Genomic DNA, 72089 nt, shown 5'->3' on the forward strand with positions numbered 1-72089 from the left:
CTGCCAAGGTGGATCATCTGCCGCCCGTCCTGAAGCTTGCTCCTAGTCTCCTACATGATGATGATGGGTGGCTAAATCAACAAATTACAATGGCTTAATTGGCTGGCCTGGCTATTGCTATAACCTATGGGAATGTATGTGGGCACGTGTGACGTGTTGACAGTGGAGGTGGAGCTCACTTGCACAGCTGTGCTGCCTGCCGTTGCCTGGCCTGGATTGAGAGGAAATGCAGTATGCCTGGCTCCACGGTGCCGTGTGATTGAGACTCACACAGTCCACTGCACCAAACCACTGTGAAAATCAGCCACGCCACGTTAGGTGAGAGAGTGATGATGCCCACCCAGCGAGACGGAGACGGCCAGACCGCAGATGAGTACAGAGAGAGTGAGGACTGGTAGGTAAGAACTTAGGAATTGTGGCATGGCGGGAGTCTCTCTGAGGGCAGCCGGGCACAACAGAAAATATGCATGGTCGGTGACTTGGTGCTCATGGGTGGTGACATTGATTGACAACAGTCAGTTTGTGATGTGGAGGTGACAAGCATCAACTGGGAGTCTCTGGACTGTCTGTGACACACTCAGGGCAGGCCGGCCAGGCAAGGCCAACACGGCATTGAGACTGAGTGACTGGTGGCGGGACCGTGGGTCACTCACTGGGTGGTGAGATTAATGATGTGCATTATTTGATGTCAGTGTCACTCACTTTTAACCTCTCTCAGTCTGAACTTAGTTAGATAGACTGCAGACGTTATATGAAAATGTCATAGCTTAACCCTCTACCTTCTATATCCATACAACACAACCACTGTCTGATTTGTTATGCAGCAGCAGCACAACCACTGTCTGATTTGTTATGCAGCACAACCACTGTCTGATTTGCTATGCAGCACAACCACTGGCTGATTTGTTATGCAGCACAACCACTGTCTAATTTGCTATGCAGCACAACCACTGTTTAATTTGCTATGCAGCACAACCACTGTCTGATTTGTTATGCAGCACAACCACTGTCTGATTTGCTATGCAGCACAACCACTATCTGATTTGCTATGCAGCACAATCACTGGCTGATTTGTTATGCAGCACAACCACTGGCTGACTTGCTATGCAGTACAACCACTGGCTGATCTGCTATGCAGCAATAAAAGTCCAAAAAATCCCAGCACTCAGCAGAGAAGCTGCACGTCCCTTCAGGACCACCACCCAGGGCCCTCAGAGAAGTATCAAAGACAGGCAATTGAAGTGACAGCAGATAACTTTTATTAAAAAGTTACAGAGACAAACAAAACGGCAACGTTTCGGGGTGCTATACCTTATTCTTGCCATGCCACACAAACTAACAATGCTGACTTATATACTCAATTACCACTAGGTGGCGCTAGAATTCATTTTATCTATTAACACATTCATTGCCTATATAACAATATAGTATCCAGTGTTCTCATAATTTTACAGCACATTAAATACATAAGTCATTCATAATACAATAATCAGACTACAAATTCTGACCTATAGAAGAATCACCATATATTATCTTATCACATCAAAAGCATAGCTTTAACATAGCTTTATTACCAAGGACTGGGGCTACAAAAATACAGATAAGTCCCAGTCTTTATTTAAACCTTTTGGCTCAAGGGACCCTAATTCATAGATCCAAAAGGATTCTCTCTGTTTCCCCGTTGCCCCCTCTACGTGCCACTTCAATGTGGTCAATAATTTGAAATTTAAGTTGGCTAATTGAATGACCAACTTTCAGAAAATGATTGGCTAGTGGGGCTTTTAAATTACCAGTACGTATATTACTTTTGTGTTCTATAATCCTATCTTTAGCAGATCTGGTGGACTCCCCTATATAAACACCCCCACACGGGCATTTAATCATATAAATTATATATGTTGTTAGACAAGTAAAAAAACCTTTTATAGAATATTTCTTTCCAGTGTGGGGGTGATAAAATATAGGACATTTGGTCATGTTACCAAAACAACATGAGCACCCTAAACATGGGTAACAACCCTGATTTTTTGTAGTGATATATTGGGGACCAGTTTTATTTCTAGGGCCCACATCTGCTCTTACTAATTTCTTTTGAATATTCATGCCTTTTTTATAGGCTGGCATTGGATGTACCTGGAATTCTGCTATATTCGGATTACATCTGGCTAGTACACCCCATGCTTATTTATAATCTTCTGAATTTCAAAACTTTGTGAATTATGTTCAGACACAAAAAGCAGTCTTTGTTTTTTATCATATCCCTTTAACTAGCAGCACAACCACTGTTTAATTTGCTATGCAGCACAACCACTGGCTGATTTGTTATGCAATAGGATGGTATATAATCGGGGGGGGCAGCAAAATGTATCCTCGCCTGTGTGGCCAAAAATCCTAGCACCGGCCCTGCCTTTGGGATGTGGTGGAACGGGAGATTTGCATCATGGATGTGCAGCCGACGAATCTGCAGCAGCTGTGTGATGCTATCGGGGTCAATAAATCAAGCTCCATACAGAGTTTGATGCCCCGTGTTTCCAGCGAGCCTTCAGGCTAGCCGGAAACAGAAGTTATGAAGCAGCAGTCTAAAGACCACTGCTCCATTACCTGTACATCTGCTCTGAGGCGGCAGACAGAAATCAACCCGATCAAATACGATCAGGTTGATTGACACCCCCTGTTAGCGGCCAATCTGCAGGGGGCGACATTGCACCAGCAGTTCACAAATACTGCTGGTGCAATGATAAATGCCGACAGCGTATGCTGTCAGCATTTATCGATGTGCGGCGGACATAAGCTACATCGTATCATGTCCGTCCGCACATTAATAAATTGTCCCCATCATGTCAATATGGACCAAAATCTCTGAGGAATGTTTCCAACACCTTGTTAAATCTATGCCACAAAGAATTAAGGCAGTTCTGAAGGCAAAAGGGGGTCCAACCCGGTACTTGCAAGGTGTACCTATAATAATATATATATTAAAAACAAGATCCCAAGAGGGGGACCAAAGAGGCACGCTAAACAGTGTTTGAATATATGTATGTCTGTTCCAAAGTGTTTTTTGAATGTTCAAAGTTACCAAGTTACTGCTTATGGTAAATATTTTCTGCAAGTCTCCTGTGGAGAATCCTTGTTGAAGTGTAGTAAATTCTATGTAGATATGGTTGTCGTAGATTAGGGCAGCTCCTCTTGACCCGGTGTCTGGGCAAAAACTAGATGGATGACAAGATAGAAAGAGGGCACCTCATAGTGTTGTTTGTCTCATATAGTGAGAGGAAACAATGGTAATCTATATGCGCTTACCAGATGTATATGCACCGTGCAGTGACCGATGCAAAAGAGCAGACTAGCACTCATACAGTGGCTAGTACACTGAAGCCAGTCTCGCCGATACCGTTCTATGCTGCAAACAGGAACTGCACAGCTGTTAATGATGATTGGAATGTTCTGTTTCAAAGCGGTGGAGCAATAAAAAGTGAAGGACAACTTCCAATATTAAAAAATGTAAAACGCTTTATTGTAACAACGCGTTTCTCAACCAATATACTGGTTGTTTCTTCAGGTAATTAAAAGTGAATATATATCTTAAAAATTTAAAAAAATTCTATGTGAAAAACATAGGAATGTAAAATATGTGTAACGCTTCGGGTTTTGGGCTCTAGTTTTTAATGCAGTGTCAATTTAGCACACATAAAGAAGTAGTAATCTTAAGGCATGTTCTAGAAATATTAAATACAAAATATTGAAAACGAATAATTATTATTAATAATAATTATTATAGATGTATTAAAAATTCTATATTTGGGTGGGGGCAGTGTAATATTTTCTAAGATTATATTATTTTGTGCTATCCGAAGCACAAATTAACTGCATAATTTGACATAAATGCATTTAATAATAATTTGAGCAATACAATTTAACATTTTTAATATTAGCTAATTTTAGCTTAATATTGGCAAAAAATTTAGCCCGGTGGTCAGTAAAATCAGCCAGGTGGTGCATCCGCTAAAAATGCAGTGGAGAGAACACTAGAATATATATATATATATAAATAAAAAACTATTATTAATTATTATTAATACTATTTTTAAATATTTAATATTTCCATAACGTGCCTTAAGGTAACTAATTCTTCATGTGCGCTAACCCAACACCACATTACGCAAAACCTGTAGCACATTACACATATTTTACATTCCTATGTTCTTCACATAGAATTTTTTTAAATTTGTATTATTAAATATATATTTCTATATATATTTGATAATGTTAATGTAAAATATGCATCTATACTATCTATAGGAATAGATATATATGTATAAGTATACACATACACACCTATATATATATATATATATATATATATATATATGTGTGAAGAACATTGGAATGTGAAATATGTACAGTAAATATACACTTACACCTAGATTACGAGTTGTGCGTTCGTGTTTTAACGCTGAAAAAAATGTAATTTCAGTGTTAAAACAGCACCGCAGCCATTACAAGTCTTGTCGGTATAGCTGTACCACAAGCCTTTTAGCCTGTAACGCAACGTCAGCCCCGCACTGGTAAAAATTACGTTTTTTCATGAGATTTCCATAGCGCTGCCATTACGAGTTTTGTGGTGAGGCTAAAAAAAACCTGCGTTACAGCCTAAAACAACAAGATCCGTAACCCCATCTAAAGTCAGTAGTTATGATTTTTACGCTACAAAGCCTGTAACATAAAACTCATAACTAAACTGCTACAAAGTACACTAACACCCATAAACTACTTATTAACCCCTAAACCGAGGCCCTCCTGCATCGCAAATACTATATTAAATTTATTAACCCCTAATCTACCGCTCCCGATATCACCACCACTTTAAAAAATATTAACCCTTATTCTGCTGCTCCTTGACATTGTCACCACTATATAATAAAGTTATTAACCCCTAAACCGCCACCCTCCTGTATCACAAACACTATTTAAATATTATTAACCCCTAATCTGCCGTCCGCCCACATCACCCCCACTATACTAAAGTTTTTAAACCCTAATTCCGCCACAACTATAATAAACCTATTAACCCCTAAACCGCAAGCTTCCCACAATGAAATATACTAAACTATTAACTCCTAAACCGAAAGCCCCCCATATCGCAATAAACTAATTTCAACTATTCACCCCTAAACCTAACGCCCCCTAACTTTATATTAAAATTACAATTTCCCTATCTTAAATTAAATTAAAACTTACCTGTCAAATTAAAAAAACTAAGTTTAAATTAACAATTAAACTAATATAACTATTAAACTAAATTTAAACTAACTACCAATTAAATAAAACTAAACTACACATTGAAAAAATCCTAACACTACTCTAAAAATTACAAAGTATATAATTGCAAAAAAAAATACTAATACAAAAAATAACAAACACCAAATTAAGAAAAATAACAAACAAAATTATCAAAAATAAAAAAGAATTACACCTAATCTAATAGCCCTATCAAAATAAAAAGCCCACCCAAAATAAAAAAAACCTAGCCTACAATAAACTACCAATAGCCCTTAAAAGGGCTTTTTGTGGGGCATTGCCCCAAAGATATCAGCTCTTTTACCTGTAAAAAAAAATGCAAAGACCCCCCAACAGTAAAACCCACCACCCAACCAACCCCCCAAAATAAAAAACCTAACTCTAAAAAAAACTAAGCTACCTATTGCCCTGAAAAGGCCATTTGGATCAGCATTTAGCTCTTTTACATGCCCAAACCCTAATCTAAAAAAACAAAACACCCAAAAAAACCTTTAAAAAGTCACTAACCCTCTTCAATCTTCATCCCGGTGGCGAAGTCCTCATCCAAGTGGCGAGAAGTCTTCATCCAGGCGGCCTCTTCAATCTTCATCCAGTTGGCCTCTTCAATCTTCATCCAGGCGGCGCGGAGCGGGTCCATCCTGAAGACACCTGGCGCGGAGAATCCTCTTCATACGGTCGCCGCCATACACTGAATCCTTAATGCAAGGTATGTGATTTAAGATGGCGTCCCTTGCATTCCTATTGGCTGAAATATTTGAATCAGCCATTAGGAATTAGAGCTGCTAAAATCCTATTGGCTGTTCAAATCAGTCAATAGGATTTAAGCAGCTTTTATACTATTGGCTGATTCAAATCAGCCAATAGAATGAGAGCTGCTTAAATCCTATTGGTTGATTAATGTATTTGTGGGTGGCTTTTTATTTTAGATTAGGGTTTGGGCATGTAAAAGTGCTAAATGCCCTTTTAAGGGCAATGCCCATACAAATTCCCTTTTCAGGGCAATGGGTAGCTTAGTTTTTTTAGATAGTTTTTTTTTATTTTGTGGGTTTGGGGGGGTGGGGGTTTGTAATGTTAGTGGGTATTTGTATTTTTTTTTTTTTTTCACAAAAAGAGCTGATATCTTTAGGACAATGCCATACAAAAGGCCCTTTTAAGGGCCATTGGTAGTTTATTCTAGATTAGGTTTTTATTTATTTTGGGGTGTTTTTTTAATGTGTATTAGAATAGGAATCATTTTTATTATTTTTGATAATTTGTTTGTTATTTTGTGTAATGTATTTTTTAGGGGGTGTTTGTATTTTTTTGTAGCAAAAGAGCTGTTTAACTTAGGGCAATGCCCTACAAAAAGCCATTTTAAGGGCCCCCAAAATACCCTTTTAAGGGCCCTTGATAGTTTATTTTAGATTAGGCTTTTTTTTTTTTTTTTCTTAAGGGTATTAGAAAGGGAATAATTTTTATTTTTTTGGATATTTTTTTTTTTGTAATAGGTTTTTTTAATTTTTTTTAATTTTAGGTTTTAGTGTAAGGTAGCTTAGGTTTTATTTTTATTTCGCAGGTAAGTTTGTATTTATTTTAGCTAGGTAGTTAGTAAATTAGTTATATTGTAGCTAGCTTAGGTTTTATTTCACAGATAAGTTACTTTGTATTTAGATGTAAATAGTTATTATTAAGTTAATAATTGTAAATGTAATTTAGCTATATTTTAATTATGTTAAAGTTAGGGGGTGTTAGGGTTATGTTAGGGTTAGGTTTAGGGGTAGGTAACATAGTAACATAGTAACATAGTAACATAGTAGATAAGGTTGAAAAAAGACTGAAGTCCATCGAGTTCAACCTATACAAATCTAAAATACTTACAAAAAGCTCCAGTTAAGCTTAAATAACCCCATTAAAATGTGACCCATTTAATACTAGCAATCATATCCATGAATTTTGTTTATATACAGAAATTTATCCAGACTATTTTTAAATGAATCTATGGTATTGGCATTCACTACCTCCTTTGGTAAGGAGTTCCACAATTTTATTGCTCTTACAGTGAAAAAACGTTTCCGTTGCAGGAGATTAAATCTCCTTTCCTCCAACCTTAAATTATGACCTCTTGTCAGAAACAATTTTCTTGGAATAAAAAGAGCTTCTGCCATCTCTGTATATGGGCCTTGAATATATTTATATAAAGTAATCATGTCACCTCTCAAGCGCCTTTTTTCTAAAGAGAACAGACCCAGTTTGGCTAGCCTCTCCTCATAGGTTAATTTCTCCAATCCCCTTATTAGCTTTGTGGCCCTTCTCTGAACTTTTTCTAGTTCTGCAATATCTTTTTTAGCAATCGGTCCCCAGAACTGCACTCCAAACTCAAGGTGAGGTCTTACCAGGGCTTTATATAATGACAGAATTATGCTTTCCTCCCTTGAATCAATGCCTCTTTTAATACATGCTAGTATCTTATTAGCCTTAGAAGCCGCTGCCCTGCATTGTGCACTCATCTTTAGCTTGTTATCTATTACTACTCCCAAATCCCTTTCCTCCTGTGTTTGGCTAAGTCTTGTCCCATTTAAAAAATACGTAGCCTGTTTATTTTTACTTCCAAAATGTAGAACCTTACATTTTTCCGTATTAAATCTCATTTTCCATTCACTTGCCCATAGGTCTAATTTTAGCAAATCCCTTTGTAAAGAGAGTTCGTCCTGCTCTGACCTAATGACCTTACTTAACTTAGTATCATCTGCAAAAATAGAGATGTCGCTATTTAATCCTTGCTCCAAGTAATTTATAAAAATATTAAAAAGAACAGGGCCTAGTACTGATCCCTGGGGGACGCCACTGATTACCTTTGTCCAATCTGAGTATGATCCATTTACTACTACTCGTTGCTCCCTATCTTTTATCCAGTTATTTATCCATGAGCTAACATTTTCAGCTATTCCCAGTCCCTTAATTTTGTGCATTAATCTCTCATGTGGCACTGTATCAAATGCCTTTGCAAAATCTAAGTATATCACATCAACTGATTCCCCTTTATCTATATTTTTACTTACTTCCTCGTAGAATCTAATTAGATTAGTTTGACATGATCTACTTCTCCTAAAGCCATGCTGATTAGAACTCATAATCTTGTTTACACAAATATGCTCATCAATATAATCCCTTATAATCCCTTCAAATATCTTCCCCACTATTGATGTCAGACTAACTGGTCTATAGCTTCCTGGATCATCCCTGCTTCCCTTTTTGAAGAGTGGCACCACATCAGCTTTACGCCAATCCTGGGGTACCATGCCTGAGGATAATGAGTCTTGAAAAATTAAGAGTAAAGGTTTGTCTATAACAGTGCTAAGTTCACTTAACACCCTTGGGTGTATTCCATCTGGGCCTGGAGTTTTATTTACCTTAATATTTTTTAGTTTTTTCCTGATATTCTCTAAACAAAACCCAGTTAGTGGTATGGACTGGCATGTTCTATTCTGTTCCAAAGTATCATTCAATGGTTCCTCTCTTGTGTATACTGAAGAAAAAAACTGGTTTAGTACCTCAGCCTTCTCCCTGTCATTATTTATCATGCTACCCTCCACACATTTTAATGTACCTATATTATCCTTCTTAGATTTTTTGCTATTTATGTACTTAAAGAACCTTTTAGGGTTAGACTTAGAATCCTTGGCAATTAATTTTTCATTTTCAATTTTGGCTAATTTGATTGCTTTTTTGCATGCTTTGTTACATTCCTTATAAATATTGTATGCTGAGTCTGTACTATTTTCTTTTAATAATTTAAATGCCCTACGTTTTTTCCTAATTTCTCTTAACACATTTTTATTTAGCCATAACGGCTTAGTTTTTTTATTTTTATTTTTATAACCATATGGTATATATTGATATGTATATTTATTTAACAAATTTTTAAATATTATCCATTTATCCTCTGTATTTTTATTAGAAAATACATTGTCCCAATTTATATTATTTAATGATTTCCTTAAATCGTTGAATTTTGCTTTCTTGAAATTAAAAGTCTTAGTTAAGCCTTTAAAACACTGCATATGAAAAGAGATTTCAAATGTGACCATGTTATGATCACTGTTACCCAAATGTTCTTTAACTTCTATGTTTGATATTATATCTGTATTGTTTGATAGCACTAAATCCAATATAGCTTTACTCCTAGTTGGCTCCTCTATTAATTGTGACAAGAAGTTATCCCTGAGAACATTTAAAAATCTATCCCCCTTAGCTGAATTACTAGTTTCATTGGCCCAGTTTATATCAGGGTAGTTAAAATCTCCCATAATTACAGCACTGTTATTAGCAGCCTTACCTATTTGGATAAGTAGTTGAGTTTCCTCCGGGTCACTAATGTTGGGAGGCTTGTAGCATGTTCCTAGTAATATTTTTTTAGGATTTTTCCCCCCACTCTTTATTTCAACCCACAGGGTCTCTACATTGTCACTTGCATCATAAATATCTTCCCTTATTGTAGGTTTAAGGTCAGGTTTAATATACATGCAAATTCCTCCACCCCTTTTATTGTTCCTGTCCCTCCTAAATAATGTATACCCCTCTAAGTTAACTGCCCAGTCATGTGAATCATCCCACCAAGTTTCAGTTATACTGATAACATCATAGTCCTCTTCTGCAACTAAGAGCGTCAGCTCCCCCATTTTACCTGTCATGCTTCTTGCATTTGTTGTCATACATTTAATTTTCATGTGCTTTCTGCTGCTACTTGGTGTACTTTCCTCTATACTTTCTAATGTGACATTTCTTAAGTCATCCCTTCCTTGAGATATTAAGGGAGTGACATATTCAGAGACTGATCTCTCTGTTCTATTTTGTTCTAATTGACCCTCCCCCCCTTTACCTAGTTTAAAAGGTTCTCTAAACGTGCTACCATCCTTTCCCCCAACACACCTGCACCCATGTCATTCAGGTGCAATCCATCCTTACTGTACAAATTGTACCCTAGTGAAAAATCAGCCCAGTGTTCTAAAAAGTCAAACCCCTCATTTTTACACCATGTTTTTAGCCATGAATTAACAGACCTTAGCTCCTTCTGCCTTACTGAGTTAACACACGGCACTGGTAATATCTCAGAAAATATTACTTTGGAGGTCCTTGCTTTAAGCTTGCTACCTAACTCCCTGAAGTCATTTTTTAGGACTCTCCATCTCCCACTGATTCCTTCATTAGTACCAATATGCACCATGACTGCAGGATCAGACCCACATCCCTCTAACAATCTATCAATACGCTCCACAATATGCCTAACACGAGCCCCTGGAAGACAGCAAACTGTTCTATGTAAAGGGTCTGGATGACAAATTACCCTATCAACCTTCCTTATAATAGAGTCTCCTACCACCAACATCTGCCTCTGGCCCTGACTTGTATGCCCCTCTTCCATGACTGAAGGACTGCCCACCATAGTATGCTCCTCTTCCACAGCTAAAGGACTGTTCACTATACTAGGCAACACGGCCCTCTCTGACACTGCCACCCCTGAACTGATATCCCCAACATCTTCACTTAATCTTGCAAATCTATTGGGGTGTACCAGCTCAGAACTGGCCTGTCTCTTCCGCTTACTTCGCCCTCTTACTGTGACCCAGCTACATCCTGGAGTCTCCTCATCTGAATCCTCCCCATTCCCACTGCTGGAACCATTAACAACCAGCTCAGTCCTATCCATTTCCCTTTCAAGTGTCTGAATTTCATGTAGTGTTGCAATTCGTTCCTCCAGATCCCCAATACGAGTGTAGGGGTTAATAGTATAATTTAGGTTGTTGTGATGTGGGCGGATGGTGGTTTAGGGGTAATAGGTTTATTTAGTGGTAGTGATGTGGGAGGCCAGAGGTTTAGGGGTTAAAGGGACAGTATACTGTAAAATAGTTTTTCCCTTAATGTGTTTACAATTGCTTTTTAAGGTTTATTTCTGTATATTAAAGCTCTGATTTTGTGTTTTGAAGCCACAGCCTAATAAAATAGGTTGAGCTTGTAGGTATAATCAGATCTCATTACTGCATCACATTGTGCACATATACCTGCTTCTTTATCTTATATCTGTCCTTAAAACAATCACCAATACTTTGAGAGAACAATGGAAAATCAACATTTTATTACCTTATCTCTGCTTTATCACACTGGGAGTGTAATTTCTTCTGCTGGCTGTGTTTACAAAGCTTATCTATAGCTGGTACGCGCGGCCACAAACTTTCAGAATAGGTGGGGATACCACATGCTAAATTAACAATTTCAAATGCCAATATAAGGGTAAAGGAGCTACTTGTAAACAATTAAATACACTCCAGCAGGTAAAGTGGATCACTGGGAACAAATTAAAGGGGAGAAAATTTTTGAGTAAACTGTCCCTTTAATAACCTTATTTAGTTGCGGCAATGTCGGGGAGAGGCGGAATAGGGGTTAATAACTTTAATATAGTGGTGGCGATGTTGGTGTGTGGCAGAATAGGGGTTAATAACTTTAGTATAGTGGCGGCGATATCGGGAGGGGCAGATTAGGGGTTAATAACATTATGTAGGTGTCAGTGAAGTCGGTGGGGGGCAGATTAGGGGTGTTTAGACGTGGGGTTTATGTTAGGGTGTTAGGTTTAAACCAAGTTTTCTTTCCCCATAGACTTCAATGGGGCTGCATTACAGAGCTTTTCTTTCCACGATCGCAGGTGTTAGGTTTTTTTCTGACACCTTCTCCCCATTGATGTCTATGGGGAAGCCTGTACAAGCACGTCAAAACAGTGCTTGTTTTTGGTGCGGTATGGAGCTTAAAAACCCCATATCACACGCACAAGCCGGGTTTTGAAAAACTTGTAATGGCTGCGCTGTAGGGGGTTCGTTAATTTCCCTACAGCGCTCAAAACTCGTAATCTAGTTTATTATTAAATATTGATATTGAATAAATATACATATACAATATAGCCCTTTGCAGTCAAACACCTTGTCATCTGCCATATACATTTGAGCCTTTATAACATTTTTTATTAATATTTATATGAATATTTTTTATTAGATAGTGTTGATATGAATGTAACTGCAATTTTAAATGTTTTTATACTGTGTTTGGTGCAACTTTTTTTTAACTCACTACTCTTGATGTGAGCTTCTCAGTGGCACTAACCTGCAGAGTGTAAAATGCAATTGCACTTTCGCAATCGCGTTTACTTTCAGCTTGTATTATAAACGTTTTTTACCACAATCGTGACTTGTGCGCAAGCACTTATAATCTAGCCCAATATGTACATATCCTGGCACATTAATGGATTTATATCCCATTTGAGATTTGCTAATCAGTACTTGCAAGGTTTTTATTGTATATTGATTTTTATGATATGCAAATACTCCCTGTATTATTTCTGCCACTATAGCGCCCCCTGGTAGTTGTTTGCTAGAATCTAGATATCCTACACAACTGAGGGTTGGGTGGTGATTGGTGGATAAACACATTTGTCTCTTTATCATTAGTTCACCAAATCTTTTCAGCTACCTTCATGTAGTGCATTGCTGCTCTGAAGCTGACTTTAACTATGTGTTTAATTATTTTGAAGAGGTTCAACACATATTTATATACAAGCAATGGTGCAAAAATAAAATGCTCTAACATATAACCTGTTAGCACATGAGCAACAGGTTTTATGTTTGCTATGTTGCCAAAAGGCTGGAATGTGGAATCTAAGTTGTGGAAATGCAGTAATCATGTAGGAATTTACAGCATGTTGTGGGAAAACAAATCTATATATTCACTAATTGTACTAGTCTAGGGATATTATATATTGTATTTTTATTATTCATTTTCAACTAAAAGGATATAGATATCAATAGTATATTCCATTGGATCTTATTCTTTTATTTTATTTTTATTTATTTTTCCTGATGTAACACTCAGTAGATTAACCAGACCAAATAAAAAAATAAAATAAAAAACATAGATTACCAATTAACATAACACTTTGGAATTTGAAAGGCTGTGTGCCTCACCTATAAAACTATTAAGTTAGTCTACTAAAAGTTATTGTTTACCACAATCAAATCAGTTTATTCAGTACTACAAAACATTTTAATTAAAAAAAAAAAAGTTTGCAAAAAAAAAGATGGGGGAGGAAAAAGGAAATGAGGTAAAAAAAGGATTAAGTAAATAGCACTAACAACAAAGCAATGTAAACAAGGTCTTTTAGATTAGAATAGGCTCCATGAGTCTGAGATTCACACGTCTCCTGTGTAGTCTATTTGTATGTAAAGAGTTACAGTGAGACCAGTTGGCTCCTTACACTATAGTGTGACATAAAACACTTTAGCCCTATTCAGTATACAGTCATAGTTTTACACCCTATATCTCACTCCCCAGTTATTTATTATCAGGATTTGTGTTAACTGTTGTTTTTCTTTTTTGTTACAACCATTTACAGTGCACATTAATTAACCTCTACAGTGCCAGAGGCTTTAATGTTTTCTTCATCAAGGGTTAGACATATTTGGACAATCTTGCTATGATTTCGTGTGGACTTTGGAGGTAAGTTTAACAATGGAATTATTGGCTAATGTCAAAGCTTCTCTCACAAACTATCTACTTTACATAAAAACTATTCTTTAATTGTGCATGTGGAGGAGGCATAGGTCTCCTTATCTCTATCTCTTTCAGTATATATTGCCACAATCCCCCAAACTGGGTGGTTGATTTGTGCTCTTCTCTATTGAATACTGCAGTATTTATATTTTCAGTATAGGTGGTGGTTTCAACAGGAAAAAAAAGCTATCTCAAATGACAAAATGAAGGTAAATTAGCTATTAGTCTACAATTTAATACACTACAGCTTGATGTCCCTTTAAAAAGACACCACAGTAATTTAACCCCTTTGTTTCATTTAAAAGAATGCACTTTTAAAAAAGGTTTTTTATGCATGTTCCCTTCCTGAATAAACTGTTTTGCTGTCTCCTACCAGTTGTCATTGTCACTCAGTGAAGATTAACAGGACATACACACCTGATATTGTAGTATTACTTTCAATTTAAATTTAAACAGTGTTATTGTTCCAGGCAAAGTGTTTAAATATTCTATGCATGACATTATTCTCTCACCTTTTTGCATTGCCTATCTGCTAGAAAAAGATACAGGCCAAAGAAGATAACATAATTCATTAAAAGGACACAATGAAATATTCATGATTCAGATAGAGTATGCAATTTTAAACAACTTCTCAATTTACTTCTATTATCAAATTTGCATTGTTCTTTTTGTATCATTTGTTGAATTATAAAGATAGTTACGATAATAGGAGCTTATGAACGTGCACGTTTTTAGCAGTGTTCGCAAATATGCATAACATTGTATAAACATGGTTGCAAACACTGCTGCTCCCGAGCTCACATAGAATGACTCTTTAACAAAGGATACCAAGAGAACTAAGCAAAATTGATAATAGAAGTACATTGGAAGAAATAAATATTTATATATATATATATATATATATATATATATATATATATATATATATATATATATATAAAGGTTGCATTCCCAATATATGAGATATATATATGTGTATGGGTATTTTTAGAGTCTATGGGGGAAACCCAGGAGTTGTTGCTTCCACAAATACTATGGAAATCTAAAAGTGGTTTTGAATGCTGGTCTGTACTATTTTATTTAGAAGAAACTTGGAAAATTGTTTAAAATGTCACACTGTATCAATGTAATTTTGACTTTACAGATATCACTTAGAAATTAGAGCTATTAAAATGAATTTGACTTTCAATCTGCATTCCCTCAAACTTAGTAGAAATACCAGTTATACCAGTGGCACAATTACTCTATACTATAAGGAACAATAAAGATAAGGAACTAGGCATGCACTGTTCAGTTGCTAGTAATAGAAACTATGTTTATTGCAAGGGGCTATTTTAGCTAAGGTAAAAGATGAACTAAAAAAATGAGATGTGCCAAAGCAAATCATGAATAAAGGTGAAAAGCAATAGTACTGATGAAACAATGACTTTGTAACTACATATGCTATTATGCTATTGATAAGGAAAGGGGTGTGAGAACAATATGCAATAATTGAGATATTGTGGCAACAAACAAAAAATTACAATGCTATTGGGGACATAAAATATCTTCAGGTTCCAGGTTAAGTTGCTACTGAAGCTCAGAACGTTCAGTATGTAAAGCAGTGTTGCAGGGGAAGTATTTACAAATCCTCGTATTATCTGGAAATGTAGGACTAAATATGAAATTGCACTGCTAAATTTATAATGTATCTAATGAATTAGGTATACTGTGCAGTGTGTTTTATGTGGGTAAGACCTCAGAAGATCTGTGCATAAGCATGGCTAACCATAGACTGGCAAGCCAAGTTGTATGTCAATTACTAATGGCAACTGACAAGACGTTTTTATAAGTGGGCACCCTTTGTACTGTATGAAAGTTATTAGTAGTGGACCTACTCAACAGAGGGCCCTGGTGCGAGCTTGTTTTTGGGTCCTCCCGAGTAATAATCAATAGTAATAACAGGTATAAAAATTTCAAGCCCTAAGCTTCTAGCCAGCCCAAAATATTACTTTATATACAGGCATACCTTATTTTATTGCGCTTTGCTTTATTGCGATTAGCAGATATTGTGTGGAATGTGTCAGATTTAGCTTTTTTGTCTCCATTTTTTTGTGTCGTACCAATGCAAACAGAAGAAATAAACATGAGAATGCCTAAACATTTGTAATTGCAACGATTTTCTAGGGGAAGTGTTGCATTATCTAATAGAAATGCAGGGGTACCAATACTTTTGACCATGACTGTATATATATATATATATATATACACATATCTATCTATCTACACATAAAGACCCACAAACACTGATAATGAGCATGTTACCCTTTATAATGATCATTATATAGCACAATGTGCTCATTGCCAGTTTATAACATAATATAACAAGTTCTGCAAACCCAATCACATGTTCTCAAGTGTGCTAACCCGACATAAAATAGTAATATTTTACATTCCATTGTTCTTCACATAGAAGAATTTGTTCTTTTTATTTATAAATACATATTTCTATATATATCTGATGGTATTTGGTACACACACACACACACACACATATATATATATATATATATATATATATATATATATATATATATATGTATATATATATATATATATATATATATATATATATATATATATATATATATATATACACTATATAGGTATTGATATATAAAGATACACTGTATATTTAGGAATATCTATTTAAAAATGCTTAGAACATATTCCCCTATGTGAAGAACATTGGAATTTGAAATATTTACAGTACAAACATAGTTAAAAACTTTATTAAACATGAAAATTACATAAATATGATTTTAAGTTTTCAGCCACTTAACTGCAAAAAGTTCCAATGCATATATATATATATATATATATATATATATACTGTATATATATATATATATATATATATATATACATATGTATTTATGTATATGAATGTCTGTAAATAAACATCTAAACATCTATCTATTTAGACATGTATATGTATGTACAGAAATCTCTATGTTAGTCTTTTGCAGCCTTTTTTTCTTAACACCTGAGACCTCATATCTTTGAGCCATTATAGCTTTTTATTGCCATTTTTTTCCAATAATATTTTATTAGACAGTGTTATTATGAGTGTATCTGTACTTTTAATTGTATTTTTTTTAAGTATTTTGTGCAACCTTTTATTTGAGCGTAAGAGTTAACAAGAACTGTGAGCTCGAGCAAACGCGTTTACTTTCAACTTGTAATATGCATGCTACTTCCGACCCACAGAAACAGCCACGATAAACCCGATATCTCTAGTGTGCAACTGTTAGTGCGCCACTCATAATTTGACCCTAATAGTGAACACAATGCACTGAGTAATGATGTGAGTATCTGTACACTGATGAGTATACTGTGCAGTATGATGATGATGAGCATCTCTACAGATAATGACCACAAAGGCACTAGCCAATGTATAGACTGTATAGACTGGCTTCTATGGGCCCCTCTAGCATTTGTACCACTGCACCTGCTGCACCAATGTTAGAGCCGCCCCTGAGAGTTATATAATGAGTCATATTCATAGTTGAGTCGCAATGCTTTTAGTGTGGATGACGACCATGTGTTGTCGTTACAGACGGGAAAGCTTTCAGAGCTGATCATAGCCCCCTGTTCTTAAAGGGACATTAAACACTTTGAGATGGTAATATAAAATGATAAATTGTATATATAAAACAGCTCTGCAATATACTTTCATTATTTATTTTGTCCTCTTTGCCTGTAATTCCATTCTGAAATTGTGAGCTTTTCAGTTCCTGTTAGAAATTGAAGTGTAGAACACTGTTAAATCCAGCACAACCATTGGCTGCACACTCTAGTGACCTATTTATAACTGTCTCTAATTGGCCACAGCAGAGAAGGTAACACAAGTTACAACATGGCAGCTCCCAGTGTTTTATAGACACTAAAACTTTACACTTATTTTGTCACTTTTTAAACAACTAATGAAACTTTAAAAAATACATCTACATGTTACTCATGGACTAATCTTTTCTTTGAATGTATCATTCTATCTAGCATGTATTTACTGTTTAATGTCCCTTTTAGGCTAGTTATGAGTTGGCCAAGATGGTTGGCACCACTAGCCCCAGAGATTCGGAATTACTGGCCTGTAACAAAGAAGCTGGATTAGGGCAAAAGTATGAAGAAACCTATATCTAAGCTCTGTTAAGGCCCAAGACATCACCAAGATCCACCATTATTATTATTATTGTTGTTTATTTATAAAGCACCAACATATTGCGCAGTAACATTAAAGGGACAGTATACACCAATTTCCATATAACTGCATGTAATAGACACTACTATAAAGAAGAATATGCACAGATACTGATCTAAAAATCAGCTAAAAAACATTTTTAATACCTACTTTGAAGCTCCCAGTTTAGCACTTTTAATAAGTTTATGCTGGGACACCCACTGAAAGGGGCGGATAAAGTTGGAAGAGCTCTCTCCGAGTGTTTAATGTCCCTTTAAGGTACACTCTTTGAAGGGGCATCCATGACCATATGGTGGATGTGGATTCACTTGAATCCCTGGAGAGAAGTGGTGGTGATAATAAGTTTAATTATTAAGGAAAAATATCCCGGTGAGTTTGTGTAAGGAACATAGTGAATTGGTAATTAAAATCTGAAAAAGTGTACCTCCATTTTTATGTGATGAACAGACCAATAGAAGGCTAATAAATATTTTCAGTTATCTATATGCTGTTTTATATGAAGGCAAATTAAATAACAAATACAATACTATTTATTATCATTAGTATTATTATTATTAATTCTGCATTAACTTAGTTAAGCCACATGCATTTATTCAGGGTAGAAATACATGCAAATCACTTGTTTTGGTTGTGACCCCTTGAATTTTTATAATTGTGTAAAAAATGCTTTAATGTGTACTTATTATAATAAACACTTGTGAACACTCACATCAGTTAAATAGTGCAAAAATATCAGCAGGAATGCTGATGTTTAATGTTAAAATGAATTAAAATGTTGTATAATGGTATTATCTTTGCAGATGTGCATTCATTATGTTTTCATGTGTATGTGTGTGTGTATATGTGTGTATATGTATGTGTGTGTATGTGTCTGTCTTTATGTGTGTGTGTGTGTATTTATGTGAGTTTGTGACACACTTGTGTCTGTGTGTCTGTGTACGTGTGTATTTGTGTGAGTGTATGTCTGTGTGTGTCTGTGTGCATGTCTGTATGTGTGTGTGTATGTGTGTCTGTGTATGTGAGTGTATTTGTGTGAGTGTGTGTATGTGTGTGTACTGCTAGAGGGTAACTGATCCCAATTTTGAATTTAACCTTTTTACTTTTATGATAATAGTTGTCAATTTAAAGGGACACTGAATCCAATTTTTTTCTTTCATGATTCAGATAGAGCATGCAATTTTAAGCAACTTTCTAATTTACTCCTATTATCAATTTTTCTTCGTTCTCTTGCTATCATTATTTGAAAAAGAAGGCATCTAAGCTTTTTTTTTTGGGTCAGTACTCTAGAAAGCACTTTTTTATTGGTGGATTAATTTATCCACCAATTAGCAAGAACAACCCAGGTTGCTCACCAAAAATGGGACGGCATCTAAACTTACATTCTTGTATTTTTAAATAAAGATACCAAGAGAATGAAGAACATTTGATAATAGGAGTCAATTAGAAAGTTGCTTAAAATGTCATGCTCTATCTGAATCACAAAAGAAAAAATTTGTGTTCCGTGTCCCTTTATTATATTACTAGTACTAAAGCCCGTGTACACAGGCCATTTTTTGCAGTACAGCGGTTCCACCCTTTGCACTCTCCCCCCTCTCTTTTGCTCTCTCTTCCCCCCTCTCTTTTGCTTTCTCTCCCCCCTCTCCTTTGCTTTCTCTCTCCCCTCTTTTGCTCTCTCTCTCCCCTCTTTTGCTCTCTCTCTCCCCTCTTTGGCTCTCTCCCTCCTTTCTTTTGCTCTCTCTCCCCCCTCTTTTGTTCTCTCCCCCCTCTTTTGTTCTCTCCCCCCTCTTTTGTTCTCTCCCGCCTCTTTGGCTCTCTCCTCCCCCCTCTTTGGCTCTCCCCCCCCCTCTTTGGCTCTCTCCCCTCTTTTGCTCTTTCTCCTCTTTGGCTCTCTCTCTCCCCTTTGGCTCTCTCCCCCCCCCCCTTTGGCTCTCCCCCCCTTTGGCTCTCTCCCCCCCCTTTGGCTCCCCCCCCTTTGGCTCTCTCCCTCGCCTTTGGCTCTCCCCCCCTTTGGCTCTCTCCCCCCCTCTTTGGCTCTCCCCCCCCCCTCTTTGGCTCTCTCCCCCCCTCTTTGGCTCCCCCCCCTCTTTGGCTCTGCCCCCCCCTCTTTGGCTCTGCCCCCCCTTGGCTCTGCCCCCCCTCTTTGGCTCTCTCTCCCCCCTCTTTGTCTCTCCTCTTTGGCTCTCTTTCCTCTTTGGTTCTCTCTCTCCCCCCTCTTTGGCTCTCCCCCCCCTTTATCTCTCTCCCCCCCTCTTTGGCTCTCTCCCCCCCTCTTTGGCTCTCTCCCCCCCCCCCCGCTCTTTGGCTCTCTCCCCCCCGCTCTTTGGCTCTCCCCCCCCCCTCTTTGGCTCTCTCCCCCCCCCCCTCTTTGGCTCTCTCTCCCCCCTCTTTGGCTCTCTCTCCCCCCTCTTTGGCTCTCTCTCCTTTTTGGCTCTTTTTCCTCTTTGGCTCTCTCTCCTTTTTGGCTCTTTTTCCTCTTTGGCTCTCTCTCTCTCCCCTCTTTGGCTCCCCCCCCTTCTCTTTGGCTCCCCCCCCTCCCCCCCTTCTCTTTGGCTCTCCCCCCCTTCTCTTTGGCTTTCCCCCCCCTTCTCTTTGGCTCTCCCCCCCCCCTTCTCTTTGGCTCTCCCCCCTTCTCTTTGGCTCTCCCCCCCCTTCTCTTTGGCTCTCCCCCCCCTTCTCTTTGGCTCTCCTCCCCCCTTCTCTTTGGCTCTCCTCCCCCCTTCTCTTTGGCTCCCCCCCCTTCTCTTTGGCTCGCCTCCCCCCTTCTCTTTGGCTCTTCCCTCCCTTCTCTTTGGCTCTCTCTCCCCCCTCTTTGGCTCTCTCTCCCCCCTCTTTGGCTCTCTCTCCTTTTTGGCTCTTTTTCCTCTTTGGCTCTCTCTCCTTTTTGGCTCTTTTTCCTCTTTGGCTCTCTCTCTCCCCCCTCTTTGGCTCTCCCCCCCCTCCCCCCTTCTCTTTGGCTCTCCCCCCCTCCCCCCCCCTTCTCTTTGGCTCTCCCCCCCCTTCTCTTTGGCACCCCCCCCCTTCTCTTTGGCTCTGCCCCCTTCTCTTTGACTCTCCCCCCCTTCTCTTTGGCTCTCCTCCCCCCTTCTCTTTGGCTCTCCTCCCCCCTTCTCTTTGGCTCCCCCCCCTTCTCTTTGGCTCTCCCCCCCCTTCTCTTTGGCTCTCCCCCCCCCCTTCTCTTTGGCTCTCCCCCCCTTCTCTTTGGCTCTCCCCCCCTTCTCTTTGGCTCTCCCCCCCTTCTCTTTGGCTCTCCCCCCCCTTCTCTTTGACTCTCCCCCCTTCTCTTTGGCTCTCCCCCCCTTCTCTTTGGCTCTCCCCCCCCCTTCTCTTTGGCTCTCCCCCCCCTTCTCTTTGGCTCTCCCCCCCTTCTCTTTGGCTCTCCCCCCCTTCTCTTTGGCTCTCCCCCCCTTCTCTTTGGCTCTCCCCCCCCTTCTCTTTGGCTCTCCCCCCCCTTCTCTTTGGCTCTCCCCCCCCTTCTCTTGTGCTCCCCCCCTTCTCTTGTGCTCTCCCCCCCCTTCTCTTGTGCTCCCCCCCTTCTCTTGTGCTCTCTCCCCCCCTTCTCTTGTGCTCTCTCCCCCCCCTTCTCTTGTGCTCTCTCCCCCCCCTTCTCTTGTGCTCTCTCCCCCCACCCTTTGGCTCTCTCCCCCCCCTCCTTTGGCTCTCTCCCCCCCTCTTTGGCCCTTCTCCCCCCCTCTCCTGCTCCCTCTCTGGCTCTGTCTTCACATCGCGGGACCCCGCCCGGCCACTCCCCATCGCGGCGACACCCGCCCGGCCACGCCCCATCGCGGCGACACCCGCCCGGCCACGCCCCTCGCGACGCCCGGTCATGCCCCTCGCGACGCCCGGCCACTCCCCCCTTCGCAACGCTCCCGTCGGCCACAAACAGCTGTGAGGTCTGGGGAGCGCGTGGCCGCTTCTCACGCAGCAGACCTCACAGCTGTTGAGTAGCTTACCTCGCGCTCCCCAGACCTCACAGCTGTTTGTGTACCTCGCGCTCCCTATCTCAAGGCCAAGTGTGTTTGTCTCTACTGCGCATGACAGCTTCGGACAAACACACTTGGCCTTTTATAATATAGGATGTTCTGTGTTTGATTTTAAAAGACATAAGTAAGACCTTGTGTTTAGGTGGATATGGCAACAGCAAGAACATTTTGATGATGTCACCTGCTGCCTGGACTTGCTGATTCAAACTCAAATTATCTGGTATTATGGAGTTTTTTTTTGTTTTTTTTTAACAGCAATATGAATAGTTTCATTTAAAAAGGACCCAATATAGGTATATGGAACAAGAGAGAACAGGAATGAGCCCACTACAGAGAAGCAGAGCAAATGTTCCCCTACATAGATGATTCATGCAGGTGGTTTGTCGATTTGACAGAAACAGAGACATTATGGGATCAAAGCAATTGCTTTACTGTAACATGTGTTGCACATCATATGTTATGCACATACTTTAATCTTAGAAGGTGAGTGCTAAATGAAAAACTCTAGAGAGCCATACGAGCATATGAGAATGTAGACTTTTTATTTAAAAGACCACTAAACATAGTAGAATAGCAGATTCAATAAATGTATAATTAAAAGACAACACAAAAGCACTTAGTTTGAATTTCAAGTGAGTAGTAGATTTTTTTTCCCCTAATGCATCATGTGACAGCCACCAGCCAATCACAAAATGCATATATGCCAGTTTCATGTATTATCACACAGGGGCAAATGATTGTAAACACTTCTCTGGGATCCCCTTTGTTCAGAAATAGCAGACATATAGGCTTTGCCATTGCTTTTTAGTAATTAGATGGCTTCTAATGGCAGCAGCGCACCGCACTTCTATTATTCCTAACAGTGAATGGGGTTAATCAGGTAGCTAGTAAGGTTCATTTTAGCTTTAGTGCAGAGATTACCTTCCCACCTGACACCTCCCACCCCCTGATCCCTCCCAAACAGCTCTCTTCCCTCCCCCACTGTTCAAAACCATTTTAGGTACTGGCAGACAGTCTGCCAGTATGTAGTTTAGTTAAAGGCAGCAAAGGTTAAATAAATATGTATATAAAGATTCTACTTTTTTTTTTATTTTAAAAAGCAACACTACACTTTATTTTGGGGGCAATTGTTGGATATTTTTTTAAATTAACTAGAGATCTGACCTGTGGTTAATTTACGGAGACCTAATTGCTACCGCAAACTTGTGGTAGCATTAACCAACCACTTGTAATGGCTGATGGCCTGGTATAGTACGTTTCTGATATCCTTGATGCTCTGTTTCAGAGCAGAACTTTTATTTTCTCCCCCATTAAAAAGATACCTGTCCTGTGCAGTCACCGATTTAAGAAACATGAAAATAACGAAATGCCATTTAGAAGATTTTGCTAAACTTGCTGCTGATCATTATGATTGCTTCATAGGTTTAACCCCTTAAGGACCACAGCACTTTTCCATTTTCTGTCCGTTTGGGACCAAGGCTATTTTTACATTTCTGCAGTGTTTGTGTTTAGCTGTAATTTTCCTCTTACTCATTTACTGTACCCACACATATTATATACCGTTTTTCTCGTCATTAAATGGACTTTCTAAAGATACCATTATTTTCATCATATCTTATAATTTACTATAAAAAAATTATAAAATATTAGGAAAAAATGGAAAAAAACACACTTTTTCTAACTTTGAACCCCAAAATCTGTTACACATCTATAACTACCAAAAAACACCCATGCTAAATAGTTTCTAAATTTTGTCCTGAGTTTAGAAATACCCAATGTTAACATGTTCTTTGTTTTTTTTTGCAAGTTATAGGGAAATAAATACAAGTAGCACTTTGCTATTTCCAAACCACTTTTTTTCAAAATTAGCGCTAGTTACATTGGGACACTGATATCTTTCAGGAATACCTGAATATCCCTTGACATGTATATATTTTTTTTTAGAAGACATCCCAAAGTATTGATCTAGGCCCATTTTAGTATATTTCATGCAACCATCTCACTACCAAATGCGATCAAATAAAAAAAATTGTTCACTTTTTCACAAATTGTTTCACAAACTTTAGGTTTCTCACTGAAATTATTTACAAACAACTTGTGCAATTATGGCATAAATGGTTGTAAATGCTTCTCTGGGATCCCCTTTGTCAGAAATAGCAGACATATATGGCTTTGGCATTGCTTTTTGGTATTTAGAAGGCCGCTAAATGCCACTGCGCACCACACGTGTATTATGCCCAGCATTGAAGGGGTTAATTAGGGAGCTTGTAGGGTTAATTTTAGCTTTAGTATAATGTAGTAGACAACCCAAAGTATTGATCAAGGTCCATTTTGGTATATTTCATGCCACCATTTCACCGCCAAATGCGAACAAATAAAAAAAAGCGTTACATTTTTCACAATTTTAGGTTTCTCACTGAAATTATTTACAAACAGCTTGTGCAATTATGGCATAAATTGTTGTAAAAGCTTCTCTGGGATCCCCTTTGTTCAGAAATAGCAGACTTATATGGCTTTGGCTTTGCTTTTTGGTAATTAGAAGGCTGCTAAATGCCACTGCGCACCACACGTGTATAATGCCCAGCATTGAAGGGGTTAATTAGGGAGCTTGTAGGGAGCTTGTAGTAATTGTAATTTTAGCTTTAGTGTAGGTATCAACCTCCCACATGACACATCACACCCCCTGATCCCTCCCAAACAGCTCTCTTCCCTCCCCCACCCCACAATTGTCCCCGCCATCTTAAGTACTGGCAGTAAGTCTGCCAGTACTAAAATAAGAGTTTTTTGGGGATTTAAAAAAAATAAATAATAATAATTCTGCTCTGTAGGATCCCCCCTTAGCCCCCAACCTCCCTGATCCCCCACAAACAGCTCTCTAACCCCCCTCTCTGCCTTATTATGCGCCATATTGGGTACTGGCAGCTGTCTGCCAGTACCCAGTTTGAAATCAAATGTTTTTTTATCAAATGTTTTATTTTATTATTTTAAAACTACTATTTTCTGTAGTGTAGCTGCCCCCCCTCAACCCCCAACCTCCCACCCTCCCAGATCCTTAAAATGTATAATGTTCCCACCCTCTCTCCCACCAAGTACCACCTTACTTGTTCCATAGTGTAGGGTTCCCACTCCCGCACCCGCGCGCGCGCACACGGCTAAAAAATGTTATAGCAGGATGCCTCAATATCGAGGCATCACTGCTATAACATGAAAGCAGTTGGAAGTGATCAGGATCGCTTCCACTGCTTTCAAAGACCAACGACGTACGGGGTACGTCCTTGGTCATTAACTGCATTTTTTTGCAGGACGTACCCCATACGTCGTTGGTCGTTAAGGGGTTAAAGTCCATAAATAATTTTTTTTTAAAATCCTTAAAGTGATATAAAACCTAAAATCTTACTTTCATGATTCCAAACGAGCGTGCAATTTTAAACAACTTTCTAATTTACTTTTATTGTCAAATTTTCTTTGTTCTCTTAGTATCATTTATTGAAAAACAGGGACGTAGGCTCAGGAGCGTGCATGAGTCTGGAGCGCTATATGGCAGCTGTTTTGCAAATTGTTATCAATTTGCAAGATCACTAGATGGGAGCCACATAATGCTCAGACACCTACCTAGGTATCTCTTCAACAAAGAATACAATGGGAACAAAGCAAATTTGATAATAGAAGTAATTGGAAACTTTTAAAAAATTGTATACTCTCTCTGAATCACAAAATATTTTTTTTTGCAAGGGGTTCATATCCCTTTAAAGTGACAGTGTACTCAATTATATCATGCATATGAAAGAGCAGTATTCATTCAATTCTACAGAAAGTACTTTTTTTCCTAAAAAAAAAATGAACTAAAATCTGTGTTTGTTTCGCTTGATATCCTTTGTTGAAAAGCATATCTAAATAGGCTCAGTAGCTGCTTATTGGTGGCTGCACATAGATGCCTCGTGTGATTGGCTCACCAATGTGCATTGCAAGTTTTCAACAAATGATATCTGAAAAATTAAGCAAATTAAATAATAGAAGTAAATGGGAATGTTGTTTAAAATTGTATTCTCTACCTGAATCATGAAAGAAACAATTTGGGTTTAGTGTCCCTTTAAACTAATACTGCAATATTGTTTTTGTGCTCCCTACTAATCCTCACTGGCTCTTAAAGACAACTGCCTCTACTTTAATGTGAAGAGGGACACACCTCTACATGTATGACAAGGAAAATGCTTTATCTAGGACAGGAACATGAGTATTTTTTTTAAAAAAAAAGGAAAAAATGCATTTTAAAATGTCCTCTTTTAAATGAAGCAATGAAAAAAAAGTTGAGTACAATGTCCCTTTAAGCCTGTATCAATGCCGTGAGAGGACAGGTCCCTTTAAATATGTCACAGTGATTAGTTCACGTTGGTACAGAATTAGAAATAATTATTTTCTGTTCCTAGAGAGCATCTTTTTCTGTTAAATAAATGAATAACTACAAAAACTCAAATTAAAAAGTTTAAACATACAGGTTTATTATAAATATATTAATATAAAAACAATTATTAATAAGGAAAACACATATGTTAGTTGATATTTAACTAGCAGCGTTTTTTGGGTACATTGTTCTTAGTTATATCCAAGTATGGGATACCAATACGAAGAGACTTCAAAGGCCAGTATCGAACTTGCGGATGACACTCTGGAATCTCATACTGCGCATCGAAATAGGAGAAGAGCGTGTTACTGTATACTACGGTGACACAAATCATGATGTGCCTGAAAAAAATAATGAACATTGCAAAATAAGAAGTAGGTCAGGCTCAATTTTCCATAACTCTTCTTTTTGTGTATCAATACATTCTATAAAACAAGTTTGTGATATGAAATGGATATAATACTGCAAAAAGAAAATGCTCTAATATGTTAAACATGTTTTTATCGCACTGTTGCTTGTATATAAATAGGTTTAACTCCTGAAAATGGATTAAACACATAGTTACAGTCAGCTCGAAATCAGCAATGCACTACTGGTAGCTAGCTGAACACACATGGCAAGCCAATGATAAGAGGCACATGTGTGTAGCCACCAATCAACAGATAGGCCCCAGTAGTGCATTGTAACTGCTGCTGATGATATGGACATATACTTTCAACAAAGGATACCAAGAGAACAAAATAAATTTGCTAACAAAAATGAATTTAAAAAGTGTATGTTCTTTGTGAACAACAACATTCCAATTAAGAAATTGTGCAATTAAAATAGATTTGTACCCAACCCAGTCATGAGTTAGTAGTTAAGCTCCATTATAATCAATGGAACCATATCTGTCTTGTAACCATTCACTTCTCAGTGTATATAACAAGTCTTACTGTGCATCACAAAATTACATCAAAACGTTACAGGACAAACATATTAAAAGGAAAAATCCCACAAACCAAAAACAAATCCCTCTACAAAAAAAATAATGTGACAACCTACTTTAGCATAATGAAAAAAGCATACAAATATTTAATATAATTTGATGTATAAAATATAAAGTATTGGGCACCTCAAGCAACCATAGAACACACAAAAATGATACCTTTGGAAAGATAGGCAAAGTGATACTCAATACATTTATAACAAGATTTTACCTTTATAAAGAGGGCCATCTTGGCAACCTCACAAGCGTCTATGAATCTAGGCTTTTAGTTTCTTTCTATTTCTGTCATATATCAGGATGCCATGTTTTTTTTGTGATCTCACCAGATGCTGTGCAGATAACAGAAGTTAATTCTTTTCCAGAAGCCACAGAATAAGCGATCACTGAGCCAGCAGGTAATGGCCACAAACCACAAGGAGAATGACAAGAGGGCCAAATGATGTATGTCCTTATTCTCACACCTAAACAAGGACAGAGATACACATTGCATCTTTGGCATCAGATACTGAACTCTTGGAAGTAGTAAGATATGTGTCCTTGGGCCAGATGATCTAAAGCTCTCCACACCGGTGACAACTACATTAACCAGACAACTACATTAACATTGAATGGTTATAAATACCCCCCAAAGATTTTACTTGACTTCTCTCCATGTTGGCGAGTTTTTGATCATCAGGCCTCTTAAGTCAGTATAAACGGAAGGGATGAGAGGCATATGTAATGACATGTTTGTATTAGGAGATAATGAGATGCACATATTCTATTGTACATGTATTAGGTGTAGGGGAGAGATAAGCGTCCTAATCGGAATGTTAGGAGGATATATGCACACAAACACACACACATATATACACAAACACACACACATATATACACAAACACACACATACAAACATATAAACACACATATATATGCACGTACACATCTATAAACACACACATATATACACAAGCACACACATATGATTATGTACACACATATACTGTATATATATATATATATATATATATATACAGTATATATACACACACAAAAACACAGAAACACACACACATATTTGCACATACATACACATATACACAAACATACACAGACACACACACATATATACAGAAACACACACACATATACACAAACATGCACACACACACACACACATATATATATATATATACAGTATATATATACACAAACACACACATACAAACATATAAACACACATTTATACGCACACACACATCTATAAACACACACATATATACACAAGCACACACATATGTACACACATATACTGTGTATATATATATATATATATATATATATATATACACAAAAACACAGAAACACACACACATATATGCACATACACACAAACACACACAGACACACACACACACATATATATATACACAAACACACACACAAATAAACACACATATTTAGATACACACAAATACAAACATACATATATACAGGGAGTGCAGAATTATTAGGCAAGTTGTATTTTTGAGGATTAATTTTATTATTGAACAACAACCATGTTCTCAATGAACCCAAAAAACTCATTAATATCAAAGCTGAATAGTTTTGGAAGTAGTTTTTAGTTTGTTTTTAGTTATAGCTATTTTAGGGGGATATCTGTGTGTGCAGGTGACTATTACTGTGCATAATTATTAGGCAACTTAACAAAAAACAAATATATACCCATTTCAATTATTTATTTTTACCAGTGAAACCAATATAACATCTCAACATTCACAAATATACATTTCTGACATTCAAAAACAAAACAAAAACAAATCAGTGACCAATATAGCCACCTTTCTTTGCAAGGACACTCAAAAGCCTGCCATCCATGGATTCTGTCAGTGTTTTGATTTGTTCACCATCAATATTGCGTGCAGCAGCAACCACAGCCTCCCAGACACTGTTCAGAGAGGTGTACTGTTTTCCCTCCTTGTAAATCTCACATTTGATGATGGACCACAGGCTCTCAATGGGGTTCAGATCAGGTGAATAAGGAGGCCATGTCATTAGATTTTCTTCTTTTATACCCCTTCTTGCCAGCCACGCTGTGGAGTACTTGGACGCGTGTGATGGAGCATTGTCCTGCATGAAAATCATGTTTTTCTTGAAGGATGCAGACTTCTTCCTGTACCACTGCTTGAAGAAGGTGTCTTCCAGAAACTGGCAGTAGGACTGGGAGTTGAGCTTGACTCCATCCTCAACCCGAAAAGGCCCCACAAGCTCATCTTTGATGATACCAGCCCAAACCAGTACTCCACCTCCACCTTGTTGGCGTCTGAGTCGGACTGGAGCTCTCTGCCCTTTACCAATCCAGCCACGGGCCCATCCATCTGGCCCATCAAGACTCACTCTCATTTCATCAGTCCATAAAACCTTAGAAATATCAGTCTTGAGATATTTCTTGGCCCAGTCTTGATGTTTCAGCTTGTGTGTCTTGTTCAGTGGTGGTCGTCTTTCAGCCTTTCTTACCTTGGCCATGTCTCTGAGTATTGCACACCTTGTGCTTTTGGGCACTACAATGATGTTGCAGCTCTGAAATATGGCCAAACTGGTGGCAAGTGGCATCTTGGCAGCTGCACGCTTGACTTTTCTCAGTTCATGGGCAGTTATTTTGCGCCTTGGTTTTTCCACACGCTTCTTGCGACCCTGTTGACTATTTTGAATGAAACGCTTGATTGTTCGATGATCACGCTTCAGAAGCTTTGCAATTTTAAGAGTGCTGCATCCCTCTGCAAGATATCTCACTATTTTTGACTTTTCTGAGCCTGTCAAGTCCTTCTTTTGACCCATTTTGCCAAAGGAAAGGAAGTTGCCTAATAATTATGCACACCTGATATAGGGTGTTGATGTCATTAGACCACACCCCTTCTCATTACAGAGATGCACATCACCTAATATGCTTAATTGGTAGTAGGCTTTCGAGCCTATACAGCTTGGAGTAAGACAACATGCATAAAGAGGATGATGTGGTCAAAATACTCATTTGCCTAATAATTCTGCACTCCCTGTATATACACACACATACACCTAAACACACACATATATACACACACATACACGTACATTTGTAAAGCAAGGGTAAGGAAAACATGTGTGTTATGAATCGAAACATGTGCCTTACTTTCTAATCTCCTTCACCACTATGTACAATATATGGAAGCTGATACAGTTTAGTGCGTAAGCATTGATTGTAGGCATCACAAATGACATCCCCGTGCAGATTGCAGCCACAAAAAAGATGGCTGCTCCAAACTGATTCCTGGAAAGTGGAGGACAGGGAAAATTGATAATATATTTAGAAATCATTGAGTATCGTAATTGCAACCACTTGTGGACAAATCAGAGAATATTTAATAATTGAGCCACTTTCTTAAAATACTACATAATTCAGAATAAGTCTAAATCAGTGGTTTGCAAGCTTTTATAGACTTAGAACACAGGTGACATACTGTTTAAATTCATATGACACCCTTTATTTATAATGTGTTTCACTAAAATTCTTTCAAGATCAAAGGCTTTTGTTTCATGATCTTAGCACTTTTTTCTGTGACATTTTCAGCTAAGGTTTGGCTTATCAAACCTAAAACCCAGCGGTAAACCTTGTCTGCTCCTCGTTTCCTCATCTCACATCTTTCCCTACAATATACCATATGCCTGTGCCTATGTTAAATAATTCAATAACAAAATAAGACTTTTTTTCCCCCACTCTCACGCTCCCGGATACAACTTACAAGTTTTGACTGAATTTTTCCATTTTAGCCCTATACTGTATATATGTTTTATCTTGTTTTTCCATAAAGAGGGTCGTTATATGTAACATACGGCTATTTTTAAAGTAATGCCTATTTAGAGGTGATATTTCTAAGTTCATGTATTACTTTTATCGGCCTATACTCCTAACGTATTACTTTGTAATATTTTGTTTCTATTTGAATTATATAAACCAGTATCATTTGCTATTATGTTGATATGTCTAGGTATTGCATATAAAATCTAATTTGGTCTGTTTTGTGTGACATTTTGATAATCTTGTACTTCTATGTTCTTTGTTTTTTAAATGTAATATCAATTGTTACTATGCTGATATACCTAGATAGTGTATATAGGATCTAACATGGCCTGTACTATGTAGCTTTATGACAAATTCTGTACTTGTATTTTCGCTTTTGCTCATGTTATGAGAAATGTTATGGTAATATTAATACAGATACGATTATGAAAAAAATAAAAAGTATAAATAGCAAACAAAATAAGACTTCATCATTTACAAACTTATGAATAAAAAATAACACTTTAACACTTATAACCACAAAATATTTGACATTTTATAGGATCATACTACTGTGAAGACTATAAAGGGTTTTGTATTTAGCAAAAGTAAATAAATTGATAACCCCCGAAAATGTCTGATTGACGATCCACTCACAAATGGTTAAAAAGGTAGATGAATAAGGAATTACAGATAGACCATTGATAGAGAGAGATAGTTAGCAATTACCGAGTCCCAGACTGACAAGCCTTCATGCAAGAATATGATTAAGAAACGACTGTTTGAAGAGCCTTCCAACTGAATAGATGATTACAGACCCTCTGCTTGCCAACCCTTCAGACAGAAATACAGAATGTCAACAGGTCATTGTTGTCAAGAACCACAAATCACCAGGCTGGCAGTGCATGGAGGTCTTACCTGTCCTTTATGAAGACTGGAAAGTATGGCCGGGGGAACCAAACAGAATAGCCAATAGCAATAACCCACAGGATGGAAAGCTCATCAAGCAGCTGGCCAAAGTAACTGAGGGTCATATGGTAGTATGTAGAGAAGAGACCTACAGGAAACAAAGATGTTATCAACCGCTTTATATTGACACCCACAAACCAATTGGATGTTTTTAGAAGTTTAAATCTATTATGCCATATAAAGTATTTATATCTTCTAAGGGTGGTTGAGTTGAGTATAATATAAGATATCTACTGAAGAACAACTGAAAATTGTTCAAGATGCCAGATTTATTTTGCTCAGTTTGTTATATAATGAAAAAAGATTATGATATATATGGAAACATAGCTACTGTAGAGTTGTGAACATGTAATCATTTTGTTATGAATAGTACTATAGATTGAAGATTGCTATTGTATCATAAACCACAATCTCTTATGTTCATTGTTTTTAGAATTGTTATTTTTTTTCCAATTTCAGAATGGCCACTATATGCTATGGGGACCCTTGTCCCCCCTACATTCCTGAAGTGTTAGTATAATTCGGTTTCAATATCACTGATGAATATATTTGAAAAGGGGCATTTAATAAATTAAAAGATCTTTCTCATCCACTCCTATTCCAATGCTAATTTTTGTGAAAACTATTAATTTGACCACTTTTCTTACCAACAACAATGAACATGAGCCAGACAAGATGTACGACCAATGAGCGACTACGGGCATACGGGTGCAGCAGGTACATCATTAGTGGGCCAACCAAAAAGAAGACTACATTACTGACCTGTTGAATGGGATAGAATGTTAGATATGTACATAAATTATAATACAGAGCTTACAGGTTCATAGTCACAATATACAATGTAGGAACAAATTTCAAAACAACATGTGCAGTATACATTTACTTGTGATTATGATTAGCCTAGTCCAATATCTTTAAGGAAAAGCTATGAGGAGCCTGTATCTCAAGACCAAGTCAAATGGTTTAAATATGCAAGTCCATAACTTCTAAGACGTCATACTTAATCAGAATTCATACTAAATTTAGAAAAAGAAAATGTGTATTCCAAATCCGAACACCCAAAATTCTAGATACCTGCACTCTGTTTAAAAGAATATATCAAAGGACACTGTAGTAGCTCTAACACAAAATATTTTTTATTACTTAAACCATATATAAAAACAGATAAACACTGTCCCCAAAACCCCCCACTAAAGGAAATCTAGCCGGCACAATATTAATGTGCACTAAATAAAATTCTTCATAAAGGTCAAGTACAGTCTGGTAGATCAACAGGCTCCAGTGACCATACAAGCAAGTCACACAGTCCTTGATATACAGTGTTATCCTATAGCCAGCAAAGGCAAAGTGCAGTTTGAGCAAGGGAGCAAAAGAGGAAAACCAAGTGACCACACACTCACTCAGGGAGACTGCTGTCAGGGATTTCCCTAACTCTGCCAACCCCACTTTGCTATATTGTCTCTTCTTTAAATAGATTTTCATAGCTTTTACATAGACAGTGTGGAAAATTTTAGGATAGATGGAGGCTTCAACAGGTTAAACTCATAAGCAATATATTTTAACACATTATAGCATTTTCCTTATTATTATTATTTTTCACTTTTATGTCTCTTCAAATTCTATAAATTGAAGAATGATCAGCTACACACCACAATGAGGTATCTTATTCCACTTCATAGTAATAAAATATTAAAGTCTGAATTAGTAGTCTATGTATATGCTACACAGTTCTAGATACCTGGACATTATTATTTTATGAGCACTATTATGTTGCAGTCATCTCAAAGAAAGAAAATTAGCAACTGATCTTATTTACACATCAATAAACAAAAGCATTTGTGGCAGTAGAAACAGTATAAGCAATATTACAGTGGTTAGCAGTATCTGAGATAACGATTTGCTCACAAGCATTTTTTTATCATTTCTTTCTTATCCTCCACGACTGCAGTAGACTTATAGAAGCCCCTCCCATGTAAACAGAATACCAGATAATCCCAACCCCTATGGCTATAAAGTGGCAAATATAGGTTGTGTACCACTACAATTAGTAAAGGGATATTGTACACTAGATTTTTCTTTGTGTAAGTGTTTTGTAGATGATCCATTTATACAGCCCATCTTGGAGTGTTTTTGTAACAATGTATAGTTTTGCTTATTTTTAAATAACATTGTGCTGATTTTCAGACGCTTAACCAAGCACCAAAGTTTATACATCAGCAATGCTAATCTGGGAGCTTCTAAGTAAGTTATTAAAAGGTTTTATACTGGATTTTTAGATCAGTATCGGTGTATATTCTTCTTTATAGTACTGTCTATTACATGCAGTTAAATTAAAATTGTTGTATACTGTTCCTTTAAACATGTGGGAAGCCTGTAAATGAGAGATAATTACCAAATGCCTCTTTCCTAAGAGGTCACAAACTTTATTAGAGTGGATTACAAAGGAAACAGGTGTGATATGATGTGACTGTAAAAAACACAGATGTTCATGGGTACTATAGCTGTTCTCGTTCTCTCTCGCTCTCTTTCTCTCTCACTCTTTCTCTCACTCTTTCTCTTTCTGTCTCTGTTGATTTATCAATGCATTTATTTGTTTGGAGTTTTAATATTTGTTAAATTAATTTTAAAATTACACAAGATATGAAGTTGTTAATCAAGATATGAATTTTTTTAATTGTACACGTCATCGATTAACATCAATCATTATGTACAAAAATCACATTAAACAATAATAACACTGTAAAAAATTGATTAATATTGATTATATATTACACCTCCTGATACCATAAATACTTTTTCATAATCTAGATACAGGATGAAAATTGCACCTTCTCATAACCTCAACCCTCTAATGAATTTGACTGACTTAGAAAATAAAGCAAACAATACTGTAACCAAAGCTTGCATAAAGTGTATTGCCAGGGAACTTCTGATGAATTGGTAAAAGTAATTAATGTATTTAATTTTTTTAAAGTTTAGCTAAAATTTGCATTTATAATGAGATGCAGTAGATTATTTTATTCATGTTTTACATGTTTTTTTTTTTTTTTAAAAATGAGTAAAAAACTGCTCTAGGGGAAAATGAGTAAAAACATACTTCTCAAAAATGTAAAGTGTGTATTTAGGAAGTCATTAGTTGTTTTCACTTTAGTTATATTTTCTTACAAAGGAAACTGAATGTCAAAATTGAGGAGCAATAATGAATAACCAAAACTATGTACAAAGGCGGAAAATGAGAGGCACCTTGCGTCCTTCTGGTAGCCCAAAGTTAGTATTCACGTTGCCTAAAGCCAAACTGTAAACTAGTTACAGAGACTAAGCTGGCTATAGGTGAGGTTTTCTTCACAATAGGTAAATCATAATTTTACACAAACATTGTGAGCGTCCTCACTGTGACACCATAGCAACACTATAGAAACACTTTTACAAAGACAAAGCTGTATACTAAACAAACATTACAGAAACAGCTGAAATACACACTTCAATAAAACATTTTTGCGTAGAATTTAATTCTGAATTCTCCCTATTATGTTGTCAAGTCTCGGTTCAGTGTGCTGCAAGGGCAGGTTTAGGATTCATCACTGTGAGTGTGGAGAGTCAGAGTGGTCATATGTTAATACATATCAGTATGAATATTTAAACTGTAGTTTAAAAATTCTACTAATAAATGTTTGTCCCTTTGTGGGACCTGAATTTGCATATCTGAATGATAATTAAAGGGACAGTCTACACCAGAATTGTTATTGTTTAAAAAGATAGATAATCCCTTTATTACCCATTCCCTAGTTTTGTATAACCAACACAGTTATATAAATACACCTTTTACCTCTGTGATTAACTTGTATGTAAGCCTCTGCAAACTGCCCCCTTATTTCAGTTCTTTTGACAGACATCCATTTTAACCAATCAGAGCTGGCTCACTGGAACTCCACGTGCGTGAGCACATTGTTATCTATATGACACACATGAACTAACACTCTCTAGTGGTGAAAAACTGTCAAAATGCCCTGAGAGAAGAGGCGTCCTTCAAGGGCTTAGAAATTAGCATATGAACCTCCTAGGTTTAGCTTTCAACTAAGAATACCAAGGGAACAAAGCAAAATTGGTGATAAAAGTAAATTGGAAAATTGTTTAAAATTACATTCTCTATTTGAATCATGAAAGTTTATTTTGGACTAGACTGTCCCTTTAAACTTCCCCATTAATGCTTACCCCTTCAATCAACTGGTAACCTGAAGTACAACAAATACAAAGCCTTACTAGCCAATCCACTGCTGAATAGCAGAGCCCTCCAGAAGTCAGTGATAGACTGTTAAATGGACATAAAAGCCCATTTTTTTTCTTTTAGGATTCAGATAGAGCATGTGATGTTAACTTTCCAATCTACTTCTATTATCTAATTTGTTTTGTTCTCTTGGTATCATTTTTTGATGCACAGTAAGACTTGTTATATGCACAGCGAAGTGAATAGTTACAAGATAGATGTGGTTACATTGTTTATAATGAAGCTTAACCCCTTAACGACCGAGGACGTGCAGGGTACGTCCTCAGAAAAAAGGCAGTTAATGCCTGAGAACGTACCCTGCACGTCCTCGGTGTGGAAAGCAGCTGGAAGCGATCCTGCTCGCTTCCAGCTGCTTTCCGGTTATTGCAGTGATGCCTCGATATGGAGGCATCCTGCAATAACCTTAAATGGCCATCCGGTGCAGAGAGAGCCACTCTGTGGCCCTCTCTGCACCGGACATCGGTGGCCGGTAACGTTGGTGGGTGGGAGCTGACTTGGGAGGCGGGTGGGCGGCCATCGATGGGCCGGGTAATGTAGAGGGGGGCGGGATCGGGGGCGGGGGCGATGGGGGCGCGCACAGGCGCGCGTGCACGTCGGGCGGCGGGCGGGCGCGTGCACGGGGCGGGAGCGGGTGGGAACCGCTACACTACAGAAAAGACTGTTGTAAAAGTTTGTGTAAATCTTTTTATTTTCTAAACAAACCCAGTCAAAGGTATCTAGGAGGGGGTTGGGGTTTGTTCTTTGGTGGGTAGGGGAGCTACGCTACAGAAAATGGGGGATAATAATAATAATAAATAATAAAGCAACTATTTTTTTTTATAAACTGGGTACTGGCAGACAGCTGCCAGTACCCAAGATGGCGGCCATTAAGGCAGAGGGGGAGGGTTAGACAGCTGTTTGGTGGGGGATCAGCCAGGTTGGGGGCTAAGGGGGGCTCCTACACAGCAGCATATGTAAATATGCTTAAAAAAACCCCCAAAAAGCATAAATATATATTTTATTTTAGTACTGGCAGAGTTGCTGCCAGTACTTAAGATGGCGGGGACAATTGTGGGGTGGGGGAGGGAAGGGAGCTGTTTGGGAGGGATCAGGGGGTCTGATGTGTCAGGTGGGAGGCTGATCTCTACACTAAAGCTAAAATTAACCCTGCAAGCTCCCTACAAACTTCCTAATTAACCCCTTCACTGCTAGCTATAATACACGTGTGATGCGCAGCGGCATTTAGCGGCCTTCTAAGTACCAAAAAGCAACGCCAAAGCCATATATGTCTGCTATTTCTGAACAAAGGGGATCCCAGAGAAGCATTTACAACAATTTGTGCCATAATTGCACAAGCTGTTTGTAAATGATTTCAGTGAGAAACCTAAAATTGTGAAAAATTTAACTTTTTTTTTAATTTGATCGCAATTGGCGGTGAAATGGTGGCATGAAATATACCAAAATGGGCCTAGATCATTACTTGGGGTTGTCTACTACACTACACTAAAGCTAAAATTACCCCAAAAAGCTCCCTACATGCTCCCTAATTAACCCCTTTACTGCTGGGCATAATACCCGTGTGGTGCACAGTGGCATTTAGCATCCTTCTAATTACCAAAAAGCAACACCAAAGCCATATATGTCTGCTATTTCTGAACAAAGGGGATCCTAAAGAAAAATTTACAATCATTTATGCCATAATTGCACAAGCTGATTGTAAATAATTTCAGTGAGAAACCAAAAGTTTGTGAAAAAATTTGTGAAAAAGTGAACGATTTTTTGTATTTGATCGCATTTGGCGGTGAAATGGTGGCATGAAATATACCAAAATTGGCCTAGATCAATACTTTGGGATGTTTACTAAAAAAAAATATATACATGTCAATGGATATTCAGGGATTCCTGAAAGATATTAGTGTTCTAAAGTAACTAGCGCTAATATTGAAAAAAAATGGTTTGGAAATAGCAAAGTGCTACTTGTATTTATGGCCCTATAACTTACAAAAAAAGCAAAGAACATGTAAACATTGGGTATTTCTAAACTCAGGACAAAATTTAGAAACTATTTAGCATGGGTGTTTTTTGGTGATTGTAGATGTATAACAGATTTTGGGGGTCAAAGTTAGAAAAAGTGTGTTTTTTTCCATTTTTTTCTCATATTTTATAATTTTTTTTAAAGTAAATTATAAGATATGATGAAAATAATGGTATCTTTAGAAAGTCCATTTAATGACGAGAAAAACGGTATATAATATATGTGGGTACAGTAAATGAGTAAGAGGAAAATTACAGCTAAACACAAACACCGCAAAAATGTAAAAATAGCCTTGGTCCCAAACGGACAGAAAATGGAAAAGTGCTGTGGTCATTAAGGGGTTAAAGCAACATGAAACCCATATTTTTTTCTTTCATGATCCAGAGGGAGCATGCAATTTTAAACAACTTTCTAATTTACTTCTATAATTTAATTAGTTCCGTTCCCTTGGTAGCCTAGGTAGACTCAGGCGCTGCTGATTGGTGACTGCAAATATATGTCTCAAGCTATTGGCTCAACCAATGAATTCGGCTAGATCCTAGTAGTGCATTGCTGCTCCTTTAACAAAGAATACAAAAAGAATGAAGCAAATTAGATAAAAGAAGTAAATTAGAAAATTATTTAAAATTGTATTCTCTGGGGAGGCGGGCTTAGCCGGTCAGGAAGATGGCTGCGTTAATTGATAGCTCCCATGCCCTAGTACCCCAAACCAAGCCGACTTCATAGGCAAATGCACTTTCAAACACCCATACAAGAGCTACTCAACACCCGGTAAGCACACACCAGCTGAGGGGAGAGAAAAGGTATAATAAGTGGAAGCGGCAGAGAGAAACCCCAGCAAAAGGCGGCAGCAGACGTTGGAGCACCGGACATCAAAGAAAAGTAGCCACATCCACATAAAAACAGACCGGGCACATAATAGAAATAAAAAGCAGACACCTACCACTAAATAAGTGGCGGACCCAGCGAAGATAACGGTTAGATAGCAGAGCCAAGATTGAGGAGCGGTGGCGCAGCACCATGCGGTCACGCGACAGTAGGAGAGACACTAAGCTGCAGAGCGGAGTTAATACATTAATACATTTTTTTATAGTAGCGGTGACGTTGCGGGCGGGAGATTAGGGGTTAATAATTGTAGGTAGGTGGTGGCGATGTTAGGGAGGGCAGATTAGGGGTTAATACAATTTATTATAGTGTTTGCGAGGCGGGAGTGCAGCGGTTTAGGGGTTAATACATTTATTATAGTTGCGCCGAGATCCGGTCGGCAGATTAGGGGGTTAATAATTGTAGTTAGGTAGCGGCGACGTTGGGGGGCAGATTAGGGGTTAATAAATATAATATAGGTGTCGGCGGTGTTAGGGGCAGCAGATTAGGGGTTCATAGCTATAATGTAGGTTGCGGCGGTGTCCGGAGCGGCAGATTAGGGGTTAATAGTATAATGCAGGTGTCAGCGATAGCGGGGGCGGCAGATTAGGGGTTAATAAGTGTAAGGTTAGGGGTGTTTAGACTCGGGGTTCATGTTAGGGTGTTAGGTGCAGACTTAGGAAGTGTTTCCCCATAGGAAACAATGGGGCTGCGTTAGGAGCTGAACGCTGCTTTTTTGCAGGTGTTAGGTTTTTTTTCAGACAGCTCAGCCCCATTGTTTCCTATGGGGATATCGTGCACAAGCACGTTTTTCCAGCTTACCGCTACCGTAGGCAACGGTGGTATTGAGGGTTGAAGTGGAGCTAAATTATGCTCAACGTTCCCTTTTCTGAGCTGAACGCAGCCACTCAGGCAACTCTAAATACCAGCGTTGTCTTAAGGGTGCGCTGGAAAAAAAAGCAGCGTTAGCTACGCGGGTCTTTACCGACAAAACTCTAAATCTAGCCGATAGTTTCTAGCAAATCAACCAAGAGTACTTTTAGGTTGTAAAATTTTACTAGTCAGTACTCCCCCAAATTGAGCTCCCAGCTTTCCCTCCTTCTATGTTTTGTTTTTTCCTTCTTACATAGGTGAAGGAATTTTAGAAATAGAGGCCTAGATTTAGAGTTTTGTCGGTAAGGACCCGCGTAGCTAACGCCGGCTTTTTTCTGGCCGCACCATAAAAATAACTCTGGTATTGAGAGTCCACATAAAGGCTGCGTTAGGCTCCAAAAAAGGAGCGTAGAGCATATTTAACGCAGCTTCAACTCTCGATACCAGAGTTGCTTACGCAAGCGGCCAGCCTCAAAAACGTGCTCGTGCACGATTCCCCCATAGGAAACAATGGGGCTGTTTGAGCTGAAAAAAAACCTAACACCTGCAAAAAAGCCGCGTTCAGCTCCTAACGCAGCCCCATTGTTTGCTATGCGTAAACACTTCCTACGTCTGCACCTAACACTCTAACATGTACCCCGAATCTAAACACCCCTAACCTTACACTTATTAACCCCTATTCTGCCGCCCCCGCTATCGCTGACCCCTGCATATTATTATTAACCCCTAATTTACCGCTCCGGACACCGTCGCTACTTACATTATCCCTATGTACCCCTAATCTGCTGCCCTAACATCGCCGACCCCTATATTATATTTATTAACCCCTAATCTGCCCCCCACAATGTCGCCTCCACCTGCCTACACTTATTAACCCCTAATCTGCCGAGCGGACCTGAGCGCTACTATAATAAAGTTATTAACCCCTAATCCGCCTCACTAACCCTATAATAAATAGTATTAACTCCTAATCTGCCCTCCCTAACATCGCCGACACCTAACTTCAATTATTAACCCCTAATCTGCCGACCGGAGCTCACCGCTATTCTAATAAATGTATTAACCCCTAAAGCTAAGTCTAACCCTAACACTAACACCCCCCTAAGTTAAATATAATTTACATCTAACGAAATTAATTAACTCTTATTAAATAAATTATTCCTATTTAAAGCTAAATACTTACCTGTAAAATAAATCCTAATATAGCTACAATATAAATTATAATTACATTGTAGCTATTTTAGGATTAATATTTATTTTACAGGCAACTTTGTAATTATTTTAACCAGGTACAATAGCTATTAAATAGTTAAGAACTATTTAATAGTTACCTAGTTAAAATAATTACAAAATTACCTGTCAAATAAATCCTAACCTAAGTTACAATTAAACCTAACACTATACTATCATTAAATTAATTAAATAAAATACCTACAATTACCTAAAATTAAACCTAACACTACACTATCAATACATTAATTAAATACAATACCTACAAATAACTACAATGAAATAAACTAACTAAAGTACAAAAAATAAAAAAGAACTAAGTTACAAAAAATAAAAAAATATCTACAAACATAAGAAAAATATTACAACAATTTTAAACTAATTACACCTACTCTAAGCCCCCTAATAAAACAACAAAGCCCCCCAAAATAAAAAATGCCCTACCCTATTCTAAATTACTAAAGTTAAAAGCTCTTTTACCTTACCAGCCCTGAACAGGGCCCTTTGCGGGGCATGCCCCAAGAAGTTCAGCTCTTTTGCCTGTAAAAAAAACATACAATACCCCCCCTCCCAACATTACAACCCACCACCCACATACCCCTAATCTAACCCAAACCCCCCTTAAATAAACCTAACACTAAGCCCCTGAAGATCTTCCTACCTTGTCTTCACCATACCAGGTTCACCGATTGGTCCTGAAGAGCTCCTCCGATGTCCTGATCCAAGCCCAAGCGGGGGGCTGAAGATGTCCATGATCCGGTAGAAGTCTTCATCCAAGCGGGGCAGAAGAGGTCTTCCATCCGATTGAAGTCTTCATCCAAGCGGGGCTGAAGAGGTCTTCCATCCGATTGAAGTCTTCATCCAGGCGGCATCTTCTATCGACATCCATCTGGAACGGAGCGGCAGCATCCTGAAGACCTCCGACGCGGAACATCCATCCTGGCCGACGACTGAACGACGAATGACGGTTCCTTTAAATGACGTCATCCAAGATGGCGTCCCTCGAATTCCGATTGGCTGATAGGATTCTATCAGCCAATCGGAATTAAGGTAGGAATATTCTGATTGGCTGATGGAATCAGCCAATCAGAATCAAGTTCAATCCGATTGGCTGATCCAATCAGCCAATCAGATTGAGCTTGCATTCTATTGGCTGTTCCGATCAGCCAATAGAATGCGAGCTAAATCTGATTGGCTGATTCCATCAGCCAATCAGAATATTCCTACCTTAATTCCGATTGGCTGATAGAATCCTATCAGCCAATCGGAATTCGAGGGACGCCATCTTGGATGACGTCATTTAAAGGAACCATCATTCGTCGTTCAGTCGTCGGCCAGGATGGATGTTCCGCGTCGGAGGTCTTCAGGATGCTGCCGCTCCATTCCAGATGGATGTCGATAGAAGATGCCGCCTGGATGAAGACTTCAATCGGATGGAAGACCTCTTCTGCCCCGCTTGGATGAAAACTTCAATCGGATGGAAGACCTCTTCTGCCCCGCTTGGATGAAGACTTCTACCGGATAATGGACATCTTCAGCCCCCCGCTTGGGCTTGGATCAGGACATCGGAGGAGCTCTTCAGGACCAATCGGTGAACCTGGTATGGTGAAGACAAGGTAGGAAGATCTTCAGGGGCTTAGTGTTAGGTTTATTTAAGGGGGGTTTGGGTTAGATTAGGGGTATGTGGGTGGTGGGTTGTAATGTTGGGAGGGGGGGTATTGTATGTTTTTTTTACAGGCAAAAGAGCTGAACTTCTTGGGGCATGCCCCGCAAAGGGCCCTGTTCAGGGCTGGTAAGGTAAAAGAGCTTTTAACTTTAGTAATTTAGAATAGGGTAGGGCATTTTTTATTTTGGGGGGCTTTGTTGTTTTATTAGGGGGCTTAGAGTAGGTGTAATTAGTTTAAAATTGTTGTAATATTTTTCTTATGTTTGTAGATATTTTTTTATTTTTTGTAACTTAGTTCTTTTTTATTTTTTGTACTTTAGTTAGTTTATTTCATTGTAGTTATTTGTAGGTATTGTATTTAATTAATGTATTGATAGTGTAGTGTTAGGTTTAATTGTAGGTAATTGTAGGTATTTTATTTAATTAATTTAATGATAGTATAGTGTTAGGTTTAATTGTAACTTAGGTTAGGATTTATTTGACAGGTAATTTTGTAATTATTTTAACTAGGTAACTATTAAATAGTACTTAACTATTTAATAGCTATTGTACTTGGTTAAAATAATTACAAAGTTGCCTGTAAAATAAATATTAATCCTAAAATAGCTACAATGTAATTATAATTTATATTGTAGCTATATTAGGATTTATTTTACAGGTAAGTATTTAGCTTTAAATAGGAATAATTTATTTAATAAGAGTTAATTAATTTCGTTAGATGTAAATTATATTTAACTTAGGGGGGTGTTAGTGTTAGGGTTAGACTTAGCTTTAGGGGTTAATACATTTATTAGAATAGCGGTGAGCTCTGGTCGGCAGATTAGGGGTTAATAATTGAAGTTAGGTGTCGGCGATGTTAGGGAGGGCAGATTAGGGGTTAATACTATTTATTATAGGGTTAGTGAGGCGGATTAGGGGTTAATAACTTTATTATAGTAGCGCTCAGGTCCGCTCGGCAGATTAGGGGTTAATAAGTGTAGGCAGGTGGAGGCGACGTTGTGGGGGGCAGATTAGGGGTTAATAAATATAATATAGGGGTCGGCGGTGTTAGGGGCAGCAGATTAGGGGTACATAAGGATAACGTAGGTGGCGGCGCTTTGCGGTCGGCAGATTAGGGGTTAATAAGTGTAGGTAGCTGGCGGCGACGTTGTGGGGGGCAGGTTAGGGGTTACTAAATATAATATAGGGGTTGGCGGTGTTAGGGGCAGCAGATTAGGGGTACATAAGGATAACGTAGTTGGCGGTCGGCAGATTAGGGGTTAAAAAATGTAATCGAGTGGCGGCGATGTGGGGGGACCTCGGTTTAGGGGTACATAGGTAGTTTATGGGTGTTAGTGTACTTTAGAGTACAGTAGTTAAGAGCTTTATGAACCGGCGTTAGCCCAGAAAGCTCTTAACTACTGACTTTTTTCCTGCGGCTGGAGTTTTGTCGTTAGAGTTCTAACGCTCACTTCAGCCACGACTCTAAATACCGGAGTTAGAAAAATCCCATTGAAAAGATAGGATACGCAATTTACATAAGGGGATCTGCGGTATGGAAAAGTCGCGGCTGAAAAGTGAGCGGTAGACCCTTTTTTGAGTGACTCCAAATACCAGAGTTAGCCTAAAACCAGCGTTAGGAGCCTCTAACGCTGGTTTTCACGGCTAACGCCAAACTCCAAATCTAGGCCAGAGTGTTTTAGTGGCTCTAGTAATAACCCATATCTAAAGGGTTAAAGGAGCATTAGATTAGATTTCTAAGAGTGATCAACATTGCCAATTGTTTAGATTACTAATAAATTACTTTTCTCTTTTCCTTCTTTTATTAGGAAAATGTTTTAACCACTTGTCACATGCAGTTCAATTTGTTTATGTATTTAATTTTTATTATCACAGTATTTCAGATTGTTTTATGTTTGACATCACTATTACTTATTCACTCATGTGACCAGCATTGTTTAACTTTCACACTATTGGCTATTACACAGCATTTAACCTGACCACAGGTGAACACCTGTAGATCTCTGATGAAGCGCATGTTAGCATGTGCGAAACGCGTCACATCTAGCACCCCTTGCACACTGTGCTTGTGCTACATACTTTTCGTTTGAATAAATCCACTTTGGCATAGAGTTCTGTGGTTCCTTGTTTCCTTCTTGAATCCTATATATATGGAAATAGATATACAGGTATAGGTATATATGGATATATATATATATATATACAGTATATATATATATATATATATATATATATATATATATATATATATATATATATATTTATAGTACTGTGCAAAATTCTTAGGCCACCACCAGCTTTGTTGTTTTAGCAAAGTTTTAATGACCATGCATATTTATTTTTTGGTCTCTTTATTAGGATACAAACAGAAAACACAGGAAATATGTACCCAAAATATAAAAAAAAAACACATTTTCCAGAAGTAAATGGCTTCTTCAGGCAAAAGTCAGTATTTAGTGTGACCTCTCTTGGCACTAAGCACATCTTGAACTCTTTTAGGGAGACTGTCCTACAGTTTTATGAAGTAATCTTCTGGTATATTATACAAGGCTTCATTCAGCACTCTCCAGAGTTCTTCTTTAGATTTATGTTGTCTTTTATTTATTTCTCTGTGCTCTATAATATTCATGTCTGGACTCTGTGGAGGCCAGTCCATGACATTCAGTGGTTTATCAGCTGTTTTTCTCTCCAAATATGATTTCACTGCATTCAGTGTGCTTGGGATCGTTATCATGCTGAAAAATAAAAACCATTCCCAATCAGGCGCTTTCCAGAAGGAATGTCATGATGAATTAATCAATTCGGAAAATATTGCCAACACGACTGGCAGCAATGCAGCCCCTCCACCATGTTTCACTGAAGGCCGCAAGCACCCATTATTTTATTCCTCTCCAACTCTTCTTCTCACATACATTGTCGACGATTGGAACAAAAAATTTCAAACTGGGATTTATCACTCCATAATACTCTTTTCCACTGATCTTCATTCCAATCTTTATGAGCTTTAGTATATCTTAGCCTTTTCACCCTGTTCCCCTTCCGAAAAAAAGTGGTTTCTTGGCTGCTACCCTTCCACAAAGACCATTCCTGATCAAGCTTCTTCAGACTGTAGAATGGTCAACTTGGCATCTCGATGATGCTGTCAGATGCTGAGCCAGGTCATTGCTGGACTTCTTCTGGTCTCTCAATGAAGAACCTCTTAGATATTTCTCATCAGATTTTGAGAATTTTCTTGGCCTTCCAGTCCTTTTTTGTCCTTGACCTCTTTCGATTCTTCAAATTTCTTTATAGCACATCTTGACTACCCAGTTTATTTGCTGATTTCCCTTTGAGAGTGGCCTTGCTGATGTAAAAGTAAGATTTTTATGTCTGTCAAATTCTGTGATCTTTGGCATTTTGAATGGAATGATGTGATTGAAAGTTAGTCATATTAGCAAGCTTCCAACGAATTAAACTCATACCACATGTGTATGTAATGCTCAAGCATGTCTTGCACAAACCTGGTGTAATAGACCTTTTTCACCGCAGTCATTTTAACATGAAATAGTAGGACAAATACAGGTGTTAGCAATGACATTAATTAAGGCTCCATTTAGGTTCCTGATATTGCTCAAGTATAAGGGGAGGTCATTCTAAGTATTTGCTGCTATAGTCTATAGAAGCTGTTTTTTCTGATTTTGTTTTTTTTAATACTGCATACAAATATCCTGTATTTTTGTTGTTGTATTCTAATAAAGAGACTGAGAAATAACTATATATGGTTAATATACCATTGCTAAAACAACAAATCTAATGGTGGCCTAAGACTTTTGCACAGTACTGTATATATAGAAATATGTATTTACGATAAAAAGTACATTGTTCTGTATGTGAAGAACAGTGAAATGTAAAATATTCATAATTCATTTCGGGTTTAGCACACTTAAATAAATACAATCGGGTTAGCATGCGAGTATTGTTGGGTTTTTTCAGTTTGCACGCTCCATTAAAGTCTATGGGGGAATACATTAACAGGATCATGACTTTGCGAAGTGTATCATTTTGTTTGTGTCGGCTTTTGCTCTGCTTTTTTAAAATTTATATATATATATATATATATATTTTTTTTTTTTTCCAGTTCCCCAAGACTTAAACCGTTCAAAGGTTAGGCGATTACCTTTCCAGCGGTGGGCCTAGGGGGTCTGTAGCTGCTTAGATGCCTGAGATACAGGCTTCTAAGCAGCATGCCCACATTTCCCTATACTATCCATTGTAATTTTTCAATAAAGTTGCGCAGTGACATCATTACGTCATTGCACGTGACGTCACCATGCAAAACATGAAGTCCCGGTGGGATCCCCGATGGGAGCCCCTAGATTGCCCTCAAGGTGGGTGAGTACTAGCGTTGTCAGCACCTGACTGGGAAAATTTGAGACGGCTCAAAGCCGTTGTTAGCACTCAAAGGGTTAAACTGCATTGGTTGAGAGGTATCAAACGTCCCATTCTGTCCATTACAACTATTCCTGGAGGAAACCAGTTTACTAAGGGGTTAATTATTTGCACGGTAGTTAAGGTTACAGCACCAACTCTTATCCTATAGATCCAAGTCAAAGAACACAGGCACAAGAACCTTTGAAACTTTCTAACTGCTGCCACTCCTATAGTTAATCATTATATGGAACCTATGTCCACAACATCTGACTCCATTACTCTGCAGACGCACTGATAATATGTTAAAGGGACATTCTAATGCAAAAACGGCATGCTCTGATTCATTAAGAGTAGGTCATTTTTGCAATACTGACCCTCACTAACTATGGCTGAATTCCTATTGTTGCTGTCACTTATTTTATTCAGCTTTTAGGTGTAAACTCCAGTTGTCATAAAAAAATAACCCGATCTGGCAGCAGAAAAAGTTGTCAGATTTTTTTTTATTATTTTTGCTCTTAACAAAAAAACGTGACTGTAGAAGGATGTTTTTAGAGCTCATTTCAAAATGGGGAAAAAAATAATAATAATTTGCAGACAAGACAGCTTGTTGTATGTGACTGTTAATGGGCTTAACATTTAGGCAGTCTCTCCTAGGCGTAAAGACTCAAAATGCTCTTTACACCTGGTTTTTCAAAATGTGAAATACACACACATGTTCAATAGAATCATATGAATAATTAGGAATTATGTTTACATAACTTACATAGATAATTCATATTTATATAAATGTATTGTTTCATAATTCAGACAAAACATGCAATTTTAAATAATGATCCAATTTACTTCTAGTATCTAATTTGCTTCATTTTCTTGGTATCCTTTGTTGAAAAGCATACCTAGGTAGAACAGCAATGCACTACTAGGGGGTAGATGCTGATTGGTGACTGCAAATATATGCCTCTTGTCATTGACTTACTCAATGGGGCCGATTTATCATGGCTCGAATGGGGCCAAATAGCCCTGTTTCCGTGCAAGCCTTCAGGCTCGCCGGAAACAGGAGTTAAAGGGACATGACACCCACACTTTTTCTTTCATGATTTAGAAAGAGAATGCAATTTTAAACATCTTTCTAATTTACTTATATTATCTAATTTGTTTTATTATCTTGATATTCTTTGCTGAAAAGCATATCTAGATATGCTCAGGAGCTGCTGATTGGTTGCTGCACATAGAAGCCTTGTGTGATTGGCTCACCATGTGCATTGCATTTTCTTCAACTAAGAATATCTAAAAAAAATTAGCAAAATAAACAATAGAAGTAAATTGTAATGTTGTATAAATTTCTATTCTCTATCTGAATCATAAAAGAAAAATTTTGGGTTTAGTGGCCCTTTAAGAAGCAGTGGTCTTAAGACCACTGCTCTGACCTTAACTCGTCCACGGCCTCTGAGGCTGGGGACATCAATTCGCCCGACCACATATGAGGGGGTGTATTGACACCCCCTGCTAGCGGCCGTGAATCTGCAGGGGGCAACATCGCACAAGCTGTTCACCAAAACTGCTTGTGCAATGTTAAATGCCGACAGTGTGTGCTGTCGGCATTCAGTGATGTCTGGCAGATATGATACTCTACAACGTATCATGTCCGCTAGACATTGATAAATTGGCCCCAATGTGTTCAGCTAGCTCCAAGTAGTGCATTGCTGCTCCATCAACAAAGGATAACAAGAGAATGATGTGCATCTAATATCAGAAGTAAATTGCAAAGTTGTATAAAATTGTAGGCTCTAGCCTGTGCTAACACCTGGATGTTGAATAGTGCGGGATATGCAAAATCCATCACATAATAGACTTCTGTGGGGTTGCACAGTAAAATTCCTGTTGGATACTGCTCAAGTGCTAAGCCAAAGATGCACAAAAAAACACAGGGACACTCAATCAAAATTAAACTTTCATTATTCAGATAGAGCATGCCATTTTAAACAACTTTCCAATTTACTTCCATTAACTAAATGTGCACAGTCTTTTTATTTTTAAACTTTTTGAGTCACCAGCTCCTACTGAGCATGTGCAAGAATAAGTGTGTATGCATTTGTGAATGGCTGATGGCTGTCACATGGTACGTGTATGCATTTGTGATTGGCTGATGGCTGTCACATGGTACAGGGGGAGTGGAAAAAGACATAACTTTTAAAATTGTCAGAAAAAAAATCTACTACTCATTTGAAGTTCAGACTAAGTGCTATTGCATTGTCTTGTTATCTTACATTTGTTGATTATGCAAATCTACTGTGTTGACTGGTCCTTAAGTAGTGGAGTTCTTAATGCAGTTCTATGCTATACTATTTGAATGAAACTTTAAGAAACATGAAACCATAAAGTTTTTCTTTCATGATTTAGATAGAACATACAACTTTCCAATTTTCTTCTATTATCTAATTTGCTTTATTCTCTTGGTGTCCTTTGTTGAATGTGCAGCAATGCACTACCGAGAGCTAGCTGAACACATTGGGTGAGCTAATAACATGAGGCATATATGTGCAGCCACCAATAAGAAGCTCCCGAGTCTACTTAGGTATGCTTTTCAACAAAGGATATTAAGAAAACCAAACAAATTTAATAATAGAAGTAAATTGGAAAGTTGTGTAAAATCACATGCTCTGTCTGAATTATGAAATAAAAATTTTGGGTTGTCCCTTTAAGCAAAAAACACTTCACACATGCATACATTCATACATACATGCACACACACACACACATATATATGTGTAAATATATGTATAAATATATATATATAAATGTTACGGGTAAAGTTAGAAATCTGGGTAATCCTAGGATTACCCGGGTAAAGATGACATTACCCAAGCTCCTCTGGGTAAAGCCCGAAGTAATGTAATTCCACACTATTTTTTTTGCCTCTGCCTATGGAGTTGAAGGAAGGCACCTCCCCCCCCCCGATCTTCTGGCATCCACCCCAAGTGAACACACAGTATATACATACACACGCACACACAGTATATACACACACACACAGTATATACATACACACACACAGTATATACATACACACGCACACACACAGTATATACAGTACATACACACACACAGTATATACATACACATACACAGTATATACATACACACACACAGTATATGCATACACACACACACACAGTATATACATACACAAGCACACACACACACAGTATATACATACACACACACAGTATATACAGTACATACACACACAGTATATACATACACACACAGTATATACATACACACGCACACACACAGTATATACATACACACACAGTATATACAGTACATACACACACAGTATATACATACGCACGAACACAGTATATACATACACACACAGTATATACATACACACAAACACAGCATATACATACACACACACAGTATATACATACATACACACACAGTATATACATCCACACACACAGTATATATACAAACACACACAGTATATACATACACATAGTATATACAAACACACACAGTATATACATACACACACAGTATATATATATATATATATATACACACACACACAGTATATACATACACACACAGTATATACATACACACACAGTATATACATACACACACACACACACACACAGTATATACATACACACACAGTATATACATACACACACAGTATATATATATATATATATATATATATATACACAGTCACAAACACAGTATATACATACACATAGTATATACAAACACACACAGTATATACATACACACACAGTATATATATATATATACAGGGAGTGCAGAATTATTAGGCAAATGAGTATTTTGACCACATCATCCTCTTTATGCATGTTGTCTTACTCCAAGCTGTATAGGCTCGAAAGCCTACTACCAATTAAGCATATTAGGTGATGTGCATCTCTGTAATGAGAAGGGGTGTGGTCTAATGACATCAACACCCTATATCAGGTGTGCATAATTATTAGGCAACTTCCTTTCCTTTGGCAAAATGGGTCAAAAGAAGGACTTGACAGGCTCAGAAAAGTAAAAAATAGTGAGATATCTTGCAGAGGGATGCAGCACTCTTAAAATTGCAAAGCTTCTGAAGCGTGATCATCGAACAATCAAGCGTTTCATTCAAAATAGTCAACAGGGTCGCAAGAAGCGTGTGGAAAAACCAAGGCGCAAAATAACTGCCCATGAACTGAGAAAAGTCAAGCGTGCAGCTGCCAAGATGCCACTTGCCACCAGTTTGGCCATATTTCAGAGCTGCAACATCACTGGAGTGCCCAAAAGCACAAGGTGTGCAATACTCAGAGACATGGCCAAGGTAAGAAAGGCTGAAAGACGACCACCACTGAACAAGACACACAAGCTGAAACGTCAAGACTGGGCCAAGAAATATCTCAAGACTGATTTTTCTAAGGTTTTATGGACTGATGAAATGAGAGTGAGTCTTGATGGGCCAGATGGATGGGTCCGTGGCTGGATTGGTAAAGGGCAGAGAGCTCCAGTCCGACTCAGACGCCAGCAAGGTGGAGGTGGAGTACTGGTTTGGGCTGGTATCATCAAAGATGAGCTTGTGGGGCCTTTTCGGGTTGAGGATGGAGTCAAGCTCAACTCCCAGTCCTACTGCCAGTTTCTGGAAGACACCTTCTTCAAGCAGTGGTACAGGAAGAAGTCTGCATCCTTCAAGAAAAACATGATTTTCATGCAGGACAATGCTCCATCACACGCGTCCAAGTACTCCACAGCGTGGCTGGCAAGAAAGGGTATAAAAGAAGAAAATCTAATGACATGGCCTCCTTGTTCACCTGATCTGAACCCCATTGAGAACCTGTGGTCCATCATCAAATGTGAGATTTACAAGGAGGGAAAACAGTACACCTCTCTGAACAGTGTCTGGGAGGCTGTGGTTGCTGCTGCACGCAATGTTGATGGTGAACAGATCAAAACACTGACAGAATCCATGGATGGCAGGCTTTTGAGTGTCCTTGCAAAGAAAGGTGGCTATATTGGTCACTGATTTGTTTTTGTTTTGTTTTTGAATGTCAGAAATGTATATTTGTGAATGTTGAGATGTTATATTGATTTCACTGGTAAAAATAAATAATTGAAATGGGTATATATTTGTTTTTTGTTAAGTTGCCTAATAATTATGCACAGTAATAGTCACCTGCACACACAGATATCCCCCTAAAATAGCTATAACTAAAAACAAACTAAAAACTACTTCCAAAACTATTCAGCTTTGATATTAATGAGTTTTTTGGGTTCATTGAGAACATGGTTGTTGTTCAATAATAAAATTAATCCTCAAAAATACAACTTGCCTAATAATTCTGCACTCCCTGTATATATATATATATATATATATATATATATATATATATATACACATACAGTATATACATACACACACACACAGTATATACATACACACACACAGTATATACATACACACACAGTATATATATATATATATACACACAGTCACACACACAGTATATATATATATACACACACAGTCACACACACAGTATATATATACATACACACACACACACACATAATATACCTGCACACACATACACCGCTTTGCACTCCACTCAAAGGGTTGTCACCTCAGCCATGTTTTCCTGGACAGTTATGAGTTACACATACTGCAGGGAATGCAAATGGCTGAGGTGGCAACCCTATCCATTTGTAATCTAGCCATAATAGCTGAATAATTAGAACATGTTATTTTGGCTTTGGAATGTTCCCTTAAATAAGAATACATGCACCTTTGCCATATACCTTTCATATACAGATGCTAGTACTATCTGGTGCACTTTATGTGTTTTGTATACATATAAGCCCTTAGATGAAATATGTTTGTCTTTTGAATACTACATGTATCATGTATCTGTTCTGAAATGTAAACAAGATGTTTACATTCTACACTGTGTTTAGGCTATACAGTATATGCTACAATTAGAATAGTCTACTAATGGTTTAGCTTTGCCCATGCTTCCTACATTTATGTAATGTAACTTGTTTGTCCCTGAGCTCAGATGTACAAACAGAAGCATGTAAGGTGTGTTTTCAGTATGTACTATAAAACGTATGACATGCATCCAATGTATTTTTCACATTTACATTCTATTAACTGTTCCTTAGGTGCCTATCAAATTTAAAGGACCATTATAGTGTTATAATTACCTGCTGTTACATTGTTAGAGCATTTACTTTAAAACTAATTACTCTTTAATGATATGTGTTCCGCTTGGGAACTATAACTATGTGACAGAGCGGAAGCTACTGATCCAATTACCAGCGCTAGTTACACAGCTCTGCTGATTAGATCAGCTGCATTTTTAGCTCTAGACAGGCAGTGCTCTGTGGGTGCTGAGGGGGACTTTAAAGGGACAGTCAACACTAAAATTGTTATTGTTTAAAAAGATAGATAACGCCTTTACTACTTATTCCCCAGCTTTGCACAACCAACATTGTTATATTAATATACTTTATAACATTTATAAATTTCTGCCTGTTTCCAAGCCACTACAGACAGCCTATTATCGCATGCTATTTTATTTGCCTTTCACAACAGGAGACTGCTAATTCATGTGGGCAATATAGATAACATTGTGCTCACGCCCATTAAGTAATTTAAGAGTCAGTGCAACACAACACTAATTGGCTAAAATGCAAGTCAAAAGATAATAAATAAAAGGTCATAAGATCAGGGGGCTGTCAGAAGATAATTAGATACAAAGTAATCACAGAGGTAAAAAGTATATTAATATAACTGTTGGTTATTGAAAACTGGGGAATGGGTAATAAAGGGATTATCTATCTTTTAAAACAATAACAATTCTGGTGTAGACTGTCCCTTTAAACATGTGTTTAAACCCTTAGCATTATAGCTGTGCTAGTGTTAATATTGCATGGTCTAATGGATAAGAATTTTGCAATATGGGAGAACCTGTTTCATAATGTATAGTATCTATAACTGAGGTGTGTCCTCTCCTTGTGTATAATAGGTACAACATATGTGTATCTGACTACTAGAGTAAAGATACAATGTGCTTGCCTGTATAATGAGAGCTCTTTATCTTTATTTTGACATGTGACTATAAGTCATGATTATTATACAGTTTATTAAAGCTATAACTGAGCTGTATCCACTGCATAGTATACTACAATATGTAGATATATCTCCTGCATAATGTATTTTAGCTATTACTTAAGTTTACCTGTGTTGTGCTGTATAATAGCTAAAAATTTGTTGTTTGTGCTGCATACTGAACTATAGCTATAATTGTATACAACATATATAATACAGGTGTTATATTGTTTGTATACAATTTGTCATTTTATAATTAGTATACAATAGATATAATACAGGTGTAGCTGGCCCATAGAGTATGATACTATACTAATAAATCAGATGTATCTGCACCACATAGTACTTATAAATCAAGTGTATCTGCATCGTAAGATACAATTCCTATATATCAAGTGCATCCGTACAGTAGAGTATAATACTTAGATATAATTTTTATATGCACAATAAAGCATAATACTTATAAATTAAGTGGAAGTATATATTTACAGATCTAGGAGTATCTGCTTTATGGTATATATATATATATATATATATATATATATATATATATATATATATATATATATATATATATAAAAAATCCTTATTATTAATCTATGTTTAATTGTCTTCAGTATAGAAATGATAATTGGTGTGTACAGAGTATAATGCTGATAAATCAGTGTATCTACCACATGAAGTATATTATCTACAAATGAGATGTATCTGCTTTATGGTATATATAGGGGAACAGTATTAACATAAAATGACAACTGGTGTGTATGTGATGTATAGAGTATTTTTGGTATTTCCTCTCACAGGCTTGTCTCTAATCTCAGGCGTATTCTTTGCTCTAAGAGTGTTGACTGATTTGTGTACTTACCGTATTGTAATACTCAGCAATATATTCTGAGTGCAAGTAGTTTGCTTCACACCAGTCGATCTCTGAGCTCTGCCTGGCAAACATACTGGGAGCCATCCTGCAAAGGAAGAAAAAAAGTAAGTGTGATATTCTCTGAGTCTGGTGTGGAGAGAACAAACTGAAGAAAAGGAGATTAATAATGTGACTGGGTAGTTAGAGATAAAGAGCAGAAGAGGACCAGAATAAAAAGGAGATAGGACAGGTAGGTAAAGGGAGGAGTATTAGAGAGATAAGAGAAGCTTGATGATTGAAAGAGGAAGCAAAGCAGTGAGAAGAACGATTAAGGGGAGAGGATGAAAGAATGGGAGGGAGTGGAGAGAGATTGTTAGTCAAGCAAGGACCTTTACTATAGCAACGTTACAAGCGCAGGGTCTTCTGCACAGGACAAACTTGGCTATATTGGAATCAGACTCAATGAAAAGGGAATGTAGTGGCAGGACAAAGTAAGATAACTAACAGATCAGTGCCAAGAAGAAAAGAGAGACAGAAAAATAGAGGAAGGGAATTAGCGATAAAAGCCAGGAGGGGAATGTGGTGTTGGGAGATTGACCAGGGCATGACAGGAACCAGTAAGAAAGGGCAGTCAGGTAAAAGGAAAGAAAGAGGCAATTAGGACATGAAGCAGAGAGTTAGGGACATGCAGGAGCTCACAGGCAAAGGGGGCACTATATAGGGATAAGACAACAAGATAGGAATATATAGATATGCCTGTGCCTACAGCAGCATAATTTAGGGTCAGCAAATTATGAGGGGTAGCTATATACCATGATGCTTTCACACTGTTCTCCAAATTTTTTCAATTTTATTAATAATCAATTATCACTGGCTAACAAGTGAAGGTGCATGATCCCTCCGTGAGTCAGAACTACATGAAGCAGATTTGTGGTAAATTTGTTGGGAGTACGGGACACTGGGGCAACGGATTTCATATTGCCTTGGGCAGCACAAATAAAAAGTACACTACTATATATATACTGTATATGTGTATATACAGTATATATATATATATATATATATATACTTGTTATAAAGATGGAGTTGTAATAAGTGGGAAAGAAGAAAGAATATGATGAAGGCACTACATTTTCAATAAATCTACATATGGTTAAAATGACTGAGAGAAAGGTAACATGAATTAATATTATTAATATTATTATTATCTTAATTTATAATGTGCAACAAGATTCCGCAACACTATTCCGGGGGTATAATAAATAAAGACCAGTCAGGAAAAGACAAAATGGTACAAACACATTATAGGGTTCAGCTACCTACTAGTTAATGTCATTTCTGCAGCACACTGTGAAGTTCAAGAAGCAATTCATTAATTTACTAGGAATAGAGTTTTATAAACCTGCCTGTCTAATTATGGAACCTCCCAGTATAACTGCCCTTCCTACTCCACCTTTTAGGCTTTAATACATCTTTTTGAAATAATAATGTCCTAATTTTCCAATGACAGGTATCTGCAAGTTGCCTTATTCAGCATATTAGTTTCTTAAAGGGATAGAAAGGTCAAAACTGAAATGTGCATGATGCATGTAAAGTGGGAATATAAGCATTTTTGCAATATTCTTCCATTGCAAAAAAGCGTCTAGTAAGTGTTACTGTTTTTAACATGCATACGCACATAACCTTTGAGTGCCCTGTGCACCAGCATTCAACCACTACACTGCAGTGGCCTGTATGACAAAAATTAAAGAGAGAGTCTACACCAGTGGTGACTCATAAATAACTCCACAGGAGTGAACACAATGGTATCTATATAACAAACATGAACTAGCAGTGCTGTGAAAAACTGTCAAAAAGATAAGTAGCGGCCTTTAAGGGCTTAGGAATTAGTATAAGAGCCTACCTAGGTTTAGCTTTCAACAAAGAATACCAATAGGACAAAGCTAATTTGATGATACAATTAAATTGGAAATTTGTTTAAAATGTCATGCCCTATGTGAATCATGAAAGTTCAATTTTCACTTGACTGTCACTGGTGCAGTACACACCACCACAATCTCTCTGAGCAGGTATGTTGTTTAAATCATGATGCTCTAGTCACATTTGTGTGTATGTTGCTAAAACAGTATTAACGTTTACTAGGCTTGGTAATACACCATTTCAATATACTTCCATTAGCAAAAAATATTCTATTTAAAGCTGAAAAGCACTCATGCACATTTCAAGTCTGACCTTTCTATCCCTTTAAATTCTGTAAGATCCATACTCATTGCACAGACAAGTGCAGTGCAAAGCTAAAAGGGACAGTTTACTCAAAATTTTTCTCCCCTTTAATTTGTTTCCAATGATCCACTTTACCTGCTGGAGTGTATTACATTGTTTACAAGTAGCTACTTTACCCTTATATTGGCATTTGAAATAGTTGATTTAGCATGTGGTATCCCCACCTATTCTAAAAGTTTGTGGCCGCAGATCCCAGCTATAGATAAGCTTTGTAAACACAGCCAGTAGAAGAAATTACACTGCCAGTGGGATATAGCAGAGATAAGGCAATAAAATGTTGATTTTGCATTGTTTTCTCCAAGTACTGGTGATTGTTTTATAGACAGATATAAGATAAATAAGCATGTATATGTACGCAATGTGATAAAGTAATAACATCTTATTATACCTACAAGCTCAACCCATTTTATTAGGTTGTGTCTTCAAAACACAGAATAAAAAAACTAATTTTCATAATTTTTATACTCTGCAGTTGGTAAAAAAAAGCAATTGTAAACACATTAAGGGAAACACTATTTTATAGTATACTGTCCCTTTAAATCATCCAATTTACCCAAAAGTGATGTATTACCAAGCCTATATGAGTGGTGCTAGCAAGGTGGCATTATAATGATTAAAATCATTTTTATTCATATAGAATATGTCTCCCACGAAGAATAAAACAATTTCTATAGATAATGCAATCAGTTTATAGAATATAAGAGAGAAACAAAAACATTAGTAAATAATAGAGGTTAAAGGTGTTGCATTCTACTCTGTTTATTCTTTATATATGGAATGCAAACTAAGATAACAGATATGCCTACATAAAGCTTTTACACAAAACGTCTGCACTTTGTAAAAAATATTAAACACCAAAATGCTCTAAGTACATAGATTAAATGCATCAGTACTTGGTCATCAAAAAGAAATGTTTTAATATACTGCTTAGCAGCATCCTGGGGTCATATTGCCAAGACCAATATATATATATAATATGTGTATATATATATATATATATATATATATATATATATATATATATATATATAATAAAATAGTTCTTTAATCTGATCTAATCTTACAAAAAAAATCAGCAAATTAAATTAAACCCAGCATAGCCTAGTAATTCCATGCACACTTTGACACGTATGTTATCATATCAAAAACCAAATAAAACAAATTAATAATAATCCAGCACATACCTTGTAGTATCTTATCTGGCAATACACAGGAACACAATTAGTTGATGTTCATTTGCTCAAATGTCTGTATGCTTGGCACCCAACTATGTGAATGTGACAGAAGTATTTGTTTTGACAGAGGAGGTAGAGCATGTATGTTTTATATATGAGTAGGGGTTGTGTGTACCATGCTGAAGATGGAACAGTGTGCGTATCTAAGAGAGCATTATGTGTGTATAAGGGTGACACAAGAAACTGGTTTTGTGAAACTCATAATAAGCTGGGGTGTGACAAAGTAACACTGATGTGAGTCCTACAAATGTTGGGTGTGTTTGCATCTTAACCTGGTTGTTTTTTTTTGCACCCCACAAATGAATACAGGTTTGACTACTTGAGTGCCCGTCAGAGTATATGCCCTGTGTATGTATTCAGAATGGATGTTGAAGAATATTACACAGCCAGAAGAATATGTTTATATTAAGGAGACAGCATTAGTTGGTGACAAGCAAAAAACTTTTATGAGAGATGCAGAGAACTGTGTCTGACCCAGAGCTGACTGTGTGTTACAGATAAAGCTCTATGTGTGTGTGTGTGTGATACAGATCTCGTCCCATGAGTTCACAATCAGGAAGTAAAGAAAAGTCAGCCTTTATTTTATCTTATCTTCACCTATAGCCTAGTCAAACTGAGGCTCAAAAATCAGCAAATTAACTCTTTGTTATCAGTTATGGCTCTGCCCATCCCTTTGACATCCTGGGGTGGATGAGATTCACTCGCCCATTGTGTATTAAACATTAGACCTGCCAGTTGTGAAACATATATCGTAGTGTATTCGTTTGTATATCTGGTGATGTCACAGAAAGTGCCAGGACAAAAGAGAAGTCTAGTACATTATTCAGTTGTATATCTACCTCATCTAATTTATAACTGAGTCTTAGTAGAAGATTATTTTGCTTAAAGGGACACTAACCCCAATTTTTTTCTTTCATGATTCAGATAGAGCATGCAATTTTAAGCAACTTTCTAATTTACTCCTATTATCCATTTTTCTTTGTTCTCATGTTATCTTGATTTGAAAAAGCAGTAATGAAAGGTTAGGAGCCAGCCCATTTTTAGTTCAGCACCTGGGTAGCGCTTGCCAATTGGTTTGCTACATTTAGCTACAAATCAGCAAGTGCTACCCAGATGCTGAACAAAAAATGGGCTGGCTCTAAAGCTTACAGTACTGCTTTTTCAAATCAAGATAGCATGAGAACAAAGAAAAATTGATAATAGGAGTAAAATAGAAAGTTGCTTAAAATCTCATGCTCTATCTGAATCATGAAAGAAAAAAATTAGTTTAGTATTCCTTTAATACATTTTTTTTTACCTATTGCTCAATGCTTTTGAGACTAAGGTGACCCTGGTGTATTTGTAATCAAATAGTTTTTATTAGGAAATTATTTTTTGTTTGAACAGTATTTCTGAACTGCATTAATTATTATTTAGGTTTATTTTTTGCCTTAGCATTTTTTGGGGCTCTGCAGATTGGGGAGCTGGTTGCTCCGGCAAAAAAAAAGGTTTGGGGCATGGGATGCAGCTGCATAATTTGTATTTTATTGATGATGCTTTATGTCCCCAAGTCTAAGATGGACCAGGAGGGCAAGGGAGCATGGGTAACCTGCATAGTTGATCAGTGCTGTATGGTTGTTCAGTGCATTTGGTGAGGGATCTTTTGGATGTGCACAAGTGTGAGTCAGGACGGCTTTTACACCACAAGGATGGGTCCTGTGTATCAAGGTACCAATTGTGTAAGTGTAATTAGCAGCTGTTAGGACAGTGGGTTTGGAACCAGGTAGGGTTTCTCCTCATTCCTTCAGAATAGGGGCTGCAACATCAGCAGGACACTGGCTGATAGGTCTGCTAGATGCATTTGTAGGCTAGGGAGGGGGTGTTGGCAGTGCTTTAAATCTTATGTTCGCCCACTTGTTGGGAATTAGTTTCTAGTGGTTTTGTGAGTTATTGAGTTTCCATTTTGTAGTTCTTAGCTAAGAAATTAAGATTTTGTACCTGTGTTTTGTAGGTGTTGTGTCCGGTCCCTCTAGAATTTGAATTATTGGACACACCTATGTCCACTGGGAGGTCACAAGGGCTTTGGTGAGTGTGGATGTTCAGCAGCTGGGTTTTGCGCCTCAAGTGGCATCTGTTCAGTGTCTTGGGAGAAGGGGGATGTGTTGACAGGACGTCATGAAATAGTTCAAGAAACCCAATGCAGGTGGGGGAGGCTGCGTATTATCATCCTGCATTTTGGTGGTAATGATGTGGGCTCTTCTCCTGCATTGGAGCTGATTAATATTATGAAATCGGACATTAGGTGGCTGTTAGCCCATTTCTCTGGTTTGTTTATATTGAAGTTAATAAATTCGACCATGACTGTTCTTTCGCCAATGACAGTGTGTTGTGTCTTTATTTAAAAGGAGTTGGGAGGGTTATAAAGGGGGGTATCCCTCATTAGCGGTATGTTTTACAGGAATGTCAGGATAGGGGTTTAATCCCTTATGCCTCTATGCATTAGAAATATGGTCCAGAAAGAAGTGGCACTGCAAATGCATTATTTTGTATGCTACTGGCAGCCAAGGAGGGTAAACAAAAGTCACTTTTATATGTTACTGACAGTTACAGGAGGGTTAAATACTGCTCTGTGTGACCCCTGGGGTAAAATCTCTGTTTTGTGTTTTACTGGGAACCACACGGGTGTGTACTAATCAATGGAAATCAAATCACTATTGTGTGTGTGTTACTGGCAGTCAAATTAATAAAAGCATCAGCTGTGAAAAGTATAAGGGTCAATGATAGGGCCTAAGGTAGATATTTTGGAAAGGCCACTGAACAACCCAACTACTACCTGTGCCCAGTCAGGACACATATGAAAAATACATCTGTCAGGGTTCGAACTTCTAATAATGGAACATTATACAAAACATTTCTTTAAACAGTCCTACAGGTTGTCTAGAATTTTTGTGGGGGACATTTGTCAATTGTAATCGTAACTGACCAGAGCAGCTACTGCACCTTGTGCCCTTTGTTTTTTTTTTTTTTTTTTTTTTTTTTTTTTTTATAGGTTTTATTTGGTTTAAAGGATGAAAGATAACAATTGGGGACACGCAGGACCCCTGCTCCACTAGACATAGTAAACATGAAAATCGAACAAACGTGTCTAAGATAAATAAGCATACATTTAGTGCATACAAGAATATCCATATATAGAGTCATAATTCCCCACTCTAGAGATAAGTAAGTAAATTCTAGCCAAGGGGGAGTTTATATTCCCATGAAATGGGAGGAGTTGTGACGGAAATAGTCCGCCTAATTTGAACCCTGGTGAGGGCTCTGTAAATAATGGGGGGGGGGAGGTGAACTAGTATAAAATATCCAACATTGAAAATGTATAGATGGTTAGGTAAAACACAGTATAAGAATTAGAGATGAGTGTTATTTGCTCTATACATGAAATTAATTCCTTAACTTTCCTTAAGAGATAACGTGCCCTAAGATATTGTAGGTTACATAACTCTGGATATCTCGTATAACCTTGAGCCCACCTTCCATGTAGAGGGATCCTGCCATAAAACTTTGCTAGACTAAGTAGTTTAATCTTACAGCTATCATGTGGGAAAATGATGTTTCATAAATAGTACATCATTCAACCACGAAATAGATTTCCCATGTTAGTAAGAACCACTTCCCTACATAGCCCTTCTTCTTGCTGTGTATAGGAGTTTATCATAAGTTGGCGTGTTCATGGGTTAACCATCATTTATGTGAACTCCCCCCAGACCCTGGCCACTGGTCCAGAAGGAAAAACCACAAATAATAATGATACAGAAATAGAATGCAATGACAATATATACTCGTCCTCGTCGAGGGCCCCCTCAAACCCCCGGACTGGACAGACACATTTAAAAGGTTTATCGGTATCATTAGACCCATGCTCATTACGGTTGAAATATGACTGCAATGGCATCAGCTTCACATACGCTTATGTAAGTGTTTCACCCGGGGCTCCCCACTAACCCACAGGCAAAATGTTAAGACAAGATGCCCACAGCCAAAATTGTAAAAGCCATCAGCCAACTACACATAAAAAAGCAATCAGCGAATTAAGGTAACACAAAGGTCCCATTGCGTTGTTATGGAGAATGTCTGTAAAGGTAACCACACCAGTCTTATTAGAGCTTCATACATTAAGGTGTCCCAGCCTATAAAGTAGGATATGAGATAAACCTAGTATTGGACACTTAATATTAGAGAACCATAGCATGTAATATGTAGCATTGGTATATTTACATTGTAAAATGGTGCAAGAAAACACTCACTGTGGATATGAGGTATACCATGCCATACCACTAACTTCTAATTAGATGATGATAAAGATTAGCCTTAGTGGCCGCTTAACACTAACAAGAGAAAAGTCATAGCAATGTATAAGGGTGGGTAACCAGTCACAACCTGCTGGTAAGCAAAAAAGAGACAAAAAATAAAAACAGAAGCAGGCTGCTATTTTGTTAGTAAAGTTCATCCCATGGAACTTGAAAAGTGTTGAAATTACATGTACTTCTGCTACTCATTTATCCCACTCCCCTCTTGTGAGTCTCTGTTTTATGGTTAGATTCGCCTGCAGGGTCGCCGATGTCACAGATCATCCATGAAAATGAGACCACTTCCCCCATAAACGAAGCAGGTCTGGGGAGCCTGCCGCGGAGTGCTAGGACCCCCGTGGAGGCATCTGCAGAAGGCTTTGAGGGAGGTAGTACTGCAGCTGTATAGGTGAAATGTCCCTGCGTCTCGTTACTGGCTGCTAAACTGTAATGGAGCCCTCCAGCAGGGCTCAGATGCAAGATGGCTAATGATGCGTCAGAATATCGACCCATACAGCTCCTCAACATACAGCAAGCTGTGGCAGCATTCCAAGCAGCAGAGGGTTTAGGTAGTACGGGCAGGCATACTGTGTTGCTCTCTGCACAGGACTCTGCAGTGAATATGAGCTGTTCAGGCTGTATGTCTCCCATTAGATCTGTAGGGAACTTAGTTTGCAAATTAAAGGGAGATTCTTCAACAGTGCCCCACGTATCAGTTGAACAAGGTGCAATTAGGGGCTCAGTCAATGGCTTGGACCTGCGAATGAAGGGTCGACATACTTGCTTCAAAGAGTCCCATTCACCCATTATCACTGCTTGTAGTTCTGAAAAGTGGGCATCCAGTAGCGCTCCAACCTCTTGTAGAAAAAGTGCAGCCTCCGCCATTTTAAATAAGCCGCAGGGAAACTGATATGTCAGATGGTAGACAAAATGCTTCGATAGGGGTGAAAATAACACAGCGCGTGTCAGTTTTTAATCATTCCCGGTCATAAATTACTCTCCTTAGTGCTCTGTTAGGTGAATCAATAGGTTTACTGCTGTATTATCTTAGTCAAGAAATGACCAGCCGGTACAATTATAATCTGGGCTCATTGTAAGTTATTATAACAGATGATATTTGCCACGTTAATGGCAAAATGTACTCACATCTATAGATTCTTCTTTTCTAGGCAGGCTTAATGATGTGTCCCATTGCCAATGTTTGTCACCGCTACACAAAGTCTCAGTCTCAGCATCTATTCAATGATTATAGGTAGCAGTGGTTAATTGCGTGTAGTTGCTGTAGCCTGCTCTTTACTTTAGGCCTCTTGGGGGTATTTCAAATTGCGGCATTAACACCGCTGTGAGCAAGCCAGGATATTATTAGTATCTTAACGGTTCACGTTATCAACCCTTTCTGAGGCAAAATTTTTTCTTTTATTGAGCTATTGTGCCCCCAAATAGTCTCCTCATGAACGGAGCTCAGCTTCTATGCGTCCATCTCCTTTGCCAGTCAGGCTCCGCCCCCGTGCCCTTTGTTTTTAAAGGGACATTAAACTGTTGTGTACATTCAAAATCTATAAATCGTTTTTACAGCAGATGTAAAATTAATCTTTTTCACAAATGACTTTTCCATTTATTGTTTTCCAGAATAGTTTGTTACACCTTTTTATTGGAAGCAACATTCACTATAGCTCTTCAGTGACGCGATTTAATGGTCTAGATTTAATTTTATTTAAACATTTCTTATTAAAAAAATTGAATGTGTATACCACAAAGCATCAAAAAACATGAAAATACAGTATAAAAAAAAGTAAATAATTCTTTGCTGCTCATGGGCCTACCTAGGTATACTCTTCAACAAAGGATACCAAGAACAAAGTTCAACTTGATAATAGAAGAAAATTGGTAATTCTCTAAAAATTGCATCCACTGTTTGAATCATGAAAGTTTAATTTTTACTTTTTTTATGTCCCATTAAAGGGACACAAAACCTGTCCCTTGAAAAAAAAAAATAAAGTTCCTCTAATAGTTTAATGTCCTGCAAAAAAAGAAAAGAAGTTGTATTTATGTATTTTTAGAACAATCAAACCCCATTTAACAACAGTAACCTTATGTGCAGCCCAATTCTTTTTTCTTCAAGATTCAGGGTACTACAACCAATCAGAAGATGTAAAGAGGCCTATTTATTAAGCCGTCAACTGCAAATACGCCGGAATTCCACAGCGTAATTGTGGCGAGCTTGATTCAACCTATTTATCAAAGCCTACAAACTGGCAAAAGTTGAAATTTGTGACGTAACATACGATCTGCTGGTCTCAATCCGACACAGATCGATGCTTACATTATTACAGATGTTCCGAATACAACTTCGGCACTATCTGAAACATTTTGCAAGTTAACAAATTTCTAACAGGTACGCTAGCCACTATTCAGGCCCAGCGTACCTGGTTTTCAATCCGCAACCCTGGAGGCCACGGATGCCATAGGAATCAATGGGAGTCTGAAAGCAATGAAAGCTTATGTTCGATGCTGCCAGATATCCCATTGATTTCTTTGGTAGAAAACCAGTAAAGTTTACACCTAACACCATAACATAAGCCCGAGTCTAAACACCCCTAATCTGCCGCCCCGACATCGCCGCCACCGAAATAAAATGTATTAACCCCTATTCCGCCACTCCCGGACCCTGCCGCAACTGTAATAAAATTATTAACCCCTATTCCGCCTCTCCCGGACCCAGCCGCTACTGTAATAAAATTATTAACCCCTGGCCTCCCACATCACTACCATTAACTAAACCTATTAACCGCTAAACCGCCAGCCCCCCACATCGCCATAAACTAAATTAAGCTATTAACCCCTAAATCTAACAACCCGCTAACTTTACATTAAAATTACCTCATCCCAATTAAAACTTACCTTTAGAATTAAAATAAACTATATTAAACTATTAATTAACCTACCCTAACTATTATACTAAAATTACATTAAACTACCAATTAAATTAACTATATTACTTAATTAAATACCTAACCCTACTCAAATTATGGAAATCCACAATTAAAAATTAATAAATTACAAAAAAATAAACGCTAAGTTACAAAAAATAAAAAACAGTTACAAAAAATAAAAAAACACTAAGTTACAGAAATAAAAAACTACCAAAAAAAAACTAGCCTACAATAAACTACCAATGGCCCTTAAAAGGGCCTTTTGCGGGGCATTGCCCCAAAGAAATCAGCTCTTTTACCTGTAAAAAAAAAAAACACCCCCAACAGTAAAACCCACCACCCACACAACCAACCCCCCCAAATAAAACCCTATCTAAAAAAAACTAAGCTCCCCATTGCCCTGAAAATGGAATTTGTATGGGCATTGCCATTAAAAGGGTATTTAGCTATTTTACTGCCCAGACCCTACTCTAAAAATAAAACCCACCCAATAAACCCTTAAAAAAACCTAACACTAACCCCCGATGATCCACTTACAATTTTCGAAGACCGGACATTTATTCTCATCCAAGCGGCAGAAGTCCTCTTCGAAGCTGGCAGAAGTCTTCATCCAAGCGGGCCGAAGGCCTCATTAAAGCCGGCAGAAGTCTTCATCCAGACGGCATCTTCTATCTTCATCCATCCGACGCGGAGCGGATCCATCTTTAAGACATCCGGCGCGGAGTATCCTCTTCAACGTAGAATGAAGTTTCCCTTTAAGGTACGTCATCCAAGATGGCGTCCCTTACATTCTGATTGGCTGATATAATTCTATCAGCCAATAATTAAGGGGGAAAATCCTATTGGCTGTTGCAATCAGCCAATAGGATTGAGCTCGCATTCTATTGGCTATTCCAATCAGCCATTAGGATGTGAGCTCAATCCTACTGGCTGATTGGATCAGCCAATAGGATGAAAGCTCAATCCTATTGGCTGATTGCAACAGACAATAGGATTTTTTCCCCTTTAATTCCTATTGGCTGATAGAATTCTATCAGCCAATCGGAATGTAAGGGACGCCATCTTGGATGACATACCTTAAAGGGAAACTTCATTCTATGTTAACCATCATAAGAAGAGGATGCTCCGCGCCGGATGTCTTGAAGATGGATCCAATACAACGCCGTCTGGATGAAGATAGAAGATGCCGTCTGGATGAAGACTTCTGCCAGCTTCGATGAGGACTTCGGCCCACTTGGATGAAGACTTCTGCCAGCTTCGAAGAGGACTTCTGCCGCTTGGATGAGAATTGATGTCCGGTCTTTGAAAACTGTAAGTGGATCGTCGGGGGTTAGTGTTTATTGGGTGGGTTTTATTTTTAGAGTAGGGTCTGGGCAGTAAAAGAGCTAAATGCCCTTTTAAGGGCAATGCCCATACAAATGCCCTTTTCAGGGCAATGGGGAGCTTAGGCTTTTTAGATAGGGTTTTATTTGGGGGGTTGGTTGTGTTGTTTGAATTGCATTGCTATTTGCTGTAAGGATTAAATGTAAGCTCTCTGTGTTAGAAACATGTATTATTGTATGTATTGCAAGCACCACGTGTAACTACATATTGTAATTTCAACTTTTCTTATTGTATTGCAGTTTTACAAAATAACTATTCAGAAGTAAAATCAATTTGGAATAAACACAAAGCTATATCTGTCTGTTTTGTTAACTAGCTGTCTAGCTATCAGTAGTGAGGACAGTACAGTAAAAAGGCATGCTATATCAGGGGAAGATACAGAGCTGCATTGCAAAGTAAAAAGGCAGGCTATATCAGGGGAAGATACAGAGCTGCATTGTAAAGTAAAAAGTATGCTATATCAAGGGAAGATATAGGAGCTGCATTGAAAAGTGAGAAGCAATAACAAGCAAGATACAAAGGCTGCATTTTAAAGTAAAAAGCAGTAAATAACAAGCAAACATACAAGACCTGCAATTTAAAGTGAAAGGCAGTAAAAATTATTTGCACAAGAAATGCATTTTTTTTTAATTTTTTTTTTATTTATAAATTTTTATTATACAAAAAAGAAAAAAGACAAATACAAACAACACACACATAACACACAATTCTCCATGCATGGAGATTACAGCATAAAAGAAACAATATATAGAAAGGGACAAAAGCCAGGTAGCCATGACCCTTTCCCGGACAACTCAAAGAAAAAAAAAAAGGGTAGTAGTAATGAAGAATAATCCCTCTCTCCTCTCGCCCCCCGTATCCCCCCACCCCCCCCAATCTAATTTAATGTTAATGATTTGTTCTATATATTGTACGAAGTCGTTTCCCTGAAAGCCCACGAAAACTCTCCACCTTCTACAGAATTTCTCTCCTGAGGGCCTCTCCAATTTTGATTCATATGCTGCTTTGATTGATGAGTCTAATAGTGCTTTCCTCACTTCTGGGATAGTGGGTGTCTTACAAGAAATCCAATATTTAAAGAGAAGTGTTCTAATAATTGTTAATGCTATTAGTATAAAATCAACATCTTTATCCCAAGCGGTGTGGGATCTTAAAAAAAGGATAGAGTCTTGTGTTAGCTGGATCTTTTTTTTTACTATATTAGAGAGAAAATATTCTACCTTCATCCAAAATTGATTTACCTTAGGGCATCCCCAGACTAGATGAATCAAGTCAGGGTCATGAAAGTGGCATTTAGAGCAGATATTAAACACAGTTTTGTTCCACTTGGCCACTCTCCGAGGAATTAAATAATCTCTGTGTATCACCCTAAATTGAATTTCCCTATAATAAGATGAAGAAAACAGCCTCTGTGCAGTTTTTACACTCTTTAAGAGTATTATTTCAAGATCAGGAGAGTCAACCAGTGTTTACCACTGGGAAGTCAAATCTGCTAGAACCGATGTTTCTTCCAGGGATACCAAAAATTTATAGATAAAGATTAATAATCCCTTCCTAACTTTTACCAGATCAACCAGCGGATGTTGTTCCCACAACTGGGGATCCAAATTCACTAGTTTAAGGATATAGCCTTTTACTTGAATGAAATAGAATATATGTTTTTTCTGAACTTCCGGAAAAATCTCTTGAAATCTATCAAATGTGAAAACTTTATTTGACTCAGAGTCATAGAAGTCTTTCACTATAAGTGGTCTCCCTGGTGACCATTTTTCAAAAATGTCCACCATATTGCCTAAAGGAAAGTGTGTATTGCCAGTTATCGGCAACCATTTTGAGATGTTCTGCCTCATTCCAATCGATTTAGTTAACCTTCTCCAGACTATTATTATATCTCTATACAAAGGGTGTTCCATTAATCTCTTTCCTAGTTCTTTATTTGAAGCAAATAGGATATAATTTAAGGAGAGCGGGGTACAAACTTGATTCTCGAGAATCTCATCCGAGTATACAAAGGATCTTGCTAGCCAATCTATAGGGAATCTTAAGATGGCAGCCTGATTATATCTCTCTAGATCGGGTAAAGTGAGCCCGCCTTTAAAATAGGGTTGATATAACGTGGCTAGTTTCAATCTTGGCTTTCTCCTGCTCCAAAGAAATGCTCTCAGAGCTTGATTAAAGAGACATAGATCAGTCTTATTAATTAAGAGAGGAAACATCCTCAAAGTATACAGAATCTTAGGGACAATAAACATCTTATAGAGAGCTATCTTACCTGTAAGTGAAACCGGGAGTGAGGCCCATGATTTTAATTTTTCTCTGCTATCCCTCAGTATTGATACAAAATTATCTTTATACCAATCTGCTGTATTAGCAGAGATCTTCAACCCCAGATATTCCAGCGAGTTCGTTTCTATAAACTGAAAGGGTTGTGCTTCCCCTGAATCGTGCTTCAGCCACAAGATTTTGGACTTCAAAAGGTTTGTTTTATACCCTGAGGCTCTACCATATTGTTCAAGCAGATTAATAATAGCACTAATCTGTTTTCTTGGCTCAGCAACAAATAGCAGAAGGTCATCTGCGAATAGAGCAGTTTTAAATTTTACCTGGTCTATATTTATTCCGATCAACATATTCCTTAATTTGATAGCCAGAGGTTCTATTATAAGATCAAACAATAACGGAGACATCGGGCATCCCTGACGGGTGCCTCTAGTTAGCATAAATGAGTTAGACATAGAGTTGTTAATCAACAAAGAGGCCTTAATATCTGAATATACTTTAACAATAAAATCCCTAAAGAGGCCCCTAAATCCAAATCTCTCTAGGACCTGGATCAAGAAGAGCCATTCCACCCTGTTGAAGGCCTTCTCTGCATCCAAGGATAGCAGGAAGGCCTCCGGCAGGGCAGTACAGTCTCCCCCAAACCGGTTGATAACCTGAAGAATTTTCCTTACATTAAATTCAGACGCTCTCCCCATAACGAAGCCTGCCTGGTCCTGATGCACTATCGCTGGTAACAAAGATTTCAGTCTTTCCGCCAGAAGTTTCATCAGTATCTTGTAATCAAGGCCGAGAAGTGAAATGGGCCTATATGAAGTCATATCCGAAGGATCTTTATTGATCTTTGGAATTAAGATTATATTGGCCCTCTTAAAGTTCTCCGAAATTTGTTTATCTGTTCCATAATATGTATTATATAGATCGGTCAGTACCGGGCCTATCTCTGTTCGCAGGATTTGGTAAAATTCGACCGGTAAACAGTCTGGGCCAGGAGCTTTTCCTCTAGCCATTGAATTGATGGTTTTTTGTATTTCCCTCTCTGTTATTGGTCGATTCAGACCCTCACTATCCTCTTCTGTAATTTTTGGGAAATTGATATCTTCCAAAAATTTTTTAATGTCTTCTGAGTCAGGACATTGTGAAGTATATAAGTTAGTGTAAAACCTCTGAAATAATTGCAGTATTCTGCCTTGATCTGTATATACTTGATCCTTCTCTCTAATTGCTGCTATTGATTTCCTCCTAGACTGTCTTTTAAACAGAGAGGCCATATATTTGCCAACTTTATTTCCATATTTAGCAAATCTAGCACTACTCTTATATGAGAGTATCTGTGCCTCTCCCAGAAGGAACGTCTCTCTTTCTTTGCTTGGAAGTATTTATCTGTATTCAATTTACAGGGTCTTTCCCTAAACAAGATATATGCCTCCCTCACTTTATCTGAGAGGTCTAAATCTTTCCTCATGTTCTCTTTCTTTACCTTTGCCACATAGTTAGAGATTTCCGCTTTTAGATAGGCTTTAGCAGCTTCCCAGAAAAGCTGGATATCCCCTCTGCAGTGGCTGTTAAACGAGCTATAGTCTTCCCAGGCTTTAATTAAAAAGTTTTTAAAGCTGGTGGAATCTCGCAGATAAGCTGGAAAGAAGAAAGAATTGAATGAGAACTTCTTTTTTCCCGCGATAGATAAAGTAACCGGAGCATGGTCTGATAGACTAAAAACAAGAACTGCATTTAAAATATTGTGCTACTTTAACCTGATCACTATGTACCAAGAAAAGAGTGTTGATATGATGCAGCAAACTTTAGAGACCAGATCCTATGCCTCTGGCTCTAAATATTCAATGCGCTCCAGCAGATCATCAGCCAGTTCTGCAGGACTCAGAGCCTGTGCTAAAGCACAAGTAGCCCAGGCACAAGTTTCTTATGCTGAAAAAGAAGCAGACATGATAAAGCAGAAAGCAGCACTAGAAGCAGAGGCAGCAAGGCGCAAAGCAGATATGGAAGCAGAGGCAGCAAGGTGCAAAGCAGATATGGAAGCAGAGGCAGCTAAGTGCAAAGCAGAGACATTAAGGTGTGAAGCT

At 37.8% G+C, this 72089-nt stretch overlaps 1 protein-coding gene across 1 annotated transcript; it reads right to left on the bottom strand.

Moving 5' to 3' along the window:
• Positions 1 to 26654: 26654 nt before the first annotated feature.
• Positions 26655 to 55674, bottom strand: ACER1 (alkaline ceramidase 1). Its single transcript, XM_053700096.1, has 6 exons — positions 55579 to 55674; positions 32893 to 33007; positions 32195 to 32333; positions 30629 to 30766; positions 27803 to 27940; positions 26655 to 26832 (listed from the first exon to the last, which is right to left on the bottom strand). The coding sequence occupies exons 1-6, from the start codon at positions 55672 to 55674 to the stop codon at positions 26655 to 26657; spliced, it is 804 nt and encodes a 267-aa protein (XP_053556071.1).
• Between the last annotated feature and the right edge of the window lie 16415 nt (positions 55675 to 72089).

This window comes from Bombina bombina, chromosome 2 (assembly GCF_027579735.1).
Source record: "Bombina bombina isolate aBomBom1 chromosome 2, aBomBom1.pri, whole genome shotgun sequence".
Taxonomy (NCBI): domain Eukaryota; kingdom Metazoa; phylum Chordata; class Amphibia; order Anura; family Bombinatoridae; genus Bombina; species Bombina bombina.

Excerpts from the sequence above, each read along its gene's own strand:
- ACER1 (XM_053700096.1), bottom strand. The coding sequence starts at position 55,674 with ATGGCTCCCAGTATGTTTGCCAGGCAGAGCTCAGAGATCGACTGGTGT. Across the intron at positions 33,008-55,578 it reads TTGCTGAGTATTACAATACG|GTCAGTAATGTAGTCTTCTT; the intron begins GTAAGTACACAA and ends CCCATTCAACAG. Across the intron at positions 27,941-30,628 it reads GTGGTGAAGGAGATTAGAAA|GTGTGAGAATAAGGACATAC; the intron begins GTAAGGCACATG and ends GTCCTTGTTTAG.